The following is a 71,159-nucleotide window of genomic DNA, read 5'->3' as shown; positions in this document are numbered from 1 at the left end:
TTTAATACACTTCATGCAGTAACTGTGTCCACAGGAAAGAGTCACCGGATCCTTCAGGAGATCCAGACAGATCGAACAAGAGAAGGTTTCCCGGTCCAGCTGAACTCCTTTCTGCACCATTTCTCCTCTCGGTAACAACGACTGTCTGAGATTCACTTCCTCATAACTGAGAACAAGTTTCACCTCTGATCTACAAAGCATGTGTCTGTGCATGTGACTGTGCAGGTGTTGTTGGTTACACCCATCCTCAAACTGTAGATCTAAAGGGGAGGGAACCAGGAGGTATGAGGACAGAGTGCAAAACAGTTAAAAACACTTCTCATTTCAGATTTTAGAAAAGGTGTCACACTCACTTTATTTCAAAATAAAAGCAGGGTTGAATATAAACATCAAGTAAAGTCTACTCTCAGTATAAGGAGGTACAAATCTTCTAAATATTGTAGAATGATCGAGGGTCGAGTTACTTTTTCCACACAGGTTTATTGTAGGTGATCAACATACAGCTCCATTTTCAGGAGAGAAAATAACGCAGTGCAAAAGCATGTTCTGCCTGTCGTAAAGCAGTCTAGTGCCGTAAACATAACGCTGTCGTAACAACTCCTGTAACAGTCTTTAACGTGGAGTACTGTCATCTACATACAGATGTGACAAATACAAACCGTAAAGGGAGGTAGTTATACACACATCAAGTAGGAGCAGGGCAGTTATAAACCAGCAAACTGAGGAAGAATGATTATAGTTACCCGTTTGAGTCAAAGGTTTGTATTGAACTGAGACATTTCTGTGAACACTTCCATTTTTTCTTCTGAATTGACAAAAACCATAAACATTAAAGAGGACATGTGATCCCCCCTCCTTCACCTTTTCAAACAGTCCCCTGTGGTCTAAATGAAACATCTGTGCTGTGCTTTGGTCAAAATAAAACATGAATCAAGCACCAGAGGAGGTTTGTGACCCTGTATAAACCAGCTCTCTCAGAACGATCCGTTTTGGTGTGTGTCTCTTTAAATGCAATGACCCCCCCCCCTGTAGTTTTCCCCGTAGACATCACTCCTCTTGATTTAGACGAGGTCAAGGAGGCTTCTGCTGTCGATTAAGGTCGCAGCAAACTTAATATTAATGAAAACGAACGGTATAAAAAAAAGTCTTTAATCTTTAATCACATTTCCACATGGCAAAGTGACATCATGTCCAAGTCTGACTGTGAGGGAGGCGGTATCATCTCCAGTTACAGCTGATGAAGATCAAAGAGAAATATATAAAAAATAAGAACATGAATTTGTACTTTTTATTTGTTTATAGTTTTGTAAGAGAATAAAAGTGCAACAAACAACAGAAATGAAGATATGTGATCAATACTAAACAATCAATGTTTTTATGTATTATAAACTGTAATGTTTGAAAATGTAATAAAACGTAATGAAATTCAGAGCAAACAGTAAATTCTTACCTGTAACCAGCAGCGTTAGTATCACAATTAAAGACAGTTTAGTCCTTCTGAGTTGATGCATCCTGCTTCTTTGTCTCATCCTCTTGTTGTCGTGCTTTTAGATGTGTAACTTCCTTAATAAGCGTTTCTTCAAGAGGCTTAGAGAATCAACTTCCTGTGGTAGCAGAGACTTCCCTTTATGACCCTGAGAAGTTTTCTACCCACACTCTTTAAGTTAAAGATCTTATCCACCTTTCCTCCCTCCAGAGTTCTTAAAGATACCTAAACATCTTAAAGTTGATGTGATTCTGTTTCGATAAAAGGACACGAGTCACTCATGACTTTTTACCAACAGTTCTGTTTCTGAATCCGTCCCCTTTCTTGACCTTTTGTCGTATTTGAACAGAAACTCCAGGCCGAACTGTAAACTTCTCCCTCACAAACAAATCTTTACTTAATGACTTTAAAACACTAAACAAAATAAATGAATGAATGACACCTTTAAGGCATATATGTGACGATTTCAGGGTCAGGCTGTCTTGAAAGTTCATACCAAGACAGCTGAGAAGAGATCTGTTCATAGGCTGTGAAAGAAACCCTCGCTGTAAGATCTGAGAATTTATTGGCGTGATTTAAGAGAACCATTGACTGATGGAATATTAAATTCATGTCTTCAGAGTCACCATGTTTCACTGACATGTTTCTACAGAAGCCCTGAAAGGACAAACCAAACCAAACAATTGAACTTCTTCTGGCTGTGACGCCTCTTTGGACAACCTTCAAGACGGCGCTGCTGAGTGTGCAGAAGCGTGCGTGAATAATGGGCGAGGGTCAGTAACTTCATCACCCGATTAACCTTTATCAGACGTATGACAAAGTATTGACACACACACACACACACACACACACACACACACACTGGGTTTGTTTAAAGGGGACAGTAATTCTCCCGTACTTCACGCTAATCCATCTGTTTCAGGGTGAGGTAGACGTCATGGCGTTCGGCTGTAGGACAATGGTAACAACTTCCTTCTCCTGAGGTTTAAGGGAGTTTTTGTCTTTCAGTGAGAAACACTTGGTTTGTTTGTTTTCTGATCGCTTTGAGGAGATTTTACAAGTGACATCAGGTTTGTTTGTTTCCTGATAGGGATGTAACGATTCACGCTGCTCTTCATACGATTCTCTCACAATTTATTTTACAAAATGGGACAGGAGACACATTTTGAGATGTCTGAAAAAGATTCCTTAATTTTTTTCATGAAAACACCAATGCACCTCCTTATCTCTTTGGCTCTTGCTCTCGTTTGGGCGAGCGGCGCTGCAAATAGTGGTCGCCCTCACTCTCGACGTCTGCACGTTTTCCACCTGATAATTATCACTTGACTCGGTTTGCACGAGAGCAGAACATTAAGTTATTCATAATCAGGCTTCACTTTTTCCATTAGGTAATGGATGAATGTGAGTGTAGGAGGTATTTATTCTGGTAAATATGACGGTGTGCTTGTTTATGTTCTTCACCCGGGACGTCTGATGTTTGTTTTTAAAACCTTTAGAGTGAGGACATCTCTCTGGTTCTGACCTCTCCAAACGGCTGTTTGAAGGTGAAGATGTGTTTGTTTTTTTTAAGGGCTTTGACTCAGGTGGAGGTCAGGGTGAAGGTGGAGGGTCAGGTGACGGGGAAGGTTAGGCAGGTTGAAGGAGGGTCCGCCTCACAAATATAGCAGAGCAGCAGTGTTGTTAAATGACTGCTTTGCTGATTTGATTGACACTTTGAGTGTTTTTTTATCTCCAGGGTTTCACAGGATTGTTGTGCAGCTTGCAGCAAGTTTTCAAGTTGTTGTTTTCCCAGAATCCACCACCACTGACTCACTTTTAAACAAAGCAGGAGTCAGCTGTTTGAAGACAAAAGGTGTTCGGTCACACCTGTCGAGGAATGTGTAACCTGCAGAACTGGAATCAGCTGTTACATAACTTTTTGTTGCATGTTTATTTGTTTGCGATTTAAAAAAAGGCAGAAAGATGCACAAGCTCAGGGTTTCTCTGTGTGTGTGTGGGGGGGGGGGGGCACATTTTTTAAAAGAAGGTGCTCGTTGGGGTTACAGTGATGAAGAAGCTAAACGGGTTGTGATGACGTCCAAACGGCCTCGATGACACCTGTCACAGGAAGCAGCCGGTTTGATCCCCGGCTGTAATGATTAGTGGGTTTCTCTCTCGATGTTTGTAGAATATAAAAATAGAATAGATTGATATTTTTTTTTCATTTTTACTGCATACATCTCTTAAACAACTTCAGCCCTGCTCAAAACTAACAAACATTCAATCATATTTAGGAATTTATCGCTTTAAATGCCAGTTTGATTACATGATTCTGTCATTTAAAGGGTTAAATTCCTGATAATTATTCAATATTTGATAATTTTGAGCAGGGCTGGAGTTGTTTAAGAGATTTATGCAAAAAAAAAAAGTGGAAAGAAATATCAATCTGTTCTATTTTATAGCAGTTTTTGTAAATTGGACATTTTCGCCCTCCAGTGTCCAAACAGGGAACTACCTAATACCTACCTACAGGAACTAATAACAACAGTGACATCAAGTAATCAAACTGGCATTTAAAGGGTTAAATTCCTACAAATGATTGTTTTTTAGTTTTGAGCAGGGTTGGAGATGTTTAAGAGATTTATACAAAAAAAAAGTAGAAAAAAATATCAATCTTCACTCTAAAAACTAATACTGCATATTACTTAATTTAAATGATGCCACCATCTCCCCATAAGTTGTTTTTTTGTCAGACAAGATATTCATATTTTGGGAACTAGTTATTAATCTTGTGAAAATTGAAAACCTTGTGTGCACAATATCATTATGTTGTGGGAACAGGATGAATATATTTTGGGAACAAGTTATTATCCCACCCCTGTGACCTTTCACCCCCAAGCTTAAAATGTCTCGACAGCTCGATATAAATGAACAGTTGTGTGTCCAATCAGAGCGCTTACCTTGACTTTGCTGTTACAATTCTTGGTGTAGCTGACGGAGGCGTAAGCGACACCTTCTTCAGGATCCTCCTAAGCAGTGAACACAACACACATTAATGATGAATCAGAAAGAAGGGAGAATTTTAGCTTTGTTGTGTTATTCCACTTTTCTGTTGGGGAAGTTAGACACTGCTTGTAGATTTTAAAAATGTAACTGTCTCATTATGTGACAAGTATGATAAAAAAAAAAAGTGGGTGTAAAGGCCTTTGTACAGAGGCCATTTTTTTCAGCTCCATTAAAAAAACTTTACGCACAGACACCTTGCACACTGAGTCCGCTGTGTTTATTTTCCATTAATTTGCATATCAGACAGAATGTCTCGTGCTCATCATGCAGAGGGATCAACCTGATAAGTTCATTTATTGACTCTTTCACTAAATGTATAAAAAGGAGAGTTTTGACCTGTTGAAAAGGAGCTCCAGGTGTATTTCAGGATTACAGTGGTCCAGATTGATATGCTGCTCTCTAGAACCTCACATTAAAGAGGACATATGATCCCCCTCCTCCACCTTTTCAAACAGCCCCCCTGTGGTCTAAATGAAACATCTGTGCTGTGCTTTGGTCAAAATATAACATGAATCAAGCACCAGAGGAGCCTGTACAGGTTTGTGAGCCTGTATAAACCAGCTCTCTCAGAACGCTCCGTTTTGGTGTGTGTGTCTCTTTAAATGTAATGACCCCCCCCCCCCCCCGTAGACATCACTCCTCTGTAGAGAGAATAAGAATGGAGGACCTGCTCAAAAGTTTTGTTCTAGGCTGGAGGTGGAGTCCATGGAGATACCAGGGGAGGGGAGGGCTGTAAGGTTTAGTTTTTACATTGTAGTAATATGTGTATAACTGTTTCAGGAGCGCCACACTCACACAGCCCATTGGGATGTTTTCCTATAGAGTGTAAATATTGGTTTAACCCACAGTGACCCAGCCTCAGTCGAGTTATTTTAACTTTCCAGAATAACTGACAGACTTCCTAATCAAAGGTTGTGGATTAAAATAATGTCTGCCTCTTTTTTTCCTTCTCCCAAAGTTTCTTTCCACTCCCACTCAAGACCTTCTTTGATTCTACTTCTGTATTCAGTTTTTACAAATGGTACCTTTACATCTATATTAATTAGATTTAAAGCTGATTTTGTAATTGAATACTTCTTCTTCTTCTTCTTCTTCTTCTTCTTCTTCTTCTTCTTCTTCTTCTTCTTCTTTGGCAGCTGACATCAGAAAAGTGTCATTACTGCCATCTGCTGGATTTAAATATCCCTCACCAGACCTGTTCTCAAAAGAGATTTAAACAAGCATCTTCGGCCTCTCCCTCTTTCACCACCCTCCAAAATACTTTTCTCTTCTTACAAGTCCCTCTCTCTCTCCATTTCTGACTTCATGTTCTGTCTATGTGTTACATACTTCCTACATTTAGTAAGTACATGTTCACCTGCTTCTGCTTGATTGCATACCTCACAAAGAGCAGATGAATGTTTTCCAGTGATATGCAGAGTACTTAACCTGGTCATTACTCCTCTCTTCTGTAGCTCCTCCCCCTCTATTTGACTTCATCTATTTCCTACTGAACTTCCTGAATACAGAAGCTCAGCGGGTACAAACAGTAGCAGGATTTTTTTTTTTTTTTGTTCGCTTGAACGTTTGCAATGAAGACCAGAAGAAAACATTTAGTTCATGTGAGTTTATTCAGGATGTCAAACTTCAGTTTGTTCACACATCAAATCATTAAAGTGTGTTCAATCATTTCATGAACACATTCACTTCATCCACACAATCACTTTGTTTGATCAGAATCTCCACTCACAGAAAACAATGATTTATCTCCTTATTGATTTAATCAGGAGGATTACATTTTTAAAACACCTCAGAGGACATTTTTACATCACTTTGAATATGAACAACAACATTTATTCTGACTAACTCATTTCTTTAAGTATGATTTTATAGATTTTCTACAAATGTACAAAGTGGTGAGAAGAGAAAATCAGCATGAAAGAAAAGTTTGCTGCTCTCTCTCTCTCTTCAGACTCCTGAATCAGAACAGAAACAACAGAAAATATAAATGTATGAAAACAAATCATCAAACATGGAGAGCAGAGAGAAGTTGATATTTATCACGCAGAGAAATGTCAGTTCAGGTGAACAAAAGTCATCCTGAGCAGTGAAAGAGTCCACGGCTAAACAGACACAGGAAGGAGTGTCACTTAAAGACACTCAAACATTTACAGAACAAATGAGAAGAGGTCAAAGTACCGCCCATAAAGTTTGATTGACAGGTGACCACGATCAGATCTCAGCAACGAGCGTGGATAAAAATCAAGTTGAAGATTTAAAACACAGCAAGTTAAACATCTGTCTCATTAATGACTTCTGTCTATTTCAGTTTACACAACTCAGCAGAGTCTCCAAAATAATAAAACCCGAGTCCAGCATGTAGAGGCTGAGTGAATGTGGTCTGGACTCTGTGGAGGAGAGTCATGGTTTCAGAGATGCTGTAGAAGGACAGAATACCTGCTCTGTGATCCAGGTACACTCCTACTCTGGAGGACCGAGGACCTGAGACAGGAGTGCTGACTTTGTTGTAATAAAAGTTATAACTGTTGAAACAATCTAACGCCCAAGATTTGTCATTACGTCCAAATCTACACTCATTCGAACTCTCTGCTCTGCTGATATTCTTGTATGTGACTGCTACAGAAACTCCTCTTCCTCTCTTCTTCACTTCCCAGTAACAACGTCCAGTCAGACTCTCTTTACTCAGGACCTGAAAACACCATTCAGTGAATCTGTCTGGGTGACTAGAATAAGGATTGGTCTGACTTGTAAATGTTACTTTTCTGTTCCCATCAGATAATAACAGCTGTGTGTTTACTGTGTTTGGATCCAGTGTGATGTCACATGAATATTTTAAGAACTCAGCTCTGGTCTTGGGCTCTGGTTCTGACAGTAAAACATCCACTTCAGTCACTGTCTGTGAGATGTTTGTCCATTTCTCTCTCAGGAAGGCCTGTAGTTTATCTCTGACTTCTGACACAGCCGCTGTCACATCCTCAAAGAACCTCAGAGGACGGATCTTGATGCTGGATGAGTGTGTAGATTCATTGAGTGGTGACAGTGAGGGGTAGTCGTGTAGAAACTGGTTGTGGTCCTGTGTCTGTGACAGCTTCTTCATCTCAGCGTCTCTCCTCTTCAGCTCAGTGATCTCCTGCTCCAGCTTCTCCTGAAGCTCTCTGACTCGACTCACTTCAGTTTGCTGCTGGGATCTGACCTGCTGCTTCACATCAGAGCGTCTTTTCTCCATGAGACGGATCAGCTCAGTGAACATCTTCTCACTGTTCCCCACTGTTTTATCAGCGGAGCCATTGATAGCCTCCACCTCCTGTTGGAGCAGCTTCACATCTTTCTCTCTGTCCTGGATTCTCTGCTGGATGTTTTGTCGACTCACCTCCAGCTCTCTCTGCTTCTCGCTCCTTTCTGCTGCAGCTGAGACTGTGTCATGACCTTTGTGTTCATCCATTAAACAGAGATAACAGATAGACTGCTGATCAGTGCGACAAAATACTTTCATCGCCTCATCATGACGAGAGCAGACGTTCTCCTGGAGCTTCTTGGAGGGCTCCACCAGCTTGTGTTTTGCATAGGCAGGTGAATCATAATGAGGCTGGAGGTGTTTCTCACAGTAAGAAGCCAGACACTGCAGACAGGACTTACAGGCTTTCAGTTTTCTCCCGGTGCAGACATCACAGGCCACATCTTCAGATCCAGCATAGCAGTCATCAGCAGGAGCAGCTTGGAGTCCAGTCTTCTTCAGCTCCTCCACTAAATCTGCCAACATGGTGTTTTTCCTCAGGTCAGGCCTCGCTGTGAAGGTCTGTCTACACTGAGGGCAGCTGTAGACTGTCTTCTCATCCTCTGTATCCCAGTGGCTTTTAATACACTTCATGCAGTAGCTGTGTCCACAGGAAAGAGTCACCGGATCCTTCAGGAGATCCAGACAGATCAAACAAGAGAAGGTTTCCCGGTCCAGCTGAACTCCTTTCTGCGCCATTTCTCCTCTCGGTAACAACGACTGTCTGAGATTCACTTCCTCATAACTGAGAACAAGTTTCACCTCTGATCTACAAAGCATGTGTCTGTGCATGTGACTGTGCAGGTGTTGTTGGTTACACCCATCCTCAAACTGTAGATCTAAAGGGGAGGGAACCAGGAGGTATGAGGACAGAGTGCAAAACAGTTAAAAACACTTCTCATTTCAGATTTCAGAAAAGGTGTCACACTCACTTTATTTCAAAATAAAAGCAGGGTTGAATATAAACATCAAGTAAAGTCTACTCTCAGTATAAGGAGGTACAAATCTTCTAAATATTGTAGAATGATCGAGGGTCGAGTTACTTTTACCACACAGGTTTATTGTAGATGATCAACATACAGCTCCATTTTCAGGAGAGAAAATAACGCAGTGCAAAAGCATGTTCTGCCTGTCGTAAAGCAGTCTAGTGCCGTAAACATAACGCTGTCGTAACAACTCCTGTAACAGTCTTTAACGTGGAGTACTGTCATCTACATGCAGATGTGACAAATACAAACCGTAAAGGGAGGTAGTTATACACACATCAAGTAGGAGCAGGGCAGTTATAAACCAGCAAACTGAGGAAGAATGATTATAGTTACCCGTTTGAGTCAAAGGTTTGTATTGAACTGAGACATTTCTGTGAACACTTCCATTTTTTCTTCTGAATTGACAAAAACCATAAACATTAAAGAGGACATATCCTCCCCCTCCTCCACCTTTTCAAACAGTCCCCTGTGGTCTAAATGAAACATCTGTGCTGTGCTTTGGTCAAAATAAAACATGAATCAAGCACCAGAGGAGGTTTGTGACCCTGTATAAACCAGCTCTCGCAGAACGATCCGTTTTGGTGTGTGTCTCTTTAAATGCAATGACCCCCCCCCTGTAGTTTTCCCCGTAGACATCACTCCTCTTGATTTAGACGAGGTCAAGGAGGCTTCTGCTGTCGATTAAGGTCGCAGCAAACTTAATATTAATGAAAACGAACGGTATAAAAAAAAGTCTTTAATCTTTAATCACATTTCCACATGGCAAAGTGACATCATGTCCATGTCTGACTGTGAGGGAGGCGGTATCATCTCCAGTTACAGCTGATGAAGATCAAAGAGAAATATATAAAAAATAAGAACATGAATTTGTACTTTTTATTTGTTTATAGTTTTGTAAGAGAATAAAAGTGCAACAAACAACAGAAATGAAGATATGTGATCAATACTAAACAATCAATGTTTTTATGTATTATAAACTGTAATGTTTGAAAATGTAATAAAACGTAATGAAATTCAGAGCAAACAGTAAATTCTTACCTGTAACCAGCAGCGTTAGTATCACAATTAAAGACAGTTTAGTCCTTCTGAGTTGATGCATCCTGCTTCTTTGTCTCATCCTCTTGTTGTCGTGCTTTTAGATGTGTTACTTCCTTAATAAGCGTTTCTTCAAGAGGCTTAGAGAATCAACTTCCTGTGGTAGCAGAGACTTCCCTTTATGACCCTGAGAAGTTTTCTACCCACACTCTTTAAGTTAAAGATCTTATCCACTTTTCCTCCCTCCAGAGTTCTTAAAGATACCTAAACATCTTAAAGTTGATGTGATTCTGTTTCGATAAAAGGACACGAGTCACTCATGACTTTTTACCAACAGTTCTGTTTCTGAATCCGTCCCCTTTCTTGACCTTTTGTCGTATTTGAACAGAAACTCCAGGCCGAACTGTAAACTTCTCCCTCACAAACAAATCTTTACTTAATGACTTTAAAACACTAAACAAAATAAATGAATGAATGACACCTTTAAGGCATATATGTGACGATTTCAGGGTCAGGCTGTCTTGAAAGTTCATACCAAGACAGCTGAGAAGAGATCTGTTCATAGGCTGTGAAAGAAACCCTCGCTGTAAGATCTGAGAATTTATTGGCGTGATTTAAGAGAACCATTGACTGATGGAATATTAAATTCATGTCTTCAGAGTCACCATGTTTCACTGACATGTTTCTACAGAAGCCCTGAAAGGACAAACCAAACCAAACAATTGAACTTCTTCTGGCTCTGACGCCTCTTTGGATAACCTTCAAGACGGCGCTGCTGAGTGTGCAGAAGCGTGCGTGAATAATGGGCGAGGGTCAGTAACTTCATCACCCGATTAACCTTTATCAGACGTATGACAAAGTATTGACACACACACACACACACACACACACACACACACACACACACACACACACACACACACACACACACACTGGGTTTATTTAAAGGGGAAGGCGTGACAGTAATTCCCCCGTACTTCACGCTAATCCATCTGTTTCAGGGTGAGGTAGACGTCATGGCGTTCGGCTGTAGGACAATGGTAACAACTTCCTTCTCCTGAGGTTTAAGGGAGTTTTTGTCTTTCAGTGAGAAACACTTGGTTTGTTTGTTTTCTGATCGCTTTGAGGAGATTTTACAAGTGACATCAGGTTTGTTTGTTTCCTGATAGGGATGTAACGATTCACGCTGCTCTTCATACGATTCTCTCACAATTTATTTTACAAAATGGGACAGGAGACACATTTTGAGATGTCTAAAAAAGATTCCTTTTAAAAAAAAATTCATGAAAACACCAATGCACCTCGGAATCTCTTTGGCTCTTGCTCTCATTTGGGTGAGCGGCGCTGCAAATAGTGGTCCGCACGTTTTTCCGCCTGATAATTATCACTTGACTCGGTTTGCACGAGAGCAGAACATTAAGTTATTCATAATCAGGCTTCACTTTTTCCATTAGGTAATGGATGAATGTGAGTGTAGGAGGTATTTATTCTGGTAAATATGACGGTGTGCTTGTTTATGTTCTTCACCCGGGACGTCTGATGTTTGTTTTTAAAACCTTTAGAGTGAGGACATCTCTCCGGTTCTGACCTCTCCAAACGGCTGTTTGAAGGTGAAGATGTGTTTGTTTTTTTTAAGGGCTTTGACTCAGGTGGAGGTCAGGGTGAAGGTGGAGGGTCAGGTGACGGGGAAGGTTAGGCAGGTTGAAGGAGGGTCCGCCTCACAAATATAGCAGAGCAGCAGTGTTGTTAAATGACTGCTTTGCTGATTTGATTGACACTTTGAGTGTTTTTTATCTCCAGGGTTTCACAGGATTGTTGTGCAGCTTGCAGCAAGTTTTCAAGTTGTTGTTTTCCCAGAATCCACCACCACTGACTCACTTTTAAACAAAGCAGGAGTCAGCTGTTTGAAGACAAAAGGTGTTCGGTCACACCTGTCGAGGAATGTGTAACCTGCAGAACTGGAATCAGCTGTTACATAACTTTTTGTTGCATGTTTATTTGTTTGCGATTTAAAAAAAGGCAGAAAGATGCACAAGCTCAGGGTTTCTCTGTGTGGGGGGGGGGGGCACATGTAAAGATTTTTTTAAAAGAAGGTGCTCGTTGGGGTTACAGTGATGAAGAAGCTAAACGGGTTGTGATGACGTCCAAACGGCCTCGATGACACCTGTCACAGGAAGCAGCCGGTTTGATCCCCGGCTGTAACGATTAGTGGGTTTCTCTCTCGATGTTTGTAGAATATTCACCCCCAAGCTTAAAATGTCAGGAGATTATATCTGAAAGGAGCCTTCAGCTAGCGCTCCTGCTTGGCCTCAGCATGTTAGCGGATTTGGTTAGCATGCTACATAAAGCATTTAGCTCAATATAAATGAACAGTTGTGTGTCCAATCAGAGCGCTTACCTTGACTTTGCTGTTACAATTCTTGGTGTAGCTGACGGAGGCGTAAGCGACACCTTCTTCAGGATCCTCCTACGCAGTGAACACAACACACATTAATGATGAATCAGAAAGAAGGGAGAATTTTAGCTTTGTTTTGTTATCGCTTTAAATGCAATGACCCCCCCCTCAGTTTTCTCAGTAGACATCACTCATCATCAAAATGGAGGACCTGAGTGGAGTCCATGGGTGGAGATACCAGGGGAGGGGAGGGGATTTTTTATTTACCAGAATCCCACTGTGGATGAAGTAACGGACTCAGTGTGCAAAGGCCTTAACTCTGAACTGGGTGTAGTGTGTCACTGTCTTCTCACCCTCTCCGGACTGGCTTCTGGACCAGGCTGAGTCTCAGCAGGGTTCAAACTCTGTCTCTGAAAATGACTAGACTGTGATGCTTCAGCCACAGAGTACAGAATGGTGACACTTGGGTTAGGTGGGTTGTTGTTCCTCCTTGCTGTGGGTTATTCTCTTCTGAGAACTGAGGGGGAAGTGTCTGCGTGTGAACGTGGGTACATCACGTTCACACGCGTGGGTACAACATCTCGACCAAGATGGCGGCGCGAGCGCATCGCGAGGCCCAGCGTCTCTCTCAGATTTGCAATTTTGCAGTAATTTTATTGTTAATTTCGGGTCTGTTCGCACGGAACAGCCTCGCCTTAACATCCTACACCCGACAGGAACTTTTGGATATCGGAATACACCTCCCTGACGATTTAATCAACGATCTTCGACTCATCCCTGAGATCGCCAAAACACCCGAGGCTACGCACTCTACCCGGCCGGGCGGAAGTGCTCGCAGGCGGCGTCGAGACCGTAAACAAAGGCGGGGGAAGCGCGGAGGTATAAGGGCTAAGCTAAAGCTAACACCGCACCGTCTCCCGTTACCCAGCATTTTCCTCGCTAATGTGCGGTCTTTGGTGAACAAAATGGACGAGTTACGACTTCGCATCATCCACAGCAAGAGAATTATGGACTGTAATGTCATGATATTCACGGAAACATGGCTAAACAACGGAGTACCGGACGATGCTATCAAGCTAGCCGGTCGCCACACACACCGAGCAGACAGAATAGCAGAGGACTCCGGTAAGACCAGAGGAGGAGGGCTGTGCATTTATATTAACAAAGCTTGGTGTACAGACTCTGTCATTATTGGGAGACACTGCTCAGCTAACATTGAGTTTCTCATGGTTAAATGTAGACCTTTCTATCAGCCAAGGGAGCTCAGCTCCACTATTGTAACTGCAGCCTACATCCCCCCTGATGCCGATGCTAAAGCTGCCATGAAGGAACTTTACACCGCTATCAGTAAACAACAGACTGCTCACCCGGAGGCTGCATTTATAGTTGCAGGTGATTTTAATCACTCAAACTTAAAGACAGTGCTCCCTAAATTTCACCAGCATGTTTCCTGCAATACAAGAGGAAACAAAACTCTGGACCATGTTTACACAAACATCGCAGGAGCCTACACCACGACCCCCCTCCCCCACCTGGGACAGTCAGACCATCTTTCTTTGTTCCTCATCCCCAAGTACTCCCCACTCATCCAACGTGTGAAGCCATCAGTAACAACGATTAAAGTGTGGCCAGCGGGGACAGACTCTGTACTTCAGGACAAGTTCCATCACACAGACTGGAGTATGTTTGCTTCTCAGGCTACCTTGGGCTCTCACACAGACATTGACACCTACACTTCTTCTGTGCTGGATTATATCAACACCACCATCGACAGTGTTACAACATGGAAGCAGATCACCACGTACCCAAATCAGAAGCCATGGATGAACAAGGAGGTGCGTCTCCTGCTGAAGGCCCGCAACACCGCCTACAGATCAGATGATGCAATGGCCTACAGCGTATCCAGGGCAAACCTGAGGAGGGGCATCATCAAGGCCAAGCACTGCTACAAGCTGAAGGTAGAGGAACACTTCTCCAACTCCGACCCCAGACGCATGTGGCAGGGCATCCAGGCCATCAGTGACTATAAACCCAGAAACTCCACCCCGATAACCACAGATGTCTCCTTCCTGAACGAGCTAAATCACTTTTATGCTCGTTTCGATAGAGACAACAGAGAGACACAGACCACGACCAGACTTCCTGCAGACAACCAGCCCCTCTCACTCACCTCTACAGACGTCCACGCTGCACTGAGCCGGATCAACGCTCGAAAGGCTGCTGGTCCAGACGGCACCCCCGGGCGCGTGCTTAGAGCATGTGCGGAGCAGCTCACTGAGGTTTTCACGGACATCTTCAACCTGTCCCTCGCCCAAGCAGCTGTGCCAGCATGCTTCAAAGCCACCTCCATTGTCCCAGTGCCGAAACACTCCAGCCCGACAGGCCTGAACGACTACCGCCCTGTGGCACTCACACCCATCATAATGAAGTGCTTTGAGCGACTGGTCCTAGCACACCTGAAAAACTGCCTCCCACCCACACTGGACCCATTCCAGTTTGCCTACCGCAGCAATAGGAGTACAGAGGATGCAGTCTCCACTGCGCTGCACTCTGTGCTCACTCATCTGGACAATAACAACACATACGCACGAATGCTGTTTGTTGATTTTAGCTCAGCATTCAACTCTGTCATCCCCTCCAAGTTGAACACTAAACTCGGAGACCTGGGCTTCAACACCTCCCTCCGTCACTGGATAATGGACTTTCTGACCAACAGACCCCAGTATGTTAGGTCAGGACACACCTGCTCCACCACCATCACACTCAACACAGGCGTACCACAGGGCTGTGTGCTGAGTCCATTCCTCTACTCCCTCTTCACCCACGACTGCAGACCTGTACATGGATCCAACACCATCATCAAGTTTGCAGACGATACAGCGGTGATTGGCCTCATCAGCAACAACGATGACACGGCCTACAGGGAGGAGGTACAGCATCTGGCCGCCTGGTGTGCTGACAACAACCTGCTCCTCAACACCAGCAAGACGAAGGAGATCATCGTGGACTTCAGGAGAGAAAGAGGAAGCACGCACAACCCCATTCACATCAACGGGATGGCTGTTGAACGTGTCTCCAGCTTCAAGTTCCTGGGAACCCACATCACAGAGGACCTCTCCTGGTCCACTAACACCTCCAGTCTGGTTAAGAAGGCTCATCAACGCCTCTTTTTCCTGAGGACACTGAAGAGACACCACCTGTCTTCAGCTGTACTGATGAACTTCTACCGCTGTGTGATCGAGAGCATCCTGACCAGCAGTGTCTCAGTCTGGTACGGAAACTGCTCTGTCGCAGACCGTAAGGCGCTACAGCGGGTGGTAAAAACCGCCCAGCGCATCACAAGGTGTCCACTTCCGGCCATTGAGGATGTCCAAAGAACACGCTGTCTGCGGCGAGCTCACGGCATTCTTAAAGACTCCTCCCACCCTGCCCACAGACTGTTTACCCTCCTGCCCTCCGGCAGGCGCTTCAGAAGCCTCCGGACCAGAACCAACAGACTGAGAAACAGCTTTTTCCCCAGAGCTGTTTCTCTACTGAACTCTACCCCCCGAACTCTGAACTCTGTCTCTCTCTCTCTCTCCCTCTCTCTCTCCGCACCCTGCTGACCCCCCTTTCCCCTCCATATCACCTCACTCCCCGAACTCTGTATTCTGTCTCTCTCTCTCCCTGTATTCGAACTCTGTATTCTGTCTCTCTCTCTCTCTCTCTCCCTCTCTCTCTCCGCACCCTGCTGACCCCCCTTTCCCCTCCATATCACCTCACACCCATCATCCCCCCACCTCTCCTCCTGGTCACACACACACATCTCTCATCCATCTGTATTATTGTATTATAGTACGTTCATATTCTGTAAATTATCTGTAAACTGTATAACATGCTCACTGCATCTTAATCTGTAAATTATTAGTATAGCATGCTCACCGCATCTTATTCTGTATATTATTAGTATAGCATGCTCACTGCATCTTAATCTGTACATTATTAGTATAGCATGATCACTGCACCTTAATCTGTATATTATTAGTATAGATGCTCACTGCATCTTAATCTGTATATTATAATCCTAAGAACACACTTATTTTGTAGCATTACTTATTTATAGCATTTATTTATTTTTATTGCATCCCATTAAGCCAGCCATCCAGATATACCTCATAATTCACTTTTTTTTGGCTACATCTGTAAATTTTGCAATTACTGTACATAGCACAGAATCACTGTACATAGCACAGAATTACTGTACATAGCACAGACTCTTGCACTCAATTACTGTACATAGCACAGACTCTTGCACTTTCTGCTTATTTGCACTTCTGGTGAGATGCCAAACCTCATTTCGTTACTCTATACCTGTATATGTGTAATGACAATAAAGTTGAATCTCATCTCATCTCATCTCATCAACAGAGCTGTGCAGCTTTGATCTCTTTCACAGATACCTGATGAGCATCATAAAGCTCTTAAAATCAAGCTAGAGACGTTATTCTAAAATCAAATATTACATCTTTAAATCATATATTAAATAATTGTATTGTTCAGCGTTCAGAACAAAGACGCCAAGTTTTAAAAAGTTTTTAAAAAAGCTAATTTCCAAAGAAAACAAGGTCAATCTGACACCCACAAAACAGGTAAATATCATAAGAAAAACCACAGGAACCAGACATAGACGGTACAAAACACTAAAGGTGAATACTTTGCCTGCACATACATATAAAATCACACTAAACACCTTAACATGCAAACATAATCTCATGTATATACATAAATACATGCGTACAGATACATACTCATGCATACATGATATACGGATGAGCTTATTATGTATGTATGAATTAAGCATGTTTGAGCAGAGTGTTTATCTATCTCACATCAGTGGCAGCTCTGAATGATCTGGCTTCTGTGGTCAGAGTCACTGCAGGGCAGGAAGTGTAACTAGTCAAGCTTTTGAAGTTTCTCAACTCCAAGTAACAGAGGAACACCTTTTTGATTCAACGATATTCTTATTATAAATATACATATTATTAATCTACATTATCAATTCAAACATCAACGTAGAATCAATTAAACTAATAAACAAAAATCTTTTCAAACCTGTTGCCTGCCACCTCCTCTACTGGCAGAATGGGCCAGTAAAAAAAGATTGCTGTAAATGACTTATTTCAAAGTAGCAAAAATTGCACTTTTGGGATTTGGGGTGGATCCTCATGGCACGAGGGAGCTGGAGGTGACCAGCCACTGTGTTGATTACCTTGGAGACTGGGAAGGGGCCAACGGATCGAGGAGCCTGTTTCTTTGATTCTACTCTGAGAGATAGCTCACATGTTGACAACCACACACACACTGACAGTGTGATAACAACGGGGCACCACCCTGAAATCAGGGAACAATAACCAAATGAAACAAAATATGTCTCGAATTGAATTAGTTAAATACCAATATTACTATTTGTTAATAAATACCTGTATTTAAATAAATGGAAGGCTCAAATCTGCCCTCGCACCCGGCTTATATCACAATGTACATACACCAGTCATAACAGACAACTGCACTTTGAATTATAACAGAATTTATTTAACAAAGCAACAACAACTGCAATCAATGAAACTCAATCAAACAAATAAATATCATAAACTAAACTACAGCAAACAAAATATATACAAGCAAACAAAGGGGCACATGTGAGTGTATGTCGATCTGAGAGAGAGAGAGAGAGAGAGAGAGTTTGGGAGGCAGAGAGAGAAAATGCACCATGTGGTGACGTCACAAGGGAGCCGTGTGGTTTGGCCTTTGAAGCAGATCTCTGATATAAGATCAGCAGCTATTACTTAAACAGAAGAAAGCCAGTGCCCAGACTTTGATTCAACAGCAGGTACACTGGTCGTTCTGATGGTGAAAGCAGTTAACTGAAAGTGAGCTAGCACAACAGTGAATAAATACACAGATAGGCGAACACACCGTTTCAGCAAAAATAAAACAAATGCAGCAGTTTTGTTGATACCATAAATACTGTATGTTAAACAACATCTAGAGCGCACCAGATCTTTTGGGGGTTCAGTGATTTGCTCAAGAGCACCTCTGCAGTATTCAGGAAGTGACCTGACACCTCTCCAGCAACCAACTTCCATATTTTGATCCGCACCTGGACTTGAGCAGACAACCCTCTGGTTTCCAACACAAGTTCATACAGACTGATCTACTGACGTCCCACAGAAACTACAGAAAATGTTGAACAACATGTTTCAAATCTTTAATACAAATCTGGAGTTGTTGGGGCGCCAATAGCCTCGTGGTTAGAGTGCACGCCTCATGTCCCTCCAGACTGAGCTACTGCTGCACCTTACAAGCTATGGCAAAGCTTTAACAAGAGGTTTGAAATCTTAGCCTCGTGGTTACTGCGTGGTTACTGCGTGGTTACTGCATGGTTACTGCGTGGTTACTGCGTGGTTACTGTGTGGTTACTGCGTGGTTACTGCGTGGTTACTGTGTGGTTACTGTGTGGTTACTGCGTGGTTACTGCGTGGTTACTGTGTGGTTACTGCGTGGTTACTGTGTGGTTACTGCGTGGTTACTGTGTGGTTACTGTGTGGTTACTGCGTGGTTACTGTGTGGTTACTGCGTGGTTACTGCGTGGTTACTGTGTGGTTACTGCGTGGTTACTATGTAAAGAGGCCATAGTCCTCAAAGCGGGCGGCCCAGGGACCTGTGGCGGCTTTCCCGCATGTCATTCCCCACTCTATTTCTCTGCCTGATTTCTGACTCTATCCACTGTCCTGACTCACAAATCAAGTCATAAATACCCCCCCCCCCCTTCTTAAAAAAAGAAATCTGAAGTTGTTAAACTAGAAGAAACTTTGTCAGCTAAAAAACACTGAAAATGATGCCCGTCTTTCCTTCATCTTCATGTTTTCTTCTCTTTTCAGGTGATATTGATCCTGACGTTGTTGTTCACCGGAATCTGACAGAAGCATCATGACCTCCATAGTTTTCATAGATTACTGAAGCTTCACCTTCATCATTTTCAACCTGTGAAAAGAAAAAGCTACAAACTTGATTTACTCAGATAAAGACACGATAATACATCCCTCTATCCTTCAGCCTCTTAGATTTAAAAACTGTAGTTTTACTCTATTTAAAGAACAGTTATCTCTGAAATATCTAAAAAACAAGCTTCTGATCATTTAGTTTTTTAACTCACAGCATTGTGATCCATCTGCGTTTTGTTCTCTGTAAAGACAAAAGAGTAAAATTTAGTTTTCACATTGTAAACCAAGTCAAACTAATAACATTTTAAAAGGTTTCTCACCTTTAGTTCTCACCCATATGCTGCTCGTCACAAAAATGATTATGAGTACTGCCAGTCCCACAGACACAATGATGAACCTGATCCAACCTGAAAATGAGAATAAAAACATTCAAATCATTTAAACTGCAGTGATTGTTCAATTCAAAGTCAGGATCGGCACTTTTAATGTTTTTACAAGAGCTGAAGATAGTTCCAACATGGGCAGACATCACAACTTAAACCTTACACCAAGCTCCTAGTAGGTTTAAAGTCCTCTGGTTGTCATGGTGTATCGTTTTAAGGCACAGTATGTAAATTCTGCCACCAGGGGGCTCTCAATCAAAACAATGACTAAAGATGAAGTTGAGGCTGGCAGAGAATCATGGGAGTCCTCTCTGCTTCCCCATTGTAATTTAGATATTCAAATGTAAACTTTCTAATAAAATTCTACATATTATATGTTTAAAAAGTAACTTGGAGGTTACTGGGTGTTTCATTTGGAAGGACCACTCCATCACTGGATTAACGGCAGAGGCACAAACAACCACAACAATGTTACACACACACACACACACACACACACACACACACACACACACACAGACAGACAGACTAAACACACACACACACACACACACACACACACACACACACACACACACACACACACACACTATAAAACAATTACAGTTTTTTCCAATTGCTAACACACTAAAATGAAATGCATAGAACAATTATTTAAACTGACACACAGAGAGCAAAACCTCTTCTCAAGTCTCCAAAAGTCTAAACACATTTTCTGCTTTACACACATTTTGCAATTCAAAATGGCACTTTTTAAATGCACTGAACATGGTTCTCTGTATAAGACACAACAATCAGACATAAAGTCATATGTTTGCCATTTCAAAACACTGCCATTCAAAATAACACTACATGAGCTAATTGGCCAAAAACCTCAATGGTTAAATGTTATCTCTTCAATCAGGAAGTAAGCACTATGAAAAGACCACAAGTGAGCATCTTTTTTTTACAACAACAATGGAAGAGGTTGCAGAGAGAGGAAGAGGAAGAGGTAGGGGTAGAGCTGGTAGAGGAAGAGTGAGAGGTAGGGGTAGAGCTGGTAGAGGAAGAGGAAGAGGTGGGGGTAGAGCTGGTAGAGGAAGAGGAAGAGGTAGGGATAGAGATGGTAGAGGAAGAGTGAGAGGTAGGGGTAGAGCTGGTAGAGGAAGAGTGAGAGGTAGGAGTAGAGCTGGTAGAGGAAGAGTGAGAGGTAGGGGTAGAGCTGGTAGAGGAAGAGTGAGAGGTAGGGGTAGAGCTGGTAGAGGAAGAGTGAGAGGTAGGGGTAGAGCTGGTAGAGGAGTTCATGGCCAAAGAAGAAAACAACTTTCAAATGAAATCAGAGCAACTTTAGTTGATCATGTCATCAACCATGGGCTGACAATGTGAGAGGCTGGACAGAGTGCAGCCCAACTTGAGCTGTTTTACTGTCCTGGTATATGTAGCACTGACTTGTTTGGTGAAAAAATAAATGTTTCAACAGCATGTGTGTGTATCTGCAAATATTTCTGTGCATGTGAACAATCTGAAGAATTTTCTACAATTTGAACTATTTTAGTATTATGGCAAAGCATACTAAAGATGAGAGTGCTTTTCATTATGCCCAACAGTGTGTAGTTGGTTAGACAACAATCTGGTAATATAAATGAAGTGTGGGCCATTTGGTGCAAAAGTTTGATTTTGATAATGCTATATGTAGTTTTGGTTTTAGTGCTTCATTTTGCAGGATATGTGAGGTATTTTGCAGTTTGTGGTTTTGTGAATTGTGTTAAGTATTTTGATAAAACCAGCCTAATTTGCAAAATTGTGTTTTAGCAATTGGAAAAAAATGTAATTACACTTTATTTCTTTAATTTGTTTTGTATTATATTTGAGATGTTTATTCATATTTATGATTAATCCTCTTGTTAAAATATCTTTAGTAGTTATTATTTTTGTAGTATTTGTTCTTATAAGCCATGGAGATATTTTCACATTCATGCCAATAAAGCTGACTGAATTGAATTGAATTGAGAGCTTCACGGAACAAAGCAGTACAACGTGATATCATTTACACCAGCCTGAGTGTGACATCACAGGAAAATGGCCGCTGTGTGAATGTGGTCTGTACTCTACCTGGTTTCTTCAGAGTTTCGTCCTCCGTTATCTCGTTTCCTCCTGTTGATGTGCTTCCTGTTGTGTCTTTTGAATGTGATATAAATAAACAAAACAGAAGATATGATGATAAAACAGAGTTCAGCACTTTAACTAAATAATGAATCAAGTAAAACCAGACGTACCTGTTTTCTCACAGGAGGACTTAGAGAAGGCATTACACAGCAGTGTTTGTCCACTCTTATTGTCTGTTACTTTACAATACAGCAACTCATTAAAGTTTGACTTCTGAACAACATGAGGAGTTTTAAATGACACAATAGCTGTACAGGTTAACTGTTGGTGGTCTGATATATCTGTCTCATCACCCTTATAATACCACTGCACTGTGTGGGCACAGACTCCAAATCTGAACACAGAGCAGTAAAACCTGAAGGCATCGTCCGAGGTACCTGGTGAAGATATTGTGAGAGAGAGAACACAAGAGTAAGTTTAACTTCCACACTTTTTTATAGACTTATTCCAATGTTTCAGGATAATGTTTCAACAAGAGAATCTGAGATGAAAATATTCATATCAACACTTACTGTTAATAACATTCAGCAACACACGAGCTTCTGAAACTTGTTCTCCTGATCTGATCTGTCTGCAGGTGTAACGACCGACATCGTCATGTGTGACACTTTTAATAACCAGAGAACAATCCTCTGTAACATTTAGCCTCTTAGCTTTAGCTTTAGCTTTCTCATTTTTACTTATATTCCCGAGTGTAACCAGCTCTACTGCTGTGCTCCCAATATAACGACTGAAAAGCCAAGAAGGACTGTCACATTTCTGCTGATCTTTAATCACATTTCTACATGGCAAAGTGACATCATGTCCAAGTCTGACTGTGAGGGAGGCGGTATCATCTCCAGTTACAGCTGAAGAAAATTAAAGAGAAATATAAAATCAATAAATAGTCATTTGTATTTGTTAATTGTTAATAGTTTTGTAAGAAGAAGCAAAAAGAGAGAGTAAACACAGGTATCTGACTGAAATCGATGTCATCCATTTAAATAGTTTAAAAACATCTGCAGTGCATCTTATTGGTGGATGTGTTTTTTTAGTAAATTCTTACCTGTAAACAGAAGCATCAGTATCACAGATAAAGACATTTTAATCCTTCTGAAGTGACGGATCTCACTTCGTGCTCTCTCTCGTTCACACACCCTCTACTCTCAAACACTCTAAATAGAGAGTTACAGCTTCAACTTCTCTTTTTTTACTTCCTCTGAGCAACTTCAATCTTTTTTTTCGCTTCATCTTGTTATTCTCTCTTGAACTCTGGAAAACATCCCAACACGGATGTGATGCCTCCGGCTCATGGCGCTGTATGCTGACCAATGGGAGGGGTGATATCTTTAGCGGTTTGAGAAACGTTTGTTCCTCATTGCGACTCGTTTTTTTTTCTTTGTGAGAACTCATGAGAAAAGGTTTCAGAGTTGGTACAGTGTTGGTACATGAGCTATGTAACATTTAAAGGGCTGCATCCTTCTGAGGGCGCATTTGAAGACTGATAACATCACAGCGGGGCATCGAGGGCTGTTCCATTTGGAAGGCTCCTTCAAATCTATCAATCATTATTTGTATAGTGCCAAATCATATCAAGTTTTATCTCGAGGCGCTTTAGAAAAAGCAGTTAAAATATTCTTCATTGTTAAGAAAAATGGGATGGGGGAGAGGGGATGAGATGCAGGAATGATTTCTTTGTATTCCTCTCGTTCCTGTTGTTCTCACTTCCTCTCCGCTGAGGTGGAGGTCGGAGCAGGCCGTGCATGAATGAGGACGGCGGAGGTTGTGGGGATGAAACAATCCGATGGTGGAGGCTGGGTGTTATGATAATGTGTTAGGAGGATTCACTTCAGGGTCTTTAGCAGTAGGTGTGGTTGGTAGGAGGAGAAGCAGGGTCAGTACTGATGACACACCTGAGGGGGGGTGTGGTGGCTCTGTCTCTGTAATCTTCATTAGCAGCACCTGGAGAGGAGCCGGCGGAAATTGGTTTGGAGTCAAAGAGACGCCACGAGGAAGACGCGAGGACGTAGACACCTGAGAGACTGAACCTGAAGTAACGTTTGTTTTTGTTTCAACACTTCACGGGTTCTTTTTACACATGAACTAAACTGATATGAAGGAGAGGGCTGGTGGAGGAGATCGTACCCCAAGTGACTCCGTGGATCGGGCTGTCCGAGTGAGCTGGTCGCGGCACGTACGAGGATCTTAGAGGTGAGTCACCTACACGCACCCCTCAAACAGACAGGACAGATGCACACACACTCAGGTAAGGCAGGATACACCTTCACGTTTACGCAACACGTAAGGAGAGGCATTAAGTTACGGGCTCACTGGCCTTAGCGTCAGGCGCTAGGATACCATTTAGCGGTGGGTTTGTGTAGCGGCGTAACACTGGGCGTCAGGGACGTCGGGTGGTGGTAGTGCCAGATCACCTCGCTGAAGGTTGGAGGAGCTCCGTCTACTGGAGAGCCCGGCCTCTGGTGCCGGGTCAAGACCTCCTGGGCCCAATGAACGCTGAGCCTCAGGATTGATTAATGTAATAGACTTCTCTATGGTTATCATCCAAAGTCCTCAATACACTTCACAACTTGTCAGTTTGCTCACACACTCCCGCTCCTGTGACCACATTACCTCTGGCCACCACAACCTCCACTGGCTCCCGTTTCCCCAACAAATCGAGTTCAAAGTCCTCCTGACCTTCAAACAACCTGGGACATTGTTTTCATTTTTTGTGTTTCCTCAGCTTGTTTTTGTCTGAATGTAAATCTGTAAAGTGTCTTTAAGTGTTTTAAAAAGCGCTACATAAATATAATGTAGTATTATCAGCATTATTATTATTATTATCTCTGACTCTTGTTACAATTTGTACTGCGCCTTTGACTCCTCTTCAACACAGGAGATCAGAGCTTCTTGTCCTCCTGTGAGGAGATTTTAGTTGATGAATAGAAATGAAAACAGAAACCTTTTAATAAGATAAAGAAAAAAATCTAACAAGACCTTAAACATAAAGATTGAATGTCTCTGTATAAAAGTAATACACAGAAGAACAATGAAGTTCTAAATCTTTCAAACATATCAGTCGCACAGAATCAGAAGTACTTTATTAATCCTAGGAGGAGATTATCTTGTTACAGTTTCTCTTGCAGATCATTGGTAGTCTTGGTTTAAAATCTGGAGTCCACCCGGTCTGAGGCCGAGACAAGAGCGGGTAAAAATGCTTTAGATTCAGAGACGATAGCGAGACCTTCAAAAAGTGGTCTGATACGAGACGGGTCTTGAGACTAAGACCGATTTCGATCACTGCAACACTACTAACATATCCACAAAGTCTCCAAGGTGAATGAAAACATGCAAATAATAATAATAATAATAATAATAACAATAATCTTTATTTATAGAGCACTTTTCAAAAACAAAGTGCTTTACAAGGACAGCAAATATAAAAACAGGCAGGTCATAGAATATCAAACAAGGAAAGATTAAGGAATAAAAATCACTTGAAAATATAAAATCCTTTTTTAAAAGAACTGAATACAATTCTTTTAAAGGAATTCTAAAAAGTGAAAATAGTAACAATTTAAAATCAACAAACATCAGGAAAGGCTCGCCGGAAAAAGTGTGTCTTAAGAAGAAAGGACTTAAAAGAGATGAGTGATTCTGCCGACCTGATCTCCTCGGGCAGGTCGACCCTAACCCTTTTGTTTTTAATTTTGCATTTGGAACCACCAGGAGACCTCAGCCCGAGGATCTCAATGTGCACGTGGGTTTGTAAGGAAGTAAAAGGTCTGATAAGCAGCTGGGGGAATGGAGAGCTTTAAAAGTAATCAGTAAAATCTTAAAATCAATTCTAAAACACACAGGGAGCCAGTGTAGAGATGCTAAAACAGGAGTGATGTGCTCATGCTTTCTGGTTCTAGTTAAAAGTCTGGCAGCTGAGTTCTGTACCAACTGCAGTCCATCGATAGATTTTTTTGTTCAGGTAAGTAAAAAGGCTTTTACAAAAGTCAAGACGTGATGAGATAAAAGCATGTAAAATCATCTCTGTGTCTTTAACAGTTAAAATCTAAAACATTTTAGAAATATTTCTGAGCTGATAAAAACAAGACTGTACAAGCTTTGTTGTGAGCTGCTCAAAATTTAAGTTGCTGTCAAACCAGACACCCAGATGTTTAGCAGCAGGTTTGATGTGGTCTACTAGGGTACCAGCAGATGGCAGTACTTGCTTAGTCAGGTGCTGTGGTCCAAACAAAATGATCTCAGTCTTGCTGGAATTTAAATACATTCTAACAAATATATACATAAAATATAAAATAACATGGAAATAATAGAATAAGCAATAAGTACCAAGTGAGAGTATGAAACTCTTCTCTAAAGATATACATATGATATCAGATTAATGACATGATAACTATCCGTTTGTCTCTCCATTGTTTGGTTTGTTGATGGTGGCATAGAGGCCGCTGGGATCAACGGAGGCTTCAGCATCAGGGGAGGAAACTCTCACAGTGCTGTACGTCACAGCTTCACCTTCATCGTCATCATCAGCCTTATGGATACGAGAATCAGCAGGAAACATATCAGAACAGGACATGACTCAGCATATTTCAACACATTGAAATTAAGATGCAAGCAACAAACAAAGCAGGATCCTGAGGCCAAACAAAACACAAAAAGCACTTTACAATAACAAACTCATAACGTGGTTTAAAACATGCATACACCCTAAATATAGAGTTTCTTTATAAATGATCAGTAATGGATCCAAATGAGCCAACAGTTATTTATCTTGTACACACATTAACACATCCTGAGGGAACAAGTTAAGATACTAGTCTTTTGGGAACGACTATCTTGTGGGCATAAATCAATCATTTTGTAGATACAAGGTTTTATCTTTGGCACACATGATATTCATCTTTCAGTCACAGGTTTCTTTTTTATTAAGATTTATTTTTTCAGCTTTTAGCCTTCATCTGATAGGACAGTGGATAGAGTAGGAACTTGTGGAGAGAGAGTGGAGAAGACATGCAGGAAAGGAGCCGCAGGTCAGACTTGAACCTGGACTAAAGCCTCCATACAGGGGGCACGACCTAACCGCTAGGCCACCATCTCCCCATAAGTTGTTTTTTTGTCAGACAAGATATTCATATTTTGGGAACTAGTTATTAATCTTGTGAAAATTGATTACCTTGTGTGCACAATATCATTATGTTGTGAGAACAGGATGAATATATTTTGAGAACAAGTTATTATCCCTCCCCTGTGACCTTTCACCCCCAAGCTTAAAATGTCTCGACAGCTCAATATAAATGAACAGTTGTGTGTCCAATCAGAGCGCTTACCTTGACTTTGCTGTTACAATTCTTGGTGAAGCTGACGGAGGCGTAAGCGACACCTTCTTCAGGATCCTCCTACGCAGTGAACACAACACACATTAATGATGAATCAGAAAGAAGGGAGAATTTTAGCTTTGTTGTGTTATTCCACTTTTCTTTTCTCTGTTGGGGAAGTTAGACACTGCTTGTAGATTTAAAAAATGTAACTGTCTCATTATGTGACAAGTATGATAAAAAAAAAAAGTGGGTGTAAAGGCCTTTGTACAGAGGCCATTTTTTTCAGCTCCATTAAAAAAACTTTACGCACAGACACCTTGCACACTGAGTCCGCTGTGTTTATTTTCCATTAATTTGCATATCAGACAGAATGTCTCGTGCTCATCATGCAGAGGGATCAACCTGATAAGTTCATTTATTGGCTCTTTCACTAAATGTATAAAAAGGAGAGTTTTGACCTGTTGAAAAGGAGCTCCAGGTGTAGTTCAGGATTACAGTGGTCCAGATTGATATGCTGCTCTCTAGAGCCTCACATTAAAGAGGACATATGATCCCCCTCCTCCACCTTTTCAAACAGTCCCCTGTGGTCTAAATGAAACATCTGTGCTGTGCTTTGGTCAAAATATAACATGAATCAAGCACCAGAGGAGGTTTGTGACCCTGTATAAACCAGCTCTCTCAGAACGCTCCGTTTTGGTGTGTGTGTCTCTTTAAATGTAATGACCCCCCCCCCCCCCCCCCGTAGACATCACTCCTCTGTAGAGAGAATAAAAATGGAGGACCTGCTCAAACTTTGTTCTAGGCTGGAGGTGGAGTCCATGGAGATACCAGGGGAGGGGAGGGCTGTAAGGTTTAGTTTTTACATTGTAGTAATATGTGTATAACTGTTTCAGGAGCGCCACACTCACACAACCCACTGGGATGTTTTCCTATAGAGTGTAAATATTGGTTTAACCCACAGTGACCCAGCCTCAGTCGAGTTATTTTAACTTTCCAGAATAACTGACAGACTTCCTAATTAAAGGTTGTGGATTAAAATAATGTCTGCCTCTTTTTTTTCCTTCTCCTAAAGTTTCTTTCCACTCCCACTCAAGACCTTCTTTGATTCTACTTCTGTATTCAGTTTTTACAAATGGTACCTTTACATCTATATTAATTAGATTTAAAGCTGATTTTGTAATTGAATACTTCTTCTTCTTCTTCTTCTTCTTTGGCAGCTGACATCAGAAAAGTGTCATTACTGCCATCTGCTGGATTTAAATATCCCTCAACAGACCTGTTCTCAAAAGAGATTTAAACAAGCATCTTCGGCCTCTCCCTCTTTCACCACCCTCCAAAATACTTTTCTCTTCTTACAAGTCCCTCTCTCTCTCCATTTCTGACTTCCTGTTCTGTCTATGTGTTACATACTTCCTACATTTAGTAAGTACATGTTCACCTGCTTCTGCTTGATTGCATACCTCACAAAGAGCAGATGAATGTTTTCCAGTGATATGCAGAGTACTTAACCTGGTCATTATTCCTCTCTTCTGTAGCTCCTCCCCCTCTATTTGACTTCATCTATTTCCTGCTGAACTTCCTGAATACAGAAGCTCAGCGGGTACAAACAGTAGCAGGTTTTTTATTTATTTTTTGTTCACTTGAACGTTTGCAATGAAGACCAGAAGAAAACATTTAGTTCATGTGAGTTTATTCAGGATGTGAAACTTCAGTTTGTTCACACATCAAATCAGTAAAGTGTGTTCAATCATTTCATGAACACATTCACTTCATCCACACAATCACTTTGTTTGATCAGAATCTCCACTCACAGAAAACAATGATTTATCTCCTTATTGATTTAATCAGGAGGATTACATTTTTAAAACACCTCAGAGGACATTTTTACATCACTTTGAATATGAACAACAACATTTATTCTGACTAACTCATTTCTTTAAGTGTGATTTTATAGATTTTCTACAAATGTACAAAGTGGTGAGAAGAGAAAATCAGCATGAAAGAAAAGTTTGCTGCTCTCTCTCTCTCTCTTCAGACTCCTGAATCAGAACAGAAACAACAGAAAATATAAATGTATGAAAACAAATAATCAAACATGGAGAGCAGAGAGAAGTTGATATTTATCACTCAGAGAAATGTCAGTTCAGGTGAACAAAAGTCATCCTGAGCAGTGAAAGAGTCCACGGCTAAACAGACACAGGAAGGAGTGTCACTTAAAGACATTCAAACATTTACAGAACAGACGAGAAGAGTTCAAAGTACCGTCCATGAAGTTTGATTGACAGGTGACCACGATCAGATCTCATCAACGAGCGTGGATAAAAATCAAGTTGAAGATTTAAAACACAGCAAGTTAAACATCTGTCTCGTTACTGACTTCTGTCTATTTCAGTTTACACAACTCAGCAGAGTCTCCAAAACAACATAAATCTAACCCGAGTCCAGCATGTAGAGGCTGAGTGAATGTGGTCTGGACTCTGTGGAGGAGAGTCATGGTTTCAGAGATGCTGTAGAAGGACAGAATACCTGCTCTGTGATCCAGGTACACTCCTACTCTGGAGGACCAAGGACCTGAGACACGAGTCTTGACATTGTTGTAATAAAAGTTATATCTGTTGTTGTTACAATATAACGCCCAAGATTTGTCATTACGTCCAAATCTACACTCATTCGAACTCTCTGCTCTGCTGATATTCTTGTATGTGACTGCTACAGAAACTCCTCTTCCTCTCTTCTTCACTTCCCAGTAACAACGTCCAGTCAGACTCTTTTTACTCAGGACCTGAAAACACCATTCAGTGAATCTGTCTGGGTGACTAGAATAAGGATTGGTCTGACTCGTTAATGTTACTTTTCTGTTCCCATCAGATAATAACAGCTCTGTGTTTACTGTGTTTGGATCCAGTGTGATGTCACATGAATATTTTAAGAACTCAGCTCTGGTCTTGGGCTCTGGTTCTGACAGTAAAACATTCACTTCAGTCACTGTCTGTGAGATGTTTGTCCATTTCTCTCTCAGGACGTCCTGTAGTTTATCTCTGACTTCTGACACAGCCTCTGTCACGTCCTCAAAGTACCTCAGAGGACGGATCTTGATGCTGGATGAGTGTGTAGATTCACTGAGTGGTGACAGTGAGGGGTAGTCGTGTAGAAACTGGTTGTGGTCCTGTGTGTGTGACAGCTTCTTCATCTCAGCGTCTCTCCTCTTCAGCTCAGTGATCTCCTGCTCCAGCTTCTCCTGAAGCTCTCTAACTCGACTCACTTCAGTTTGCTGCTGGGATCTGACCTGCTGCTTCACATCAGAGCGTCTTTTCTCCATGAGATGGATCAGCTCAGTGAACATCTTCTCACTGTTCCCCACTGTTTTATCAGCGGAGTCATTGATAGCCTCCACCTCCTGTTGGAGCAGCTTCACATCTTTCTCTCTGTCCTGGATTCTCTGCTGGATGTTTTGTCGACTCACCTCCAGCTCTCTCTGCTTCTCGCTCCTTTCTGCTGCAGCTGAGACTGTGTCATGACCTTTGTGTTTGTCCTCAGAGCAGAGATAACAGATAGACTGCTGATCAGTGCGACAGATCTTCATCGCCTCATCATGACGAGAGCAGACGTTCTCCTGGAGCTTCTTGGAGGGCTCCACCAGCTTGTGTTTCTTAAATGGAGCTGCTTCATAATGAGGCTGGAGGTGTTTCTCACAGTAAGAAGCCAGACACTGCAGACAGGACTTACAGGCTTTCAGTTTTCTCCCGGTGCAGACATCACAGGCCACATCTTCAGATCCAGCATAGCAGTGATCAGCAGGAGCAGCTTGGAGTCCAGTCTTCTTCAGCTCCTCCACTAAATCTGCCAACATGGTGTTTTTCCTCAGGTCAGGCCTCGCTGTGAAGGTCTGTCTACACTGAGGGCAGCTGTAGACTGTCTTCTCATCCTCTGTATCCCAGTGGCTTTTAATACACTTCATGCAGTAACTGTGTCCACAGGAAAGAGTCACCGGATCCTTCAGGAGATCCAGACAGATCGAACAAGAGAAGGTTTCCCGGCTCAGCTGAACTCCTTTCTGCGCCATTTCTCCTCTCGGTAACAACGACTGTCTGAGTTTCACTTCCTCATAACTGAAAACAAGTTTCACCTCTGATCTACAAAGCATGTGGATGTGCATGTGACTGTGCAGCTCTTGTTGGTTACACCCATCCTCAAACTGTAGATCTAAAGGGGAGGGAACCATGAAGTATGAGGACAGAGTGCAGCAGGCTGTGTTTGAGAGCAGGAAGAAGAGGGAGGGCTGATCGAACTACGATTCATTCCAGGAAGAGGAGCGGTTTGAGAGAGATACTTGTTTACAACAGAGAACATTTCTCAACCAGCAGTATCGTCACAATTAACCACGGTGTGGGTTGAATATTTGACCCATTCAGCTGGGTTAAACAGGTAACCCTGTGTGTTTACATGCTCCTAATTTAATCCAGCAGTGTTTAACAAAATATCAGAGTTTATCCATTCAGCTTCAGCAGTAAAACAAAGACCAAGAGGAACAAGGATTTCAGATTATGTAAATAACTAAAAAAAGACAGTAGCAATAAAAAAAGCTAAGATCAAATAAAAACACAGAACAGCAATAAAATACAGGAGGGGGGGATGTGAAGGTTGTTTATAATATGTTTTGATTTGTAGTTTTTACCTGCAGTTAAAGATCGTTTTGTATTAAATGGCACCTTAAATCAGATTTCCCTGAGCTGCATTTACAAGAGCTCACCAGCAGGTGTCAGTGTGGCCACAATGTGAAACAAAACAGCTCTCATTGTTCTCCGAGGGATAAGTTCTGATTTCTGATTTTACATGAAATGAAAAAAAGGAAATACAAGTTGCACCTGAAAAAGGCTGCAGGAAAAAATATGCATTTGTCCTAAAGGAAGTGATTGATCTTAAGTTTAAATCATGAGCAAGTTCTCATCTTCACTTCATTTATATAAAGTAGCCTCCATAAGAAGACACACGTTCAAAGAAAAATAACTTAAATGACCAGACTCTTCTGTTTCTTGTCTCTCCAGAGAAGGTTTTTAGAAATGTAATAAGTACCTTCATGTCGACTCAGTATTCTCCCAGGTGAGTGCACACCTTCCTCCGGTTCTCTGCAGGAAGTCCAGACTCAGACTACATTTGTTCACCAGAGTCTGAAACTCTACAGGTGACATCAGCACCATGAAGTTAGATCGAAAGGTAATGAAAATATTTCAACACTCAAATGTGATATCACTGGAACATGTAGTCTGATTTCTGTTCTTTGCCTGGTTATTAGTTACAGGTTAGAACTACATTACCCAGAAGCCTTAGAATCCAAGAGCAAAAGCAATATTTGCAAACAAAACCAGATAAGATTTCACTTCAGAGCCACAAAATGAGTCCTTCTAACGATTATCCACTTCAAATCTAATATTATTTTTTATTTTCTGAAGCAAAAATACCAAATAAACAACGTCTCTATGCTTCTAAATGTGAGGATCTGATGTTTTTCTTGGTCGTACTTAGGGTAGGGTATGTGTTTTTTGTTTTTTTTTGTTGTGACTTAGAGGAAATTCATTTAGCAGCCGCAGGTGAAAAAAAGAAACCTGTAGAAAACACACTCAGGAACACAGACTCAGATATTAGAGACAAGCAAACTGAGGAAGAATGGTTATAGTTATCCATTTGAGTCAAAGGTCTGTATTAAACTCAGACATTTCTGTGAACACTTCCAGGGTTTTTCTGAATTTACAAAAACCGAGACCGTTAAAGAGGACATATGATCCTCCTCCTCCACCTTTTCAAACAGTCCCCTGTGGTCTAAATGAAACATCTGTGCTGTGCTTTGTTTAAAATATAACATGAATCAAGCACCAGAGGAGGTTTGTGACCCTGTATAAACCAGCTCTCTCAGAACGCTCCGTTTTGGTGTGTGTGTGTCTCTTTAAATACAATGAGCAATATTATAATCATTGCTGACGTAACTTATTCATTCATTTTTTATTATTATTATTATTGTAACAATGTAATAAAATGTATATATATATATAATTATTTTCATTTTTTTGACCAGAAAGCCTATTAATTTTTTTGACCAGAAAGCCTATTAAACAAAAGAAAAGGCGAGATTTCTCTCACACACCCCTGAGGCCGGGGGCGAGGGAGAACTGTTTTGGTCAGAGGAAGTGGCGGGACGTCAATACAATCGCTTTACCAGCTGATCCCTCCTGCACAGACTATAGCTCAAAATCCACAACACGTCAGCACTTGTCCTAGGGGGGATTTTGGCTTCAATTTTGTTTAAAATAAGGAGGCAGAGACACTCAATGGTGGAAGACAACTCGTGTAAAACTCTTCCAAACAGTCATTGTAAAAAACATGATGATGTACTTACTGGGAACAACAGCCACATCAACCACAGCTTCTCCGTCTTGTCGTTGTCCCAGTTTTTCCTGAATGCAGAAGTATCGACCAAAATCCTCCTTTGTGGCGTTCGTCATCACCAGAGAACAGTTTGCTGTGATTCTTAGTCTGTCTGGTTTGTCTGTACGTTTAATAATCCGCCCATCCTTTAACTAAGTCTACTGCAGCCGTCTTAGCCAACTGACTGAAGCTCCATGTCGTACCGTCACATTATATATATTTTTTAATTTCAGTAAAGAATCAGGGGGGGAAACCTGATAAACTATGCTGGCTGTGCTTGATGAAACTATAACTTTACTGTGCTCAAGATTCATATTAATGAGCGATCAGATCTGTAGTCAAATTCAGCAAATAGTTGCGCATCACCGACAATAACTTTACTTTACGGTCTGTTAAAGTAAAATAGAATATGTCCTGATGGTCTACATTATATAACTTTACTTTACGGTCTGTTAAAGTAAAATAGAAAAAGTCCTGATGGTCTACATTATATAACTTTACTTTACGGTCTGTTAAAGTAAAATAGAATATGTCCTGATGGTCTGCATTATATAACTTTACTTTACGGTCTGTTAAAGTAAAATAGAAAAAGTCCTGATGGTCTACATTATATAACTTTACTTTACGGTCTGTTAAAGTAAAATAGAATATGTCCTGATGGTCTGCATTATATAACTTTACTTTACGGTCTGTTAAAGTAAAATAGAATATGTCCTGATGGTCTGCATTATATAACTTTACTTTATGGTCTGTTAAAGTAAAATAGAATATGTCCTGATGGTCTACATTATATAACTTTACTTTACGGTCTGTTAAAGTAAAATAGAAAAAGTCCTGATGGTCTACATTATATAACTTTACTTTACGGTCTGTTAAAGTAAAATAGAATATGTCCTGATGGTCTGCATTATATAACTTTACTTTACGGTCTGTTAAAGTAAAATAGAATATGTCCTGATGGTCTGCATTATATAACTTTACTTTATGGTCTGTTAAAGTAAAATAGAATATGTCCTGATGGTCTACATTATATAACTTTACTTTACGGTCTGTTAAAGTAAAATAGAATATGTCCTGATGGTCTGCATTATATAACTTTACTTTACGGTCTGTTAAAGTAAAATAGAATATGTCCTGATGGTCTGCATTATATAACTTTACTTTACGGTCTGTTAAAGTAAAATAGAATATGTCCTGATGGTCTGCATTATTAATAACATTAACAGTTGTTCAGTCTGCTCAGTATGCACAGACTGTAAAAATAACAGGCTCGACTTTCTTCCGCTCCCCGTGATGCTGCTGCTGAAATGTAACATTAATATTTGGAACAGGCAGAATATTTCTTCATGTGTTCAGATAACAATAAAGTTATTATCTGGTTCAATAATGTCTCTAACTGTTTAAAGAAAAGAAACAGAACGGACATGTTAACATCAGCAGCCGACAGTGAAATGTAATATGAACCAAACGTGATTTGTACAAGGACTCAAAATGGGCTGATCATATTCTACTAAGACTTCAGCAGGTTGACTTTAGTGTTATTTTACTTTAGTTAATATTTAAGACTTCAGCAGGTTGACTTTAGTGTTAATTTACTTTAGTTAATATTTAAGACTTCAGCAGGTTGACTTTAGTGTTAATTTACTTTAGTTAATATTTAAGACTTCAACAGGTTGACTTTAGTGTTAATTTACTTTAGATAATATTAAAGACTTCAGCAGGTTGACTTTAGAGTTATTTTACTTTAGATAATATTTAAGACTTCAGCAGGTTGACTTTAGTGTTAATTTACTTTAGATAATATTTAAGACTTCAGCAGGTTGACTTTAGTGTTATTTTACTTTAGTTAATATTTAAGACTTCAGCAGGTTGACTTTAGTGTTAATTTACTTTAGTTAATATTTAAGACTTCAGCAGGTTGACTTTAGTGTTAATTTACTTTAGTTAATATTTAAGACTTCAACAGGTTGACTTTAGTGTTAATTTACTTTAGATAATATTAAAGACTTCAGCAGGTTGACTTTAGAGTTATTTTACTTTAGATAATATTTAAGACTTCAGCAGGTTGACTTTAGTGTTAATTTACTTTAGATAATATTTAAGACTTCAGCAGGTTGACTTTAGTGTTATTTTACTTTAGTTAATATTTAAGACTTCAACAGGTTGACTTTAGTGTTAATTTACTTTAGTTAATATTTAAGACTTCAGCAGGTTGACTTTAGTGTTAATTTACTTTAGTTAATATTTAAGACTTCAGCAGGTTGACTTTAGTGTTATTTTACTTTAGTTAATATTTAAGACTTCAACAGGTTGACTTTAGTGTTAATTTACTTTAGTTAATATTTAAGACTTCAGCAGGTTGACTTTAGTGTTATTTTACTTTAGTTAATATTTAAGACTTCAACAGGTTGACTTTAGTGTTATTTTACTTTAGTTAATATTTAAGACTTCAACAGGTTGACTTTAGTGTTAATTTACTTTAGTTAATATTTAAGACTTCAGCAGGTTGACTTTAGTGTTATTTTACTTTAGTTAATATTTAAGACTTCAACAGGTTGACTTTAGTGTTAATTTACTTTAGTTAATATTTAAGACTTCAACAGGTTGACTTTAGTGTTAATTTACTTTAGTTAATATTTAAGACTTCAGCAGGTTGACTTTAGTGTTAATTTACTTTAGTTAATATTTAAGACTTCAACAGGTTGACTTTAGTGTTAATTTACTTTAGTTAATATTTAAGACTTCAACAGGTTGACTTTAGTGTTATTTTACTTTAGTTAAAATTTAAGACTTCAGCAGGTTGACTTTAGTGTTATTTTACTTTAGTTAATATTTAAGACTTCAACAGGTTGACTTTAGTGTTAATTTACTTTAGATAATATTCAAGACTTCAGCACACTACCAGGAGTCAATTCCATAGTTTACAGTTGATTTGTTGTGACTTTAGTTCAGCTTATTCAGAATTTGTTCAGAAATACTCTTCTTGCTTTGCTCAATGATTATGTGATTCATATGTTATATCATAACTTTCCTGTTTTTAACATTATTCATGTTCAACTAGATTCATTTCTATTTAAAATGCTCTTTCGGATATTTAATTATCATATTTGTCTGTTATAACTTTTTAGTTTTAGACTTAAATTTTAACCTCTCAAATAACAAAGCAGTCTCAAATCTTTTTGAGGAATTATAGCTAAAAAATGAATTCTACTTTGCATACAGTACATCCTCTGATAAATAAAGTGAAGTACTTTGATTGTATTTCTGTGGTGTTCCTGTAGGTGACCATGATGCAGCCAGACTGAAGCAGCAGCTTGTGAAGGTGGACGCCATCATCTTGTCTTTGCAGTGCTGATTCTGAAGAGAACGCCTTCACATAGGACTCAAAGGTAAAATGATCTCTCATATGATTGGACCGTGTTATTGTAACCGCTATCGGCATCAAAGTAATTTTAGTAACAATTTATAATCCTTCTTAAAATGTAAGGAAGACTAGCAGAAGATTTTAACAGCCTCTATGGTTCTGCAAGAAGTTCATGTTTAAATTGTTCTTCTTTCTGTCTTCAAGGAAATCAATGCCCAAAGGAAACAGCAGTCCAGACTCTGATTCCAGCTCCGGTGAGGTTCTGCACACAAATTGGCTCTCTGATTCGTTTAATGGGTAATTACCACACAACACCAAATCAGTACATTGAATTGACTTTTTTTTTTAGCCAAATACCGAAGCTACTTCTGCATATTTGTCATGAAGCACAAGAATCCAACTGACTGCAGTTTCTGCTCAAACTGCTGAAATCATGTCTCACTGTTTAAGTTTCACAGTTGTACTGTGAGTATCTGTAACTTAAGAAATCAACAGGAGACACTGTGGTGCAGTGTGTGGTAAATCATTACATTCATGTATGAATGAACACAATTGTTTTCTGCAGGATTGTTCTCTCGTTCCTTATCTGCAGCTGCAGTATCCTGTTTTACTACATAACTTCATCATCACACCTCATCATATTGCACCGCCTGTACTCAACGCTTTTGTGAATAAGAATGGTCAAAAGACGTTTCACACGCGCCCTTTCTGTGACGCGCTGAGAGCCTGAAGCAGAACGCCTGAAGCAGAACGCCTGAGTTAACATAATCAGCTCATGCTATCAGATATCTTTATCTGGGGCTTCTGGCTTTCTTAAAGAAAGCCTGGATATGTTGAACTTGCTTCAAATACAACAAATGACCCAATTTACTGATCAATAACCTAAACAGCCAAATACCGCCACCTAGTGTCTAAAGTGAGTTTTGTCTAAACTAAAAGGCGTTGATGTGAGATGAGATGAGATGAGATTCAACTTTATTGTCATTACACATATACAAGTATAGAGTAACGAAATGAGGTTTGGCATCTCACCACAAGTGCAAATAAGCAGAAAGTGCAAGAGTCTGTGCTATGTACAGTAATTACAAAATTTACAGATATAGAATAAAAAAAGTGAATTATTAGGTATATATGGATGGCTGGATTAATGGGATGCTATAAATATAAATAAATGCTATAAATATAAGTGTATTCTTAGGATTATAATATACAGATTAAGGTGCAGTGAGCATGCTATACTAGTTTACAGATAATATACAGAATATGGACATATTGTACAGGTCAATAACTTATTGAGGTGATATGAACATACTATAATACAATAATACAGATGGATGAGAGATGTGTGTGTGTGACCAGGAGGAGTGGTGGGGGGATGATGGGTGTGAGGTGATATGCAGGGGAAAGGGGGGTCAGCAGGGGGCAGAGAGAGAGAGGGAGAGAGAGAGAGAGAGACAGAGTTCAGAGTTCGGGGGGTAGAGTTCAGTAGAGAAACATCTCTGGGGAAAAAGCTGTTCCTCAGTCTGCTGGTTCTGGTCCGGAGGCTTCTGAAGCGCCTGCCGGAGGGCAGGAGGGTAAACAGTCTGTGGGCAGGGTGGGAGGAGTCTTTAAGGATGCCGTGAGCTCGCCGCAGACAGCGTTTTCTTTGGACATCCTCAATGGCAGGAAGTGGACACCTTGTGATGCGCTGGGCGGTTTTTACCACCCGCTGTAGCGCCTTACGGTCTGCGACAGAGCAGTTTCCGTACCAGACTGAGACACTGCTGGTCAGGATGCTCTCGATCACACAGCGGTAGAAGTTCATCAGTACAGCTGAAGACAGGTGGTGTCTCTTCAGTGTCCTCAGGAAACCAGACTGTGTTTGCACTTCAGAAATAAAAGTTTCCATAGCTAACAAAAACCAGTATAAACCAGTTCATCTGTCTGTCCCTGTTCATAGACAAACTGACTTGAAGAGAGAGGACATTTATCTCAGACGAGCCCGGCTGTGACAAGCTGAGCTCGTCTGTTGTCTTAGCTGTTGTTGGTCAAGAAGACATTAATGTCAGTTCAAGGTCTTTTCAAATGTGAGCTATAAACTTAACTGCTAAATTATTTTACTGTGACCAACACGTTGTTGTACTCCAGTTAATCAGAGACAGTCATATCAGGTTTTTAAAAAGTTTATTTAAACATTTTATGAAAAGAAATCTTCAATAAACAACCCCTGGCTTCATTAACCATGTGGAAAATAAGTAAGAGAGACCATCAGGTCAAACTGCTGGGACATAGGAGAAAGTATAAAAAATAATTTAACAAAGAAATCCAAACAAAAATCAAATAAAGTAAAGAGATCCTGGATGATTGTTTGACTGTTAAACTATGATGGAAGAGCAAATCCAACACAACCCTCCAGCATTTGGCCTTTCAAACACAGGGCAACATCATGTAAAGAAAAATAAATTAAATATTGACCAGGATCTCTGTGTTTTATCTGAGGATGACTATGGTAGCCTTCTCACTGTTCACTGTCACAAAGCTCCAGACTCTGTCCACCTTCTTCAGACGTCGATCAGCTCCTCTGGGTGATGGCAGAGAGGACTCTTCATCTGGGAGAGCTGCTGGTGTAAGGTCATTTCTCCCACAGTGGATGAGCAGGGCATCTGGCACAGGTGAAAAAAGGAGGAGGTTCCTTCAAACTATGTGACCCCAGCCTGACCTCTGTAACAGGTGTGCAGATGAAGGTTGAAATGAGTCATTTTTAGATTCTGTTGATTGTAAAATGGAAAAGAAAACATCACCTTTCTATTTAACATTTAGCTGGTGTATGACTCAGTGTGATTTTTATTTTAGAAGACTGTATTGTTAACAACAGCTTGTTTTTACAATCCTCTTAAGAAACTTAAAAAGGATATAAACTTTTAACAGATGATTTTAACTTACACTTCAGCTCTGTGGAAGATGTCAGACCAGCTGCTTTTATCTCTTCTTTGCCTAAATGAAGACACAAAAAACAATTGATTTACTGTTCATTTAAATATATTAGAAAAGCAGACATGACTCACATTGTAGACTATCAGTTTCTAACAGAATACAACATATCTCACCACCTGTAGTCTACGGCCTGTGGTGCTAACCTAGCTTAAATATAGCTTAAATATAGAACGATTTCATTAAAACCAGAGGACCCAGCAGCCCACGTGTTTTCAATAATGATCAAAATAAATATTGTTTAAATATTAGACTTTGAATACGGTGGTTTGTTGTACTTACACATTTCTTCATCGTAGACCGGCAGAGCGCTTTCAGCGTAGCTGGTTTTGCGTAAGTCATCAGAGCAGTACGCTAAGTGGGCGGGGCGTGTTACCAGGGCTCCTCCCCCCGGACCCTACTGCGCAGACTCTGCCTCCAAATGACGTCAAAATTGCTAAATCACACTTTTTTAAAGATGGAAGCGCCCCTAAGCGCCGTATTTTGGCTTCAAGAACGTTGAATGGGAACAGCTACAGTGCGCGCCCACTGGTCATTACTCCTCTCTTCTGTAGCTCCTCCCCCTCTATTTGACTTCATCTATTTCCTGCTGAACTTCCTGAATACAGAAGCTCAGCGGGTACAAACAGTAGCAGGATTTTTATTTGTTGTTCGCTTGAACGTTTGCAATGAAGACCAGAAGAAAACATTTAGTTCATGTGAGTTTATTCAGGATGTCAGACTTCAGTTTGTTCACACATCAAATCAGTAAAGTGTGTTCAATCATTTCATGAACACATTCACTTCATCCACACAATCACTTTGTTTGATCAGAATCTCCACTCACAGAAAACAATGATTTATCTCCTTATTGATTTAATCAGGAGGATTACATTTTTAAAACACCTCAGAGGACATTTTTACATCACTTTGAATATGAACAACAACATTTATTCTGACTAACTCATTTCTTTAAGTGTGATTTTATAGATTTTCTACAAATGTACAAAGTGGTGAGAAGAGAAAATCAGCATGAAAGAAAAGTTTGCTGCTCTCTCTCTCTCTCTTCAGACTCCTGAATCAGAACAGAAACAACAGAAAATATAAATGTATGAAAACAAATAATCAAACATGGAGAGCAGAGAGAAGTTGATATTTATCACTCAGAGAAATGTCAGTTCAGGTGAACAAAAGTCATCCTGAGCAGTGAAAGAGTCCACGGCTAAACAGACACAGGAAGGAGTGTCACTTAAAGACACTCAAACATTTACAGAACAGACGAGAAGAGGTCAAAGTACCGCTCATGAAGTTTGATTGACAGGTGACCACAATCAGATCTCAGCAACGAGCGTGGATAAAAATCAAGTTGAAGATTTAAAACACAGCAAGTTAAACATCTGTCTCGTTAATGACTTCTGTCTATTTCAGTTTACACAACTCAGCAGAGTCTCCAACATAATAAAACCTGAGTCCAGCATGTAGAGGCTGAGTGAATGTGGTCTGGACTCTGTGGAGGAGAGTCATGGTTTCAGAGATGCTGTAGAAGGACAGAATACCTGCTCTGTGATCCAGGTACACTCCTACTCTGGAGGACTGAGGACCTGAGACAGGAGTCTTGACATTGTTGTAATAAAAGTTATATCTGTTGTTGAAACAATATAACGCCCAAGATTTGTCATTACATCCAAACAAACACTCATTCAATCCCCCTGCTCTGCTGATATTCTTGTATGTGACTGCTACACAAACTCCTCTTCCTCTCTGCTCGACTTCCCAGTAACAACGTCCAGTCAGACTCTCTTTACTCAGGACCTGAAGATAATCAGTGAATCTGTCTGGGTGACTAGAATAAGGATGGGTCTCTCTCGTAAATCTTACTTTTCTGTTCCCATCTGATAATAACAGCTTTGTGTTTGCTGTGTTTGGATCCAGTGTGATGTCACATGAATATTTTAAGAACTCAGCTCTGGTCTTGGGCTCTGGTTCTGGCAGTAAAACATCCACTTCAGTCACTGTCTGTGAGATGATTGTCCATTTCTCTCTCAGGACGTCCTGTAGTTTATCTCTGACTTCTGACACAGCCGCTGTCACGTCCTCAAAGTACCTCAGAGGACGGATCTTGATGCTGGATGAGTGTGTAGATTCACTGAGTGGTGACAGTGAGGGGTAGTCGTGTAGAAACTGGTTGTGGTCCTGTGTGTGTGACAGCTTCTTCATCTCAGCGTCTCTCCTCTTCAGCTCAGTGATCTCCTGCTCCAGCTTCTCCTGAAGCTCTCTGACTCGACTCACTTCAGTTTGCTGCTGGGATCTGACCTGCTGCTTCACATCAGAGCGTCTTTTCTCCATGAGACGGATCAGCTCAGTGAACATCTTCTCACTGTTCCCCACTGTTTTATCAGCGGAGCCATTGATAGCCTCCACCTCCTGTTGGAGCAGCTTCACATCTTTCTCTCTGTCCTGGATTCTCTGCTGGATGTTTTGTTGACTCACCTCCAGCTCTCTCTGCTTCTCGCTCCTTTCTGCTGCAGCTGAGACTGTGTCATGACCTTTGTGTTCGTCCATTAAACAGAGATAACAGATAGACTGCTGATCAGTGCGACAAAATACTTTCATCACCTCATCATGACGAGAGCAGACGTTCTCCTGGAGCTTCTTGGAGGGCTCCACCAGCATGTGTTTTGCATAGGCAGGTGAATCATAATGAGGCTGGAGGTGTTTCTCACAAAATGAGATCAAACAGAAGAGACAGGACTTACAGGCTTTCAGTTTTCTCCCGGTGCAGACATCACAGGCCACATCTTCAGATCCAGCATAGCAGTGATCAGCAGGAGCAGCTTGGAGTCCAGTCTTCTTCAGCTCCTCCACTAAATCTGCCAACATGGTGTTTTTCCTCAGGTCAGGCCTCGCTGTGAAGGTCTGTCTACACTGAGGGCAGCTGTAGACTGTCTTCTCATCCTCTGTATCCCAGTGGCTTTTAATACACTTCATGCAGTAACTGTGTCCACAGGAAAGAGTCACCGGATCCTTCAGGAGATCCTGACAGATCGAACAAGAGAAGGTTTCCCGGTCCAGCTGAACTCCTTTCTGCGCCATTTCTCCTCTCGGTAACAACGACTGTCTGAGTTTCACTTCCTCAAAACTGAAAACAAGTTTCACCTCTGACCTACAAAGCATGTGTCTGTGCATGTGACTGTGCAGCTCTTGTTGGTTACACCCATCCTCAAACTGTAGATCTAAAGGGGAGGGAACCAGGAAGTATGAGGACCGAGTGCAGCAGGCTGTGTTTGAGAGCAGGAAGAAGAGGGAGGGCTGATAGAACTACGATTCATTCCAGGAAGAGGAGCGGTTTGAGAGAGATACTTGTTTACAACAGAGAACATTTCTCAACCAGCAGTATCGTCACAATTAACCACGGTGTGGGTTGAATATTTGACCCATTCAGCTGGGTTAAACAGGTAACCCTGTGTGTTTACATGCTCCTAATTTAATCCAGCAGTGTTTAACAAAATATCAGAGTTTATCCATTCAGCTTCAGCAGTAAAACTAAGACCAAGAGGAACAAGGATTTCAGATTATGTAAATAACTAAAAAAAGATAGTAGCAATAAAAAAAGCTAAGATCAAATAAAAACACAGAACAGCAATAAAATACAGGAGGGGGGGGGGGGTGTGAAGGTTGTTTATAATATGTTTTGATTTGTAGTTTTTACCTGCAGTTAAAGATCGTTTTGTATTAAATGGCACCTTAAATCAGATTTCCCTGAGCTGCATTTACAAGAGCTCACCAGCAGGTGTCAGTGTGGCCACAATGTGAAACAAAACAGCTCTCATTGTTCTCTGAGGGATAAGTTCTGATTTCTGATTTTGCATGAAATGAAAAAAAGGAAATAAAAGTTTCACCTGAAAAAGGCTGCAGGAAAAAATATGCATTTGTCCTAAAGGAAGTGATTGATCTTAAGTTTAAATCATGAGCAAGTTCTCATCTTCACTTCATTTATATAAAGTAGCCTCCATAAGAAGACACACGTTCAAAGAAAAATAACTTGAATGACCAGACTCTTCTGTTTCTTGTCTCTCCAGAGAAGGTTTTTAGAAATGTAATAAGTACCTTCATGTCGACTCAGTATTCTCCCAGGTGAGTGCACACCTTCCTCCGGTTCTCTGCAGGAAGTCCACACTCAGACTACATTTGTTCACCAGAGTCTGAAACTCTACAGGTGACATCAGCACCATGAAGTTAGATCGAAAGGTAATGAAAATATTTCAACACTCAAATGTGATATCACTGGAACATGTAGTCTGATTTCTGTTCTTTGCCTGGTTATTAGTTACAGGTTAGAACTACATTACCCAGAAGCCTTAGAATCCAAGAGCAAAAGCAATATTTGCAAACAAAACCAGATAAGATTTCACTTCAGAGCCACAAAATGAGTCCTTCTAACGATTATCCACTTCAAATCTATTATTATTTTTTATTTTCTGAAGCAAAAATACCAAATAAACAACGTCTCTATGCTTCTAAATGTGAGGATCTGATGTTTTTCTTGGTCGTACTTAGGGTAGGGTATGTTTTTTTTCTTTTTTTTTGTTGTGACTTAGAGGAAATTCATTTAGCAGCCGCAGGTGAAAAAAAGAAACCTGTAGAAAACACACTCAGGAACACAGACTCAGATATTAGAGACAAGCAAACTGAGGAAGAATAGTTATAGTTATCCATTTGAGTCAAAGGTCTGTATTAAACTCAGACATTTCTGTGAACACTTCCAGGGTTTTTCTGAATTTACAAAAACCGAGACCGTTAAAGAGGACATATGATCCTCCTTCTCCACCTTTTCAAACAGTCCCCTGTGGTCTAAATGAAACATCTGTGCTGTGCTTTGTTCAAAATATAACATGAATCAAGCACCAGAGGAGGTTTGTGACCCTGTATAAACCAGCTCTCTCAGAACGCTCCGTTTTGCTGTGTGTGTGTCTCTTTAAATACAATGAGCAATATTATAATCATTGCTGACGTAACTTATTCATTCATTTTTTATTATTATTATTATTATTGTAACAATGTAATAAAATGTATATATATATAATTATTTTCATTTTTTTGACCAGAAAGCCTATTAAACAAAAGAAAAGGCGAGATTTCTCTCACACACCCCTGAGGCCGGGGGCGAGGGAGAACTGTTTTGGTCAGAGGAAGTGGCGGGACGTCAATACAATCGCTTTACCAGCTGATCCCTCCTGCACAGACTATAGCTCAAAATCCACAACACGTCAGCACTTGTCCTAGGGGGGATTTTGGCTTCAATTTTGTTTAAAATAAGGAGGCAGAGACACTCAATGGTGGAAGACAACTCGTGTAAAACTCTTCCAAACAGTCATTGTAAAAAACATGATGATGTACTTACTGGGAACAACAGCCACATCAACCACAGCTTCTCCGTCTTGTTGTTGTCCCAGTTTTTCCTGAATGCAGACGTATCGACCAAAATCCTCCTTTGTGGCGTTCGTCATCACCAGAGAACAGTTTGCTGTGATTCTTAGTCTGTCTGGTTTGTCTGTACGTTTAATAATCCGCCCATCCTTTAACTAAGTCTACTGCAGCCGTCTTAGCCAACTGACTGAAGCTCCATGTCGTACCGTCACATTATATATATTTTTTAATTTCAGTAAAGAATCAGGGGGGGAAACCTGATAAACTATGCTGGCTGTGCTTGATGAAACTATAACTTTACTGTGCTCAAGATTCATATTAATGAGCGATCAGATCTGCAGTCAAATTCAGCAAATAGTTGCGCATCACCGACAATAACTTTACTTTACGGTCTGTTAAAGTAAAATAGAATATGTCCTGATGGTCTGCATTATATAACTTTACTTTACAGTCTGTTAAAGTAAAATAGAATATGTCCTGATGGTCTGCATTATATAACTTTACTTTACGGTCTGTTAAAGTAAAATAGAATATGTCCTGATGGTCTGCATTATATAACTTTACTTTACGGTCTGTTAAAGTAAAATAGAATATGTCCTGATGGTCTGCATTATATAACTTTACTTTACGGTCTGTTAAAGTAAAATAGAATATGTCCTGATGGTCTGCATTATTAATAACATTAACAGTTGTTCAGTCTGCTCAGTATGCACAGACTGTAAAAATAACAGGCTCGACTTTCTTCCGCTCCCCGTGATGCTGCTGCTGAAATGTAACATTAATATTTGGAACAGGCAGAATATTTCTTCATGTGTTCAGATAACAATAAAGTTATTATCTGGTTCAATAATGTCTCTAACTGTTTAAAGAAAAGAAACAGAACGGACATGTTAACATCAGCAGCCGACGGTGAAATGTAATATGAACCAAACGTGATTTGTACAAGGACTCAAAACGGGCTGATCATATTCTACTAAGACTTCAACAGGTTGACTTTAGTGTTAATTTACTTTAGTTAATATTTAAGACTTCAGCAGGTTGACTTTAGTGTTAATTTACTTTAGTTAATATTTAAGACTTCAGCAGGTTGACTTTAGTGTTAATTTACTTTAGTTAATATTTAAGACTTCAGCAGGTTGACTTTAGTGTTATTTTACTTTAGTTAATATTTAAGACTTCAGCAGGTTGACTTTAGTGTTAATTTACTTTAGTTACTATTTAAGACTTCAGCAGGTTGACTTTAGTGTTAATTTACTTTAGTTAATATTCAAGACTTCAGCAGGTTGACTTTAGTGTTAATTTACTTTAGTTAATATTCAAGACTTCAGCAGGTTGACTTTAGTGTTAATTTACTTTAGTTAATATTTAAGACTTCAGCAGGTTGACTTTAGTGTTAATTTACTTTAGATAATATTCAAGACTTCAGCACACTACCAGGAGTCAATTCCATAGTTTACAGTTGATTTGTTGTGACTTTAGTTCAGCTTATTCAGAATTTGTTCAGAAATACTCTTCTTGCTTTGCTCAATGATTATGTGATTCATATGTTATATCATAACTTTCCTGTTTTTAACATTATTTATGTTCAACTAGATTCATTTCTATTTAAAATGCTCTTTCGGATATTTAATTATCATATTTGTCTGTTATAACTTTTTAGTTTTAGACTTAAATTTTAACCTCTCAAATAACAAAGCAGTCTCAAATCTTTTTGAGGAATTATAGCTAAAAAATGAATTTTACTTTGCATACAGTACATCCTCTGATAAATAAAGTGAAGTACTTTGATTGTATTTCTGTGGTGTTCCTGTAGGTGACCATGATGCAGCCAGACTGAAGCAGCAGCTTGTGAAGGTGGACGCCATCATCTTGTCTTTGCAGTGCTGATTCTGAAGAGAACGCCTTCACATAGGACTCAAAGGTAAAATGATCTCTCATATAATTGGACCGTGTTATTGTAACCGCTATCGGCATCAAAGTAATTTTAGTAACAATTTATAATCCTTCTTAAAATGTAAGGAAGACTAGCAGAAGATTTTAACAGCCTCTATGGTTCTGCAAGAAGTTCATGTTTAAATTGTTCTTCTTTCTGTCTTCAAGGAAATCAATGCCCAAAGGAAACAGCAGTCCAGACTCTGATTCCAGCTCCGGTGAGGTTCTGCACACAAATTGGCTCTCTGCTTCGTTTAATGGGTAATTACCACACAACACCAAATCAGTACATTGAATTGACTTTTTTTTTTAGCCAAATACCGAAGCTACTTCTGCATATTTGTCATGAAGCACAAGAATCCAACTGACTGCAGTTTCTGCTCAAACTGCTGAAATCATGTCTCACTGTTTAAGTTTCACAGTTGTACTGTGAGTATCTGTAACTTAAGAAATCAACAGGAGACACTGTGGTGCAGTGTGTGGTAAATCATTACATTCATGTATGAATGAACACAATTGTTGTCTGCAGGATTGTTCTCTCGTTCCTTATCTGCAGCTGCAGTATCCTGTTTTACTACATAACTTCATCATCACACCTCATCATATTGCACCGCCTGTACTCAACGCTTTCGTGAATAAGAATGGTCAAAAGACGTTTCACACGCGCCCTTTCTGTGACGCGCTGAGAGCCTGAAGCAGAACGCCTGAGTTAACAAAGTTCATAATCAGCTCATGCTATCAGATATCTTTATCTGGGGCTTCTGGCTTTCTTAAAGAAAGCCTGGATATGTTGAACTTGCTTCAAATACAACAAATGACCCAATTTACTGATCAATAACCTAAACAGCCAAATACCGCCACCTAGTGTCTAAAGTGAGTTTTGTCTAAACTAAAAGGCGTTGATGTGAGATGAGATGAGATGAGATTCAACTTTATTGTCATTACACATATACAAGTATAGAGTAACGAAATGAGGTTTGGCATCTCACCAGAAGTGCAAATAAGCAGAAAGTGCAAGAGTCTGTGCTATGTACAGTAATTACAAAATTTACAGATGTAGAATAAAAAAAGTGAATTATTAGGTATATATGGATGGCTGGATTAATGGGATGCTATAAATATAAATAAATGCTATAAATATAAGTGTATTCTTAAGATTATAATATACAGATTAAGGTGCAGTGAGCATGCTATACTAGTTTACAGATAATATAAAGAATATGGACATAATATGAACATACTATAATACAATAATACAGGTGGATGAGAGATGTGTGTGTGTGACCAGGAGGAGTGATGGGGGGATGATGGGTGTGAGGTGATATGGAGGGGAAAGGGGGGTCAGCAGGGGGCGGAGAGAGAGAGAGAGAGAGAGACAGAGTTCAGAGTTCGGGGGGTAGAGTTCAGTAGAGAAACAGCTCTGGGGAAAAAGCTGTTCCTCAGTCTGCTGGTTCTGGTCCGGAGGCTTCTGAAGCGCCTGCCGGAGGGCAGGAGGGTAAACAGTCTGTGGGCAGGGTGGGAGGAGTCTTTAAGGATGCCGTGAGCTCGCCGCAGACAGCGTTTTCTTTGGACATCCTCAATGGCAGGAAGTGGACACCTTGTGATGCGCTGGGCGGTTTTTACCACCCGCTGTAGCGCCTTACGGTCTGCGACGGAGCAGTTTCCGTACCAGACTGAGACACTGCTGGTCAGGATGCTCTCGATCACACAGCGGTAGAAGTTCATCAGTACAGCTGAAGACAGGTGGTGTCTCTTCAGTGTCCTCAGGAAACCAGACTGTGTTTGCACTTCAGAAATAAAAGTTTCCATGGCTAACAAAAACCAGTATAAACCAGTTCATCTGTCTGTCCCTGTTCATAGACAAACTGACTTGAAGAGAGAGGACATTTATCTCAGACGAGCCCGGCTGTGACAAGCTGAGCTCGTCTGTTAGCTTCGCTGTTGTTGGTCAAGAAGACATTAATGTCAGTTCAAGGTCTTTTCAAATGTGAGCTATAAACTTAACTGCTAAATTATTTTACTGTGACCAACACTTTGTCGTGCTCCAGTTAATCAGAAACAGTCATATCAGATTTTTAAAAAGTTTATTTAAACATTTTATGAAAGAAATCTTCAATAAACAACCCCTGGCTTCATTAACCATGTGGAAAATAAGTAAGAGAGACCATCAGGTCAAACTGCTGGGACATAGGAGAAAGTATAAAAAATAATTTAACAAAGAAATCCAAACAAAAATCAAATAAAGTAAAGAGATCCTGGATGATTGTTTGACTGTTAAAATATGATGGAAGAGCAAATCCAACACAACCCTCCAGCATCTGGCCTTTCAAACACAGGGCAACATCATGTAGAGAAAAATAAATGAAATATTGACCAGGATCTCTGTGTTTTATCTGAGGATGACTATGGTAGCCTTCTCACTGTTCACTGTCACAAAGCTCCAGACTCTGTCCACCTTCTTCAGACGTCGATCAGCTCCTCTGGGTGATGGCAGAGAGGACTCTTCATCTGGGAGAGCTGCTGGTGTAAGGTCATTTCTCCCACAGTGGATGAGCAGGGCATCTGGCACAGGTGATAAAAGGAGGAGGTTCCTTCAAACTCTGTGACCCCAGCCTGACCTCTGTAACAGGTGTGCAGATGAAGGTTGAAATGAGTCATTTTTAGATTCTGTTGATTGTAAAATGGAAAAGAAAACATCACCTTTCTATTTAACATTTAGCTGGTGTATGACTCAGTGTGATTTTTATTTTAGAAGACTGTATTGTTAACAACAGCTTGTTTTGACAATCCTCTTCTGAAACTTAAAAAGGATATAAACTTTTAACAGATGATTTTAACTTACACTTCACCTCTGTGGAAGATGTCAGACCAGCTGCTTTTATCTCTTCTTTGCCTAAATGAAGATACAAAAAACAATTGATTTACTGTTCACTTAAATATATTAGAAAAGCAGACATGACTCACATTGCAGACTATCAGTTTCTAACAGAATACAACATATCTCACCACCTGTAGTCTACGGTCTGTGGTGCTAACCTAGCTTAAATATAGCTTAAATATAGAACGATTTCATTAAAACCAGAGGACCCAGCAGCCCACATATTTTCAATAATGATCAAAATAACTGGATTTTTTAAACACAGTGTGTTTAAATATTAGACTTTGAATACGGTGGTTTGTTGTACTTACACATTTCTTCATCGTAGACCGGCAGAGCGCTTTCGGCGTAGCTGGGCAGCGTAAGTCATCAGGGCAGTACGCTAAGTGGGCGGGGCATGTTACCAGGGCTCCTCCCCCCGGACCCTACTGCGCAGACTCTGCCTCCAAATGACGTCAAAATCGCTAAATCCCACTTTTTTAAAGATGGAAGCGCCCCTAAGCGGCGTATTTTGGCTTCAAGAACGTTGAGTGGGAACAGCTACAGTGCGCGCCCACTGGTCATTACTCCTCTCTTCTGTAGCTCCTCCCCCTCTATTTGACTTCATCTATTTCCTGCTGAACTTCCTGAATACAGAAGCTCAGCGGGTACAAACAGTAGCAGGTTTTTTATTTTTTGTTCACTTGAACGTTTGAAATGAAGACCAGAAGAAAACATTTAGTTCATGTGAGTTTATTCAGGATGTCAAACTTCAGTTTGTTCACACATCAAATCAGTAAAGTGTGTTCAATCATTTCATGAACACATTCACTTCATCCACACAATCACTTTGTTTGATCAGAATCTCCACTCACAGAAAACAATGATTTATCTCCTTATTGATTTAATCAGGAGGATTACATTTTTAAAACACCTCAGAGGACATTTTTACATCACTTTGAATATGAACAACAACATTTATTCTGACTAACTCATTTCTTTAAGTGTGATTTTATAGATTTTCTACAAATGTACAAAGTGGTGAGAAGAGAAAATCAGCATGAAAGAAAAGTTTGCTGCTCTCTCTCTCTCTCTTCAGACTCCTGAATCAGAACAGAAACAACAGAAAATATAAATGTATGAAAACAAATAATCAAACATGGAGAGCAGAGAGAAGTTGATATTTATCACGCAGAGAAATGTCAGTTCAGGTGAACAAAAGTCATCCTGAGCAGTGAAAGAGTCCACGGCTAAACAGACACAGGAAGGAGTGTCACTTAAAGACACTCAAACATTTACAGAACAGACGAGAAGAGGTCAAAGTACCGCCCATAAAGTTTGATTGACAGGTGACCACAATCAGATCTCATCAATGAGTGTGGATAAAAATCAAGTTGAAGATTTAAAACACAGTAAGTTAAACATCTGTCTCATTAATGACTTCTGTCTATTTCAGTTTACACAACTCAGCAGAGTCTTCAAAATAATCAAACCCGAGTCCAGCATGTAGAGGCTGAGTGAATGTGGTCTGGACTCTGTGGAGGAGAGTCATGGTTTTAGAGATGCTGTAGAAGGACAGAATACCTGCTCTGTGATCCAGGTACACTCCTACTCTGGAGGACTGAGGACCTGAGACAGGAGCGTTGTCTTTGTTGTACCAAAAGTTATAACTGTTGTTGAAACAATATAACGCCCAAGATTTGTTATTACATCCAAATCTACACTCATTCGAACTCCCTGCTCTGCTGATATTCTTGTATGTGACTGTTACATCAACTCCTCCTATTCCTCCCTTCTTCACTTCCCAGTAACAACGTCCAGTCAGACTCTCTTTACTCAGGACCTGAAGACATCCAGTGAATCTGTCTGGGTGACTAGAATAAGGATTGGTCTGACTTGTAAATCTTACTTTTCTGTTCCTCTTAGATAATAACAGCCCTGTGTGTGCTGTGTTTGGATCCAGTGTGATGTCACATGAATATTTTAAGAACTCAGCTCTGGTCTTGGGCTCTGGTTCTGGTTCTGACAGTAAAACATCCACTTCAGTCACTGTCTGTGAGATGTTTGTCCATTTCTCTCTCAGGACGTCCTGTAGTTTATCTCTGACTTCTGACACAGCCGCTGTCACGTCCTCAAAGTACCTCAGAGGACGGATCTTGATGCTGGATGAGTGTGTAGATTCACTGAGTGGTGACAGTGAGGGGTAGTCGTGTAGAAACTGGTTGTGGTCCTGTGTGTGTGACAGCTTCTTCATCTCAGCGTCTCTCCTCTTCAGCTCAGTGATCTCCTGCTCCAGCTTCTCCTGAAGCTCTCTGACTCGACTCACTTCAGTTTGCTGCTGGGATCTGACCTGCTGCTTCACATCAGAGCGTCTTTTCTCCATGAGACGGATCAGCTCAGTGAACATCTTCTCACTGTTCCCCACTGTTTTATCAGCGGAGTCATTGATAGCCTCCACCTCCTGTTGGAGCAGCTTCACATCTTTCTCTCTGTCCTGGATTCTCTGCTGGATGTTTTGTCGACTCACCTCCAGCTCTCTCTGCTTCTCGCTCCTTTCTGCTGCAGCTGAGACTGTGTCATGACCTTTGTGTTCGTCCATTAAACAGAGGTGACAGATAGACTGCTGATCAGTGCGACAGAACATCTTCATCACCTCATCATGACGAGAGCAGACGTTCTCCTGGAGCTTCTTGGAGGGCTCCACCAGATTGTGTTTCTTAAATGGAGCTGCTTCATAATGAGGCTGGAGGTGTTTCTCACAGTAAGAGGCCAGACACTGCAGACAGGACTTACAGGCTTTCAGTTTTCTCCCGGTGCAGACATCACAGGCCACATCTTCAGATCCAGCATAGCAGTGATCAGCAGGAGCAGCTTGGAGTCCAGTCTTCTTCAGCTCCTCCACTAAATCTGCCAACATGGTGTTTTTCCTCAGGTCAGGCCTCGCTGTGAAGGTCTGTCTACACTGAGGGCAGCTGTAGACTGTCTTCTCATCCTCTGTATCCCAGTGGCTTTTAATACACTTCATGCAGTAGCTGTGTCCACAGGAAAGAGTCACCGGATCCTTCAGGAGATCCAGACAGATCGAACAAGAGAAGGTTTCCCGGCTCAGCTGAACTCCTTTCTGCGCCATTTCTCAGTCTGAGATTAACTTCCTCATAACTGATAACAAGTTTCACCTCTGATCTACAAAGCATGTGTCTGTGCATGTGACTGTGCAGCTCTTGTTGGTTACACCCATCCTCAAACTGTAGATCTAAAGGGGAGGGAACCAGGAAGTATGAGGACAGAGTGCAGCAGGCTGTGTTTGAGAGCAGGAAGAAGAGGGAGGGCTGATAGAACTACGATTCATTCCAGGAAGAGGAGCGGTTTGAGAGGGATACTTGTTTACAACAGAGAACATTTCTCTTTTAAAAACACTTCTCCTTTCAGATTTTGGAAAAGGTGTCACACTCACTTTATTTCAAAATAAAAGCAGGGTTGAATATAAACATCAAGTAAAGTATACTCTCAGTATAAGGAGGTACAAAACTTCTAAATATTGTAGAATGATCGAGGGTCGAGTTACTTTTTCCACACAGGTTTATTGTAGGTGATCAACATACAGCTCCATTTTCAGGAGAGAAAATAATGCAGTGCAAAAGCATGTTCTGCCTGTCGTAAAGCAGTCTAGTGCCGTAAACATAACGCTGTCGTAACAACTCCTGTAACAGTCTTTAACTTGGAGTACTGTCATCTACATGCAGATGTGATGTTGGGGTTTTATCAAGTCAACTTTGGTTATATTCTTTAATAATTATATGTAATTATATGTAACTATTATAACTATATTTAATAAATTGAAGGCGTGAAATAAGTACACAAAGCCCTCACACCCAGCTTATATCATAATGCAAATACACTAGTAATCACAAACAACTGCTCTCTTAAATTATAACAGAATTTATTTAAACAAAGCAACATCAATCCAAAATCAATGAACTTAATCAAACAAATAACTATTACAAACTAATCTAAGCCAACAGCTTGTGACAGCTCCTGCCTCGAACTGAACGTGAGCAAGACCAAAGACATGGTGGTGACCTTCTCCAACAAGCAGAGGGAACTGGCTGCATCACCACAATCCATGGGAATCCTGTCGAACTAGTAGAGGAGTATAAGTACCTGGGTACCATCTTCGACAGCCCGCTGTAATTCTCCTCCAACACCGAGGAGATTCTCAGGAAATGTTAACAGCAGAAATACCTCCTAAGGAAGCTCAATTCCTTTGGAGTCAGTAAGAGCATTCTTCTGACCTTCTACTACTCCTTCATTGAGAGCATTATTACTTTTTCTATAACCTGCTGGTTCCACTCCACCACCCTCCAGAACAGAAAGCTCCTGCAGAGCACGGTCACAGTCTGCTCTAAGATCATTGGACTACCTGTAAGGACTTTGACATCGATCTACGAGCAACAGACAATCAGGCTAGCAGGTCGGATTATGCAGGACCCCTCACACGCTCTCTTCCCAGCGTTTGAGTGGCTCCCCTCAGGATGCCGGCTTCGCTGTCCCTGCTGCAGGACACAGAGGAGAAGAGCAACCTTTGTTCCCAGGGCTGTCCAGCTCCTCAACTCCTAACCCCGCCCCCATGCAGACTCTCAGCTGTGAACTATGCTTTTTGCACCTTAACTGCCTCTGCTTTATCTGGTCTCATGCACTACATCACTTTATTCTATCCATTTATATCAGTATTCATACAGTTCTGGTTAATTTATTCCTATTGTTCTTATCCATCATTGCACTATGGTCACTTTATTTATATAATTCTGACCTTTAGAGCTACGGTCACTTTATTTATCTCATTTTTACCTTACAGTTATATTGTATATATTATTTCTGTTGTTCCATTATTCTCCATGTACCTTAATAACTTATCATTTAGTATTTGTCTACTTGCACATAGCTCTGTACATATATATTTATTTCTCGTTTACTGCATATAGTTCTGTTTACATCTGTTCACTACTGCACATAGTTATGGTTACATCTGTTTACATCTGTTAGTCCAATCACTGTCCACTTATATCTACTCTTTTATATTTTGCATTTTTAAGTTAAGTTTAAGCTTTAAGTTGTATTTAAATTGACACTTTCTATTTAGGTTAAATGTTTTGTTTACTTGCACTGTTGTTAATTTACTTAATTTACTTCTCTGTGTGCCTTTGAATTGCCCCCCGGGGACAAATAAAGTTTTTTGAATTGAATTGAATTGAAACATTATCAAGCAAACCTTGTGAATGAGGTGTAAAAGTGTAGTTGTAAAACAAGATGGTGGAGAGAGACAATGCACCATGTGGCTTCGTCACATGTGGACCAAATGGTGGACAACAAAGGAAGCCGTGTGGCTGCCTTTTGAAATAGTTTGAGCTCCCTCAGCTGAGTTCAGTTACTGTTACTTAAACACCAGAAAGCCAGTGGCCGGACTTTGATTCAACGGCGGGTACACTGGTCTTTCTGTTTGTGAAAGCCGTTGACTGAAGGTAAACTAGCGTAGCATTACACACATAGACGAACACAGCTGTTCATTACAATAAAACAAATGCAGTAGCTTACAACAGATAATATACAGAATGTGACGTTCAGTCAACAATGATGCATAATTATCAGTGGTTATAAAAGAAAACATAACTATTTCTGAAACTATTTCTGCCCAGACCAAAGCTCTTACTTGGGGTAACTCCTGGTGATCGTTGCAAAGTTGGTTAGATCGTCACTCTGTTGAATATTAAATCAACAGATTCAGGCAGGGTTCCTTCGTGGCAGATGTAGGAGGAGGGTAGCAGGATTCAGATCTTCGACCAGAGCGCTGCTCTGTGGTCTTCTGGTTGCAGGAGCCAAGTTCTTTATGTGTCCTTGTGGATTCAGGGATCAGTGGGCTTTCTTGTGCACTCCTGTCCAGTTGCGTTCGATGATGTCTTACGAAAAATCAAAGGAAAGAAACTTTTCTTTTTGCTCGAACCTGATAGCATCTGATTGCGCCCAAAACTCCGAAAAATATGACGTGGAAGTAGTCAGCTGAATCCTCTAATGCTTGAATTCAGCATGTGAAGAGCTATCTAGACTGAGCAACCTCAGCTCTGGAGTTTAACAAGTGCATAACAAGTGTTATCTCGAGACACTTTACAAAAAGCAGGTAAAATACCTTACTCGTTATGTTACAAAAAGCAGGTCAAAGACCTTACTTATTGTTATATTACAAAGACCCGGCCTATCCATCATGAGCACTTTTAGCAATGCAGCAAAAGTTACAGTGGTAAGAAAAAACTGTCTTATTAAAAGGCAGAAATCTTCAGCCGGATCCCCGGCTCATGACGATACAGCCTTCACAGGCCTGGACTGTGCCGGGCTTGGAAAGGGATAGGAGGAGAGATTCTCAGTCAGGATTCTGAGTATGGCAGGTATTGATGTAAAAGGCTCTGTGACATAAACAATGATATCATCGGCATATAGGGATATTTTATGCACCAGACCACCTCGCTCTATACCAGAAAAGTCCTTCAATGGCTAAAGGCTCAATTGCAATAGCGAAAAGTAGAGGGGATTAGTTGCAGCCCTCACGGGTACCTCTACCAAGGACAAAGTATTCAGATAATTGCCCATTCGAACTTACCGCAGCCAGAGCGATATCACAATTTCAGGGGATTCAGATAGGGAGGAGTAAACAATATTTAAAAGACATCTAATATTTGAGCTGGAATACCTCTTTGAAATAAAACCAGTTTGGTCAGATGCAATTATTTGTGAGATGACCTTTTCCAGCCTCATAGCTAATACTTTAGATAGAATTTTATAATCAACATTTAACAGGGAGATTGGGCGAAAGGAGACGCATTGAAGTGGGTCCTTTCCACTTTTTGGTAAAAGGGTTATTACAGCCTGTCGTAAAGTTGGAGGGAGATGACCAGTTGATAGTGATTGAACTATCTTGGAGCTGAGGGCATAACATAGGTGCAATTTTTTTATAAAACTCTGATGTGAAGCCATCTGGCCCCGGAGTTTTACCACATTTTAAGGATTTGATGACTTCCATTATCGCCACTTTGGATATTTCAGCTACCAACATAGAGTTCTGTTCCGTCGGTACTGATGGAAAATTAATTTTATCGAGGAAGGGACCAAGCTGTGAGATGTTATCAGTACATCCTGAGGTATAGAGGGTACTGTAATACTGTTTAAAAACATTGTTTATATCAGTGTGATCTGTAAGTGTTTCTCCTGTTTGGCTGTAAATCATAGGAATGAGGCGAGAGGATTGAGCTTGGCGAGCTTGCTGGGCTAGCAGCTTACCCGCCTTGTCACCTGATTCATAGATATTAAATCGAGCTTTGGTGAATAAATATGAGGCTCGGTCTGTTGTGAGTAAATCATATTCGGTCTGTAGACGGAGTCTCTCTTTAAACAATGCTGGAGAGGGACAGGTTGAATACAGACGATCAATGTCTGCAATAGATTGTGAGACATCATTAAGTTTGGAGTCTATTATTTGTCCCCGGAGAAATGCTTTAAGTGTCTCCCAAAGGGTAGAGTGGGAGATTTCCAGAGAAATATTAGTGTCTAGAAAGAAACTAATTTGAGTCGAGATATGAGTCAGAAATTGTTCATCAGCTAGGAGGAGGGGGTTAAGCCTCCAAGTACAAGAGGGCCTGAAGCATTTAGGTAAAATTACACGAAATGAGACGGCGCCGTGGTCTGAAATTGAGATGCTATGATAAGCATAAGAGTTCACATTGCAGAGTAATCTATTGTCTTCAAGGAAATAATCAATGTGAGTATATGTATGGTGAACAGCAGAGAAAAAAGAAAATGCCTTTTTGTTATTCAATTTAAATCTCCAGATGTCTGAGACGCCATTCTGTGCAATCAAGTCATTCACAACTTTGGCAGACTTTGAGAGATTGAGCCTTGTTAGATGACCTATCTAATACCGTGTTTAGCGCGCACTTAAAGTCAACCCCTATTATCAGATGATAATTAATATCACTTGGTATAGTAGAGAATAATTTGCTAAAGAAGGAGTGGTCATCGTAGTTAGGGGCATAGACATGGACCATAATAACGAGACTGGCAAATAACAAACCCGAGACAATGACAAATCTCCCATTCGTATCAGTTATAACATCCTTAGCTTGAAAGGGAATATTTTTGTGTATGAGGAATGCAGTCCCTCTAGCTTTAGCATTAAACTGCGAGTGGTAAACCTGGCCAACCCAGCTTCTCTTAAGATATCTAACATGGGCACTCTGAAGGTGTGTTTCCTGTAGGAATGCTATGTCTGAGTGTAAATTATGTAATTAAGACATTATTTTCTGTCTTTTCACCCAGCTATTCATCCCTTTAGCATTCAAAGAAACAAAGTGGAGGGACTTCCGGTTGGCACGCTGCAGAGAATGGCAGGCTGACAGATCGCTCTCCCACCAATTAAGAGTATTCCCCCAGATTCAAGTTTTTTTTAACAAGTTTATACATCCCACGAAATATGGAAGGGGACAAACAAAAAAAATGTAAAGGTAAACCGAACACAAGATCAGAGAAAAATGAGACAACAGCCATGGAGTATGACGACGAAACTAATGCTAACTCGCCTAGCACAGGCGGACTCGAGCATACTGAAGCTAGCTTGCTGGCTAATATACATGCTAAAATTAAGGCAATACGTGCTGATGTAAAGAAGGAGCTGAGTGCTTTTCGTCACACATTAAGAGAGGATGTGAAGAACGAGTTGACGGAGTTTAGAAACGAGATTAACCGGGCCCTGGGAGATATTAGGGGGGACCTGAAAACAACAACAACTCGAGTTGAGGATGCGGAGCAGCGTGTCGCGGATGTAGAGGAGTGTAACCTGGTACTGGAAGAGGCTCCTGCAAATGAAACAGGTGCAAGAGTCTATGCAAACAAAAGTTACCGACTTGGAATTACGATCGCGGAGGAATAACATGCGTATTTACGGCATCCCTGAAGGTGAGGAAGAAAACAACACGGTGGAATTTGTGTCTAAATTTATGAATTCAGAACTGTGTCTGGGTGAGGTTGAACTGAAAATACAGCGCTGTCATAGAGCTCTAGGTCCGCGACCGCCCCGAGATGCGCCCCTGCGGTCTTTTGTGTTAAACTTTTTGGAGAATAAAAGTAAAGACCAGGTCCTCTCTGCCGCGTGGATAAAGAAGGAGGTTTTCTACAAGGAGAGGCGAGTTTACTTCGACCACGACTATCCGACAGAAACAATGAGGAAAAGAAGGGAGTATGCTGGTATACGAAGAGTATTGAAGGAGAAAGGTGTGCGGTTTCAGACCCCGCTGCCCGCCAAGCTGAAAGTGTTCTTGGATAGTGGACCGAGGGTCTACAACGACGCCAGATCGGCCGCTGCTGACCTACGGAAGGAAGGGTTTCCCATCGAGCAGGACAGAGAACCCAACCCAGGTCCACAGCCACGCCAGATGCCATGGGAGAGAGTAGGAGGCAGGCGCCACCAGCAAGCTTCACACTCGGAGCAGATACGGCAGAAGCTGCATGCTTTCCGCCGCAGACCTCAGGCGACCTGAACCCAAAACCGTGAACAGTCGAAATCTGACCTCATTCAACAATAACAGGTGGACTGGTAATCTATCTCTTTCTTCTTCTTTTCTCATATAAATATATTTTTCCCCCTCTCAGTTTCTTTTCTTGTTTTTCTTTTTTTGAATTATTATAATGACTACCTTTATATTAATGAGAGGATGACATTATGAATCTGGGATAATCGATCTGTGAAAGTCAGCCACAGAGGAGCTGAATGTTACTTTGTGCAGTTCTGGGAGCAATTTTTCTTCTTGCTCCCGAGAGGGGCCCTTACCCTCTTTAGGGATTATTGTTATTACTGCCTCACTCCATGACTGGGGAGTCTGTCCTTCTTTAAGGGTGTAGTTAAAACACCCGAGTAGCATTGGTGCCAACTCAGATTTGAAGGTTTTATACCATTCACCGATAAAACCATCAGATCCTGCTGTTTTGTTTGCCTTCAGTCGTGAGATAGCTTTATCCAGTTCAGCTGTGGTTATCTCTGTGGTCAGCGCCTTGTTCTGTTGGACACCTATTGAGGGAAGATCCAGAGATTTTAGAAACTGGTCAATTGTCGAGGTATCAGCTGTATCAGGTTGGGAGTATAAATCTGTATAATAAAACTTGAAAGATTGTTCAATTTCCTCTAGTTTGTGACATATTTTATTATTTCTTGTATTTCTTATTTTATAAATAGTCCTCTCAGTTTGTTGTTTACGTAGGCTCCATGAGAGAAGTTTCATAGCCTTAGGACCAGTTTCATAATATTTTTGTTTGCTAAATCTCATTTTTTTCTCAATTTCTTCAGTGTAGATTTAATCTATTTCCTGTTGAGTACATTTTAATTGTGCCAGTCATGGAGGGTCTCTGTGAGAAGAGTTCTTCAGTTTTGCCTGAAGTTCAAGTAGGCATTTCTGTTTTTCCTTTTTTCTAAAAGCAGAGAACGCTATAAGTTTTCCTCTTATTACAGCCTTCCAAGCATCCCACAGTACATTTGGAGATACTGATCCATTATCATTATTTAGCAGGTACTCTTTCAGTTCTTTCTTGATATACTCTTTACATGTATTGTCATTCAGTAAACTCGGGTTCAGTCTCCATAATGTATCTTTCTTTTTATTATCTAGATGCAGTGTTAGATACACTCCTGAGTGGTCTGAAACATCTCTAACACCTATACTGCAATCACTAATCCTGTGTCTATCTGTGGAGTGCATGAAAAAATAGTCCAATCTGGAGTATTCTTTGTGGCGAGGTGAATAATAAGTGAATTGTTTTTCAGTGGGGTGAAAGTCCCTCCATACATCTATCATGCCAGACTCCTTCAACAGATTCCGCAAGGTTGATGAATTTTTGTTACTCTTCTTGTTTACATTTGTAAAGTCAAATTTAGACTTTAATTGAATATTCCAGTCACCTGCACAGACTACGGTCCCTGATGACTCTTGTATTAATAGATTAAATATCCTTTTGATGAACGCTCTATCGTGCCCTGGGGGCATATAAACATTTAGTAAAGTAACTTCTTTATGGTCTATCCTGCCTCTAATTAGTATAAAACGACCTTCCTTGTCTTTAATTTCGGTTATTAGTTGGAAGTTTATCCTATTTGAAATTAGTATAGCCACACCCCTCTTACGGCCTGATTTGTGGGAGGAATAAAATGTGTTCATAAATCCCATCTTTTTTAATTTATCATGCTCTGCATTTGAGAGATGTGTCTCTTGCCAGAAAATCACGTCAGTACGCTCCCTTTTCATTTTAGCAATAATTTTGTTCCTTTTCACTGGGTTATGTAACCCATTCACATTGAGTGTTATTACCTTATATTCCTGATAGTGCATTTACATTGTTTAACACTGTTCTTTATGGCCCAATGTAACCAAAAACATTCTACCCTTGAACTTAGGTAGGAACAAATACAAAAGCATGAACAATACCAAACACAGTAAGGACAAAACAAACTCACTTCCAAAAAAGGAGAACAGGTATGCTCCTTGAATCTGAGGGGAAATCCTAATTGAAGGTAAGGATAAAGGAGAATGTAGTTCGTACCGGCCTATATCTATTTTAAACTCCGATTATAAACTCTTTGCATCAATCATTGCCAAAAGGATAGAGCATATTGTCTTCGAAATGATAGACCCTGACCAAACAGGTTTTGTCCGAGAAAGACAAACACAAGACAACATTCACAGAACATTGCATGTGGTAGATTATATAACTCAGGAAAATATCTGCGCCACACTTATCAGCCTAGATGCAGAGAAGGCGTTCGATTCGGTTGGTTGGGGTTATCTTTATCAAGTGCTAGAACGATTCGGCTTTGACAAGAGATCAGTTCAGTGCATTAAATCACTATACACATCCCCTATAGCTAGAATAAAAATAAATGGGCACCTTTCCCAACCCATCAAATTGGAGAGAGGGTGCCGCCAAGGTTGTCCACTCAGCCCAGCCCTTTTTGCGTTTTTTATAGAGCCCTTAGCTCAGGCAGTAAGGGAAGATTCAGAGATCAAGGGGATTTTAATGGGAGATACAGAATATAAGATAAGTTTATTTGCAGATGACGTTTTATTGACTCTGTGTGAACCAGAGAGGAGTATACCCAAATTGATGTGTCTTTTGAAATTGTTTGGTACCTACTCAGGATATAAGTTGAATACACATAAGTCTCAAATCCTTTGTTACAATTTTACACCAAATGCTGGGTTGCAAAGTAGATTTCACTTTAAATGGAACTCCACGTCTATTAAATACTTGGGTGTGTGGCTACCTAGGGACTTGTCTAAAATATATGAAAGTAACTATGGCCCTATTACGAAGTCAATTAAAGCAGACCTCAATAGATGGACTATATTACCACTAGACTTGTAAATAGAATTGAAATAGTAAAAATGACGGTGCTTCCTAGGCTTTTGTACTTATTTCAGTCACTTCCTGTTGCAGTTCCCGCCAAGGACTTCAGTGAGTGGAATCGGATGATTTTAAGATTTGTGTGGAATAGCAAGAGACCCCGGATTAAATATATTACCCTACAATTGCCCAAAGATAAGGGGGGCCTTGCACTCACATGTATTGAGGACTATTACACTGCTGCCCAGTTAAGACCACTTGTCTGCTGGTGCAACCCAGAGTACTCAGCAAAATGGAAAGATTTAGAACTGGTACATTCTGCATTACCAATACAGTCTGTATTGGGAGATTATCAAAACCAGGAATCCTACCTGTGTGAACTAAACCAATGGACTAAGCTGACCCTTAGTGTGTGGTTCAAGACCTGCAAAAGGTTTCACCTTGAGAACCAAATAAAAATACTTAAATGGGTGGCCCACGATTCAGATTTTTTACCTTCTGGTTTAGACATGCAATTTAGACTCTGGGCGCGCAAGGGTATAACTGCTTACTGCACTATAGCCAGTATTTATGACTTGAAATCTTTTAACCACCTTTCAAATGTATATAACCTTGGAAGACTTCTTCAGATATCTCCAGGTCAGGGACTATTTTAACAAAGTTATTAAACAGACAGAGGAAAGCAAATCTGACTTGGTTAACATATTTATTGAGGCATATAAGGCTAGAGGTGTCAAACATCTAATATCACTGATATATAAGGGATTACAAAATTCCAAAAAACACTCTACTACTCAGGTCAGACAGAAGTGGGGGAGGGAATCCGGCCAGGAGATATCTGAGGACGACTGGAATGACATTTTGAACAATCAGGTCACAACAACCTGTTCAAGGGCCTGGCGGGAATTCTGCTGGAATAACTTAATTTGTTTCTTTATAACCCCAAAGTTGAAGTTTTTGCAGCAGGGTTATCAGGGTCAGAACAAATGTTGGAGGCAATGTGATAAATCAATGGCAGATCACTTTCACATATTTTGGGATTGCTCACAGGTCCAGTCATTTTGGAAGGAGGTTACAGAACTAATGAGTTTTATGTTTAGAATAAACGTGGACTGCTCTTTTATCATTCTATACCTGGGCAAAATCCCGGACAATCTCATGTCAGACGATAAATATCTCTATAAAGTCCTTCTGGTTGCAGCTAAGAAAGCAATCACATGGAGATGGCTACAGGCAAACCCCCCATCAAAGGATGATTGGTTAGCAATAATCAACGAAATACACTGCATGGAGAGACTGACCTTCTCATTAAGGCTAAAGTTTGACCAATATATAAAAGTCTGGAAGAAATGGAATATGTACTGTACGGAATGTAACTCTTAATTGAAAAACCCTGATTTGTGTATTTTGACTAATGTATGGCCCGTGTTACCTTTTTTTTTTTTTTTTTTTTATTCCCTTTTTCTTTTGTCTTGTTTCGCTCTGAAAATATCAATAAAAATAAAGTATCAAAGAAACAAAGTAGACAGACTGATTTGGATTATAATTAGAGTTTGTTGTCATAGCCTACCAGGTTAATGTTAAGGGCAGTGGTAGCAGAGGCAGAGAGGGGGAGAAAGGAGAGTAGCGGGAAAAAAAAGAAACAAAGGAAGAAACAAACAAACAAACAAAATGAAGGTATAAACTTGCATCTGGGCAGAGGCTTGGGGCCTTACCTGTACTCTTCTTAACTAACACCATGAACATTCTAACTTACAACTCTGTTATTCACAAGAATAGATGAACACGTACAATTTTAAATGTCATACTTTGTGCAAAAGCACCTATGAACTTATGAAAGTTACTGGGTTACCTGGAAATTGTTAACAGGATTATGAAATTCAAAGTTCAGCAAACAAGTCAGCAGTTACTTATTTTGCCTGGTATTGCCTCAGTATATGTGGTCACCAATATTTACCGTCTATGGTAGGCACGGGTGCACGCCCTCAAGACGGAGCGCATCTGCCGTATGGTAAATTTGGTTGTAATAATAACAAAGCATTTGAAATACTACTCGAACCAAAGAAGAGGAGAGCATAACAGCTCCAACTAAGTGCCTCTCTCGCCAGCTTCAGGATGCGCTCCTTTGCCTGGAAATAGTGGATGCGAGCAATGAGTGGACGTGGGGGATCGTCCTGCTTTTTCCTCGGAGTGGGTCCTCTGTGGGCTCTGTCCACAGTCAGGGGGATAGGAAAAGCGTCTGCTCCAAAAACTTCTTTAAGGAATATTTCCATGAACGAGGATGCTGACCCTCAACTTCTTCAGGTAAGCCTGTTATACGGATGTTGTTGCGCCTCGATCTATTTTCCAGGTCGTCCGTCTTAAACTTGAGGGTCTCGTTTTCTTTGGACAGGACTAAGCAGGTGGACTCCAGTGTTGTTAATCTAGCCTCCATGTTGTTAAGCGATGTTTCCATTTCTTGAATTGTCTGGTCATGTCGGTCAATGGTTGCTCGGTCTTCCATGGACTTGAGAAGTTTCTCCATGTCTGCAAGTGTCAGGGGCGCGTTGCTAGCAGCGTGTTCAGTGTTTTGGCTAGCTAGCGTTCCCTCGTGTTGGTCATCTTCGTTAGGCTGCTCCTCTGAATGTTGGTTTAGCTTTCTTGTAGGTTTTAACCATGTTGTCAAACGTTTGTGCACGCTTGCACAGTAAATTGAAACGTAATTGAGTATGTGTGCTATAATTTAAAGCAGAATCTTAACATCGCTCAAACCGGAAGTCACTTCATGTTATATTTTGACCAAAGCACAGCACAGATGTTTCACTTACACCACAGGGGACTGTTTGAAAAGGTGGAGGAGGACTGTTTGAAAAGGTGGAGGAGGGGACTGTTTGAAAAGGTGGAGGAGGGGACTGTTTGAAAAGGTGGAGGAGGACTGTTTGAAAAGGTGGAGGAGGGGGACTGTTTGAAAAGGTGGAGGAGGGGACTGTTTGAAAAGGTGGAGGAGGGGGACTGTTTGAAAAGGTGGAGGAGGGGACTGTTTGAAAAGGTGGAGGAGGGGGACTGTTTGAAAAGGTGGAGGAGGGGACTGTTTGAAAAGGTGGAGGAGGGGGACTGTTTGAAAAGGTGGAGGAGGGGGACTGTTTGAAAAGGTGGAGGAGGGGACTGTTTGAAAAGGTGGAGGAGGGGGAGAATATGTCCTCTTTAAAGCAACAGGCCTGAAGTTTGAATTCAAACAGGTGTGAGATGTTTATAAAGACCGTCATATCTCCTGCTCTCTCGCTCTCACGGTTTGTTATGAAGCGATGCTCTCAGCTTTCAGTCTGGTGTTCAGTGACTTCTTCAGTCAGAGCGGACTCTCACAGTGTTCAGTTACAGAACACTAAAACATTCATGACTTCTGAACTGTTGTTTTGTCGTCCCACTTAAAGAGCTCCGTCAGTGAGTCTGCATCAGATCAAATATTAAAGACTCCTTTATTAAGAGCTGATTGAAGTGTTTATAAGAGAGAAAGTAACCTGCAGCTGAGGACGATCGGTATGAAGGTGGAGGGATGAGGGGGTGAAGAGATGGAGGTGGAGGTGAAGGGATGAAGAGATGAAGGTGGAGGGATGAAGGGATGAGGGATGAAGAGATGGAGGGATGAGGGGGTGAAGAGATGGAGGTGGAGGGATGAAGAGATGAGGGATGAAGGTGGAGGGATGAAGGTGGAGGGATGAAGAGATGGAGGGATGAAGAGATGGAGGGATGAGGGGGTGAAGAGATGGAGGTGGAGGGATGAAGAGATGAGGGATGAAGGTGGAGGGATGAAGGTGGAGGGATGAAGAGATGGAGGGATGAAGAGATGGAAGGATGAAGGTGGAGGGATGAAGAGATGGAGGTGGAGGGATGAAGGGATGAATTGATGAAGGTGGAGGGATGAAGGGATGAAGGTGGAGGGATGAAGGTGGAGGGATGAATGTGGAGGGATGAAGGGATGAAGGTGGAGCGATGAATGTGGAGGGATGAATGTGGAGGGATGAATAGTGAGGGATGAAGGGATGAAGGTGGAGGGATGAAGGTGGAGGGATGAATGTGGAGGGATGAATAGTGAGGGATGAAGGGATGAATGTGGAGGGATGAAGGTGGAGGGATGAATGTGGAGGGATGAATGTGGAGGGATGAAGGTGGAGCGATGAAGGGATGAAGGTGGAGGGATGAATGTGGAGGGATGAAGGTGGAGGGATGAAGGTGGAGGGATGAAGGGATGAATGTGGAGCGATGAATGTGGAGGGATGAAGGTGGAGGGATGAAGGTGGAGGGATGAATGTGGAGGGATGAAGGTGGAGCGATGAAGGGGGAGCGATGAAGGGATGAAGGTGGAGGGATGAATGTGGAGGGATGAAGGTGGAGGGATGAATGTGGAGGGATGAAGGTGGAGGGATGAAGGGATGAATGTGGAGCGATGAAGGGATGAAGGTGGAGGGATGAAGGGATGAAGGTGGAGGGATGAAGGTGGAGGGATGAAGGTGGAGGGATGAAGGGATGAATGTGGAGGGATGAAGGGATGAATGTGGAGCGATGAAGGGATGAAGGTGGAGGGATGAAGGGATGAAGGTGGAGGGATGAATGTGGAGGGATGAAGGTGGAGGGATGAAGGGATGAATGTGGAGCGATGAAGGGATGAAGGTGGAGCGATGAAGGGATGAAGGTGGAGGGATGAAGGTGGAGGGATGAAGGTGGAGGGATGAAGGGATGAATGTGGAGGGATGAAGGGATGAAGGTGGAGGGTTTTAATCAGATTTTGACTTTAAAATAAACGTTTATGAACAACGTGCATGAAACTAAAGTATGAGATCTGAGACCCTCTCAGCGTCCTCCTGGGGGTCCTGGGGGGTCCTGGGGGGTACTGGGGGGTCCTGGGGGGTCCTGGGGGGTCCTGGGGGTACTGGGGGGTCCTGGGGGTCCTGGGGGGTCCTGGGGGACATTTGTCTGCAGCGACCAGTGGAGGGTGCAGCAGCAGCAGCAGCAGACGGATTAGCACCCTTGTTGTCGTCTTTGACATCATCCCCGTTAATCCCTGTCTTCATTAAAGTATTACAGCTCAGTGTGACTCAGACAGCAGAGAGAAGGAAAACACTTCATCCTGTAGAGGCTGAGTGTTTTAAAAAGACGAGACACGGTAAAGGACCAATCAAAAAACAGCTCTCTCAGAACGCTCCGTTTTGGTGTGTGTGTCTCTTTAAATGTAATGACCCCCCCCCCTTAAGTTTTCCCCGTAGACATCACTCCAAAAGAATAAAAATGGCAGATCTGCTCAAAAGTTTTGCTCTAGTCTGGGGGTGGAGTCTATGGGTGGAGACACCAGGGGAGGGGAGGGGATTATTTTACCAGAATCCCACTGTGACATCACAAGGAGAGCACATTTGAAACAGAGCATTTTTCTCTGTGTTGTAAGACTTATGCAGACCACAAACAAAGAACTGGATGGGTTTATTTCACATGTTGTGGGTCAGTAGACTCTCAGGTTACCCAGATAAATGTTCACAAACACTTTTTAAAAAAATATGTCCCCTTTAAAATGATCTGTTTCCTCCCTCCATCACAGCTGCACCTTGGATGCTCCATTGTGCAGCAAAGCATGAATAAAAAAATAAAAAAAACCCTCCCAATCCCACTCATGGAGTAAAAAAATAAAACAGCGCCCTCTGTAGGGAGACTCTGCAGGGCCGAGGAGTATTTATCCAGCCCGTGACGTCACAGCGCCAGTTTCCCAGGATTGCTGCGGGAGTCGGAGGCTGCAGGGCGGGGAGAGTTTTGGCCCAAGCTGCGGGAGAGGAGGACACCTACCTATCATCGGGAGACACCCGGCTTGTGCGGCTGCGTTTTTCTGAGGGACGTGCGCATTCATTTTGTGGGATAATAACATTGAATTCGTCAGAGAAGTTGCTGGAAAATTCACGCACGGAACGAGGTAAGCTGCACCGACACGCCGTGTGCGTGGTGAGGGGAGAATTTATCTCAACAAGACGGGGATGTTAGCTGACGCGGCTACAGCAGCACGGAGCAGCGTCCCCCGGTGCTAGCAGCGCAGGGAGGCTGTCAGCGCACATTGTGGCTTCCCCAGGAGGAGAAGCTCTGACACATACATGCGATGTCCTCAATAATGTAACATCAGCCTGATGTTGATCGTTCCTACACTCACAGGAGGGAAATTTAATGTTTTTATCAACAAAAACCGTGCTCCCATTTGTCTAGCTTTGTTCAGAGGAGTCTTCACCAGACTTCATTCAAACTAAAGGCAACTTAACCATTTTTTGATGATAAATAAAGACATCTATATTAGAAAGCATGTATTATTATATATTTTGAACACTTAGGAGGCAGTTATTATATCGGCTGTGAAAAATCAACCGTGCCTGCTTTTATTGCAGTATGGCTTCAACTTTTTTAACACGCTCACCGTCACTTCCACTGCCACCAAAGGGCTGAAAGAGCAGCGGCGAACAACCGGCGAACAACATTTAAAAGTTGGATTATCCAAAAAGTCGGGATTCTTTTCGATCACATCTACGCCGAATTAAAGACAAGTAAATCCCGATTTTGAAAAAGTGATGATTCATTGTGCATTGTGTATTTATGTTGCTGAAACGCAACGCGATAGCAGAGTGTAATGTTTTTTAAAGGCGGTTCGGCGCGTCGTGAGACCGTGTTTACACAGTGGAGAGTGCTGCACACATCGGGAGAAAGCGTTTAGCACAAGCCTTATTTCATTATAGGGGAGTTCAAAAGGGACAGAGCTTGGCAGCTGCGTGGAGGATTCACTGGTGCGTACATGACATGAGAGGCTGTGCAGCAGCTCCAATATGTCAGGTCTCACAAGAAGAGCACGACTGCGGCCTGCACACACAAACACACCCACACTGCTGCTCCTGCTGAGCCTGGGAAGAAGAAGAAGAGTCAATGGACATGTTTTGCATAATAAAAAAAAAGCACAGGCCGGCTGGTGGTGGTGGGTTTGGACATTGTGGTGTTATTGCCTGAGAGATGATGAAGGATAATGTGGCATCCTCTGAAGTCAGGATGCAGGGAACAGGCTCAGTCATGGCTGTGTGTTTTTTTATCTGTGTGTTGCATGATTACATAAGAGCTCTCTGTGCTTATTGTGTTCTTTATGCTGAGGCTGCTTTTGGATCTCTATAATGGTCATTTATCTCCTAACAAAGCCTCTGAAAACCTGTCTGACTTTCTCAAAAAGCACATTGTGTTGTGCTTTTAAAAAAAAATCCTCATGTTCCGTATGTGCAGTTTGTGCTGTTTTCTGTAGTGCTTTGAATGTTATAGATTTACAAGCATGCATTTTCCAGGGTGGAGGCCTCTCCTGCTGCCTGATCCCCTGCAGGGACTTTGACTTTTGCTCCATGTTTTATGGGTCTATTGACTTATATTTGCATTATGTCACAACAGGAAACACTGCTTACAGTAACCACACTGTCCTTCCTGAGGTTCAGGAACTTCAGGGATCAAAGTCCATGTTTGCATGATTATTGGATTAATGCTGCAGCCGTAGTGATATTCATATCGGATATACTTGAGCACCAGAGTCGGGCGTTAACTAAGAAGTGTAAGAACTCGTTGGCTGCAAGACATGGGTCCAGTGAAAAAGTGCTTGGCATGCTGGGTAATGGCGCATGCCCAAGTGTCTTATTCAGGATAAGCAGTTTACATGCATCTTCATCCACTTAACACATCCTTGAATACATGAGAAAGCAGAGGATTCTGGAAATGAGACAACCAAAACAACAACACACAGCAGTTTGAACATATTCAGAGTATTATACTCTCGCTGTAAAACATATGTTTGTTTTTGTGTTTAGTGATTCTGAGGAGAAAGTCAGCCGGAGGCCGCAGAGGGAAATTGTAGGGGAAACCTGTAGTAGGCGACAGGAATTCCTGGAAATAATCCGGGAAGTGTATTCTGGATGTTGGAGAACGGGTCATTAATTCTTTGTGGAAGGTCACAATCAGGACATCCGAACGTGACACAAAAATACAGGAACACAAGAATCTCTCTATAAAAGCGTTTGAATTAAAAAATGGTGTCCTTGTCCAATTGTAATGTCTACCTCTTGAAAATGTTTTCCAATGTGGTTTTTATACTACAAATGGAAATAAAGTGAACTGAATTGATAACTGGACTGTAGTAGAGGTCTGCCGTCATTACGCCTTAAAGCCAGGAGTTGGTAACTTTCTCCAGATCCACTTTTTTAAGATCTGGGTTGAAATTGTCTTTAGGTCCGCTCTGCCATGAAAGTCTGATCCAACCTTCACAACAGGGTCCTAAGACGCTGACTAGACTCTTCTCCTCTGTCGCCCCCTGGTGGTGGAATGAACTTCCAAACTCCATGTGATCTGCAGAGTCCCTCTGCACCTTTAAGAAAAAGCTAAAGACCCAGCTCTTTATGAATACCTACTAACTTAATGATGATGGTCTCCATATTATTGATGATGATGATGGTGATGGTGATGACGATGGTTTTTGTTTGATAACGATGACTTATAAGATGGTTTCTATACTGATTAGAGCTCTCAAGAACTGCTCTCAATGTTGTGCTTTGCCTCTGGTCACTTCCTGTCAGCACCTGTGTGTCCAATCAGACTCAAAGCTGATCGTTTGCTCTTACTCACATTGTTCCCTTTTTTCTAGATCCTTGCTTGTGTTGTTCTTACTCTCTGATGTACGTCTGCTAACTGAATTGTAGAATTGTAGGTCCTG

General features: G+C 41.1%; 6 protein-coding genes and 3 long non-coding RNA genes across 9 annotated transcripts in view; 1 reads left to right on the top strand and 8 right to left on the bottom strand.

Annotated features, from left to right (window-relative positions):
• LOC109976293 (uncharacterized) overlaps positions 1–4,495 on the bottom strand; it is a 7,196-nt gene extending 2,701 nt beyond the window's left edge. The window contains exon 1 of the long non-coding RNA XR_010668811.1: positions 4,426–4,495. This is a non-coding gene — a long non-coding RNA (uncharacterized lncRNA). The remainder of the gene's footprint in view (positions 1–4,425) is intronic.
• A 1,556-nt stretch (positions 4,496–6,051) lies between these two features.
• LOC136182797 (tripartite motif-containing protein 16-like) lies at positions 6,052–8,656 on the bottom strand. The gene has a single exon (XM_065964208.1). The coding sequence runs from the start codon at positions 8,595–8,597 to the stop codon at positions 6,831–6,833; it is 1,767 nt and encodes a 588-aa protein (XP_065820280.1). The 5' UTR covers positions 8,598–8,656; the 3' UTR covers positions 6,052–6,830.
• A 9,221-nt stretch (positions 8,657–17,877) lies between these two features.
• LOC114921859 (uncharacterized) lies at positions 17,878–22,912 on the bottom strand. The gene is made up of 7 exons (XM_065963405.1): positions 22,781–22,912; positions 22,248–22,583; positions 21,846–22,112; positions 21,682–21,747; positions 19,528–19,614; positions 19,420–19,448; positions 17,878–19,247 (listed from the first exon to the last, which is right to left on the bottom strand). Exons 1-7 carry the CDS (start codon positions 22,815–22,817, stop codon positions 19,170–19,172), a joined length of 900 nt encoding a protein of 299 aa, XP_065819477.1. The 5' UTR covers positions 22,818–22,912; the 3' UTR covers positions 17,878–19,169.
• Positions 22,913–25,087: 2,175 nt separating this feature from the next.
• Positions 25,088–27,783, bottom strand: LOC109980107 (uncharacterized). The gene is made up of 2 exons (XR_002277744.3): positions 27,057–27,783; positions 25,088–26,260 (listed from the first exon to the last, which is right to left on the bottom strand). It is a non-coding gene; the product is annotated as an uncharacterized lncRNA (long non-coding RNA).
• Positions 27,784–28,720: 937 nt separating this feature from the next.
• Positions 28,721–31,364, bottom strand: LOC136182762 (tripartite motif-containing protein 16-like). The gene has a single exon (XM_065964060.1). The coding sequence runs from the start codon at positions 31,267–31,269 to the stop codon at positions 29,431–29,433; it is 1,839 nt and encodes a 612-aa protein (XP_065820132.1). The 5' UTR covers positions 31,270–31,364; the 3' UTR covers positions 28,721–29,430.
• A 7,613-nt stretch (positions 31,365–38,977) lies between these two features.
• LOC136182779 (uncharacterized) lies at positions 38,978–40,029 on the bottom strand. The gene is made up of 2 exons (XR_010668802.1): positions 39,754–40,029; positions 38,978–39,531 (listed from the first exon to the last, which is right to left on the bottom strand). It is a non-coding gene; the product is annotated as an uncharacterized lncRNA (long non-coding RNA).
• Positions 40,030–40,489: 460 nt separating this feature from the next.
• On the bottom strand, positions 40,490–43,052 carry LOC136182778 (tripartite motif-containing protein 16-like). Its single transcript, XM_065964120.1, has one exon. It carries the CDS (start codon positions 42,964–42,966, stop codon positions 41,200–41,202), a length of 1,767 nt encoding a protein of 588 aa, XP_065820192.1. The 5' UTR covers positions 42,967–43,052; the 3' UTR covers positions 40,490–41,199.
• A 7,681-nt stretch (positions 43,053–50,733) lies between these two features.
• LOC136182774 (tripartite motif-containing protein 16-like) lies at positions 50,734–53,152 on the bottom strand. Its single transcript, XM_065964088.1, has one exon. It carries the CDS (start codon positions 53,124–53,126, stop codon positions 51,444–51,446), a length of 1,683 nt encoding a protein of 560 aa, XP_065820160.1. The 5' UTR covers positions 53,127–53,152; the 3' UTR covers positions 50,734–51,443.
• Positions 53,153–68,159: 15,007 nt separating this feature from the next.
• myo6a (myosin VIa) overlaps positions 68,160–71,159 on the top strand; it is a 128,293-nt gene continuing 125,293 nt past the window's right edge. Inside the window, 1 exon segment of the mRNA XM_065963580.1 lies at positions 68,160–68,357. The gene's annotated coding sequence lies outside the window, so the exon portion shown is untranslated.

This window comes from Labrus bergylta, chromosome 15, assembly GCF_963930695.1.
Source record: "Labrus bergylta chromosome 15, fLabBer1.1, whole genome shotgun sequence".
NCBI classification, from domain to species: domain Eukaryota; kingdom Metazoa; phylum Chordata; class Actinopteri; order Labriformes; family Labridae; genus Labrus; species Labrus bergylta.
The sequence above is the reverse complement of the archived record's forward strand: the minus strand, read 5'-3'. Positions and strand labels throughout refer to the sequence as shown.

Coding starts and splice junctions, on each gene's coding strand:
- LOC136182774 (XM_065964088.1), bottom strand. CDS start 53,126: ATGGCGCAGAAAGGAGTTCAGCTGAGCCGGGAAACCTTCTCTTGTTCG.
- LOC136182762 (XM_065964060.1), bottom strand. CDS start 31,269: ATGGTTCCCTCCCCTTTAGATCTACAGTTTGAGGATGGGTGTAACCAA.
- LOC136182778 (XM_065964120.1), bottom strand. CDS start 42,966: ATGCACAGACACATGCTTTGTAGGTCAGAGGTGAAACTTGTTTTCAGT.
- LOC136182797 (XM_065964208.1), bottom strand. CDS start 8,597: ATGCACAGACACATGCTTTGTAGATCAGAGGTGAAACTTGTTCTCAGT.
- LOC114921859 (XM_065963405.1), bottom strand. CDS start 22,817: ATGTCTTTATCTGTGATACTGATGCTTCTGTTTACAG. Junction 22,113..22,247: donor GTTGCTGAATGTTATTAACA/GTAAGTGTTGAT, acceptor TATCTTCACCAG/GTACCTCGGACGATGCCTTC. Junction 21,748..21,845: donor GTCCTCCTGTGAGAAAACAG/GTACGTCTGGTT, acceptor CACATTCAAAAG/ACACAACAGGAAGCACATCA.